Source organism: Glycine max, chromosome 16, assembly GCF_000004515.6.
Source record: "Glycine max cultivar Williams 82 chromosome 16, Glycine_max_v4.0, whole genome shotgun sequence".
Taxonomy (NCBI): domain Eukaryota; kingdom Viridiplantae; phylum Streptophyta; class Magnoliopsida; order Fabales; family Fabaceae; genus Glycine; species Glycine max.
Window position 1 is genome coordinate 20,565,775 of NC_038252.2, and position 72,089 is coordinate 20,637,863.

The window sequence follows — 72,089 nt, forward strand, 5'->3', positions numbered from 1 at the left end:
GACGTTACGCAAACCTTTCTGTCCATTTCTTATGATTGAATTAGCTTTATTTGTTTTATACGGCCATGTTAGGCTAAATCTTCCCACTTAAGAGGGGTTGCGTTATAATTGCTTTTCCTTGTATGCTTCCATTAAGATTATTTACCTTGGTTTTTTTTATGTTGACTTGATAAATTTATGAGGCAAGGAGCGATATTTGTTGCTTTGATGAAACCATCCCAGTTAATGTTTCCATTGGATTAAATCACGTGTGAATAGCATCATTGATTGATGCACAACGATTAATTGCTTTCTGATCTAAGGTTCTCAAGTTCAATAGGGACCGATTCTTATACGTGTGTCTAATCCTGCCAAAATCTAGTAATGGGAAATCTCTTAACTTACCGTCAACATCTACATAAAATGACCCTTTTTAGCACTTCACATTCGAAGCATCAAGGCACGAATATCGTGTTGTTAATGTAATAGATCAAATATAACAATATCAAACGTGAATTTAGTTAGAAAAAGACAAATCACAAAACTTATGTAGAACTTAATGGAATTTACTAAATAGTTCAAAAAACTTCAAACTAATAGAAAGAGAACCTTTTTTTTTTTTTTAATCTGGAAGAGAGAACTTTAGAAGCCTACAAGGGCTCTAATAGCTACAGAACTATAAAAGGCAAGACTGAATATTAATTTTTTTTGCACGCGACCAACATTGGATTTCATTAAGCACAAGCCTTCCAGAAGGTACATCAGCGCATATATAGAGCCTTTGAATTACCAAATAGGCAAATACCAATACCCCCAATAAATGATCACTGGCATGCAAACAATAACCACAAATTAATTTTAAGCGCAAGCACAATAACTGATCAAAGATATAAAAGGGTTTGCTAACGAAACCATAGGGTACTGGCCTTTTTTTTTTTTCTTTTTCCTTTTTTTCACTTTCCTTTTCTTCCCATCTACACAGACTAATCTTGTCATGACCCCCCCCCCCCAAAGAAAATAAAAATGAAAAACATGAACCATTGGATTGGGCCCTGCTAGTCTATCCTTGCATAATCTTTTCTTGCGCGGGATGTTGGAGGCATGCTTGAGACAGGAGGATTCATTCTTCGCCCTACAATATATATACCAGCCAAGTTAGATTGATATAGATGCATCATAATAGGCTTTTTTTCAACAACAAAAAATTGTAAAAATGATAGTCCATTCCATTTGATAATAGAAGAAAGCAGAAGTGGATGCTGATGGCATTATAATCACAAGAGATGACCATAATCAGATTGGGGGCTTGTAGCAGTTTTGGGCTAGAGAATTTGAAGTTAAAGAATTGGGACAGTTCAAGTACTTCCTTGGGATGGCAGTAGCTCTGAACAAAAGATGAAATCTTTGTCTCAAAGGAAGTATACCCTGGACCGAATTCAAGATACTGGGATGCTTTGGTGCAAGGCAGCCAAAACTCCCATAGAACAAATACAACAGAACGACTTTGAAGGGTCCCCAGCTGATAAAACCACGTACAATGTTCTAGTTGGAAAATTAACCTAACATTGGTTTTTTGGTAAGTGTGGCAAGTCTCCATATGTCAAACCTCGCAGATACTCATGAAAAGTTGTGAATAGGATCCTATAAGTACCTCAAAGGTACACTGACAGGGGTCTTTGAAAAAAACTCAAACAAAGGCATTGAAGTATTTACAGACTTAGATTGGGCTGGTTGTGCATCTGATAGAAAGTCTACTATATATATTGCTCTTTTGTGTGGGGAAACATGGATACTTGGAGAAGTAAGAAGCAATCCATGGGGGTCAAGAGTAGAGTAGAAGCCAAACAAACTAAGAGCCATAGTACATGACATTTGTGAAGGAATTTAGCAGAAAAGAATGTTACCAGAACTCAATTCCCACCAACTACACAATGAATATACTACGTGACAAGTTTGGCAGCAATAAGAATGGCTAAGAATATATGGTTCACTGTGATACAACAAAACTAGTGGAGATTGACGAACACTTCATTAAGTAGAAGATTGATCATGGCCTGGTAAGTGTTCCCATGTGCCATCATGCAATCAAACAGCAGACATCCTAAGTTCCTAACCCAGATTGAGGGGAAGTGTAGATGATTGTAGCAATCAAACAGAATCATGTGATTCTGTTGTGACAGCAAGAATTAAGATCTGTTATTTTTTTCCTTTTTTAGGTACAACATTTATAGGAAGAATTATTTTATCCTGATTCTTAGATCCAAATCAGTGTACAAAATAAGCCTGGTATCTCTATTTTTTTACCCCATTGTATTGGTTCCATAAATGAGAAATACAATTTAATTTTTACTCGTAATAATCCAAATAACATACAATAAAGGACAGTAAAATTGAGCAAGAATTATATACCCCATGTCATACTGTTGGTGAATGAGTTATTCCTGGGAGAACGAGGGCCCACACTGCTGAAACCAGAAGAAGTAGCCTGAATCTTAATTTGATTCCACTCGGCACCCTGGGGGGGTCTACCATGTGTGAATCTTTGAACAGATTGGTGTCCAAAACGGCTTGGAGAATTTTGTAAAATATGAGGCATGAGATGAAAATGCTTAGACATAGAGGGTACATATGTTGTTTGAAGATCATGAGTTGGAAGGCTACCCATCTCAACATTAGTAAATGCTTGACTTGGTGCATTTAGTCTGAAGCACAAGGTAAAGCGGATCAATAATAGTAAAACAAGGATTTTCAGATTTTAACTGGAAAGCGAATTATAAGGGAAAGGAAATATTCCAAGGATTTTGCAATAAATTGCAATAATACAAACCACATAAATTGCAATAATATCTATTTTCCCATAATTTTAAAAAAACCTTAAGAGTTTACCCAAATAATTTTGTGTTTAAAAAATGAAAGACATTCACAAGTATTGGTATGCTGATACAGAGAAATAATTTTTGTTTCCTATTTTCAAAGCATTTTTAAAGGCAGTGCAATTCATCTGCATATCTTAATTTGCAGCCAAGGAAAACACAGTATGGTAAACCACAAGAACCATGGAAAAAGTACAGAAAAATGACAAAATAGTTAACAGTAAGCAACCCACCTTTGCATGATTATTGGAGTGCTTGTGCTGGAAACATGATTGAACCTTCCAAATCCAGCCCATGTTTCAGTAGAACCAAGATTCATACTTCTGCCAAACTCAGTTGTCAAACTGCTTTCATCTGAACCATCCTCTTGAAGAAGTAATTCATCACTGGAATGAAAATAAAATTATTGATGAGAATATTAATATCTTCAATTCATCATCATGTTATTTTTTAGTTAGTAATTAACTTCAGGGAATGACAACTAGAAGTGGTGGACAAGTTAACAAGGTTGCAGAGGAATTTTCACATCTATTGGAGGAATTTAGATGTGGAGGAATTTTCATAAATTTTTCAACTACCATCATTGGCCAAAATTAGTTGAATTTCTCCACATTTATTCCTATTTATTTTTTCTCATTTTTCAGGGTACCCAAAAAAGTGGTGGACAAGTTAACAAGGTTGCAGAGGAATTTTCTATGGGGGGGTGCGTCGGAGCAAAACAAAATAGCTTGGATCCGTTGGAAAACGGTGTGCTTGCCAAAAGAAGATGGAGGTTTGGGGGTCAAAGATATCAGTTCGTTTAATTTATCTTTGTTGGGAAAATGGAAATGGAAGCTTTTTCAGAATCAGGGGGAGTTGTGGGTCAGGGTAATAGAGTCAAAGTATGGCGGGTGGAGGAATTTGAGTGAAGCAAGGTCAGCCAATAATGAATCTACATGGTGGAGGGACTTGAAGATTGTAGATCAGCATCCTCAACAGGGTCAATTGCTAAATAGTTCGATAGCGTGGAAGGTTGGACGTGGGATAAATTTAAATTTTGGGAGGACACTTGGACAGGGGAAGATAACAAATTACTAGAGAAATACCCTAGGCTTTATAGTATATCTGTTCAGCAAAATTATTTCATTCAGCAAATGGGAGAATTCAAAGATTCAGGGTGGGAATGGGACTTCAAATGGCGGAGACCGTTGTTCGACAATGAGATAGATATGGCGGTATCATTTCTACAAGTACTTGAGGGGAACAGAATTCGGTCCCACAGGGCTGACCAGTGGGTATGGGTGGCAGATTCTAGTGGCCACTATACGGTTAGGAGTGCCTACAATGTGCTTAGAGAGGACTTATTACAGGAGGACCAGGACGGAGAGTTCAAGGAGCTATGGAAGGTGAAGGTTCCATCTAAAGTAGCTGTGTTTGCATGGAGGTTACTCAAAGATAGGTTACCAACAAGAGACAATTTGAGGAGAAAGCATGTGGAGTTACAAGATTTTATGTGCCCTTTCTGCAGAACAATAGAGGAGAGTGCAGGTCACTTGTTTTTTCACTGCAGCAAAGTGTTTCCTATATGGTGTGAAATGCTGTCTTGGGTAAATCTGGTGGGTGTCTTTCCACATCACCCAAGACATCATTTTCTTCAGCACATATATGGAGCATTTGAAGGAATACAGCTGGACAGATGGAAGGGGTGGTGGCTAGCATTGACATGGACTATTTGGAAGCACAGAAATAGTATAGTTTTCTCCAATTCTGCCTTCAACGCAAATAAAGTGGTGGATGATGCGGTATTTCTGTTATGGACTTGGCTCAAAAATTTAGAGAAGGATTTCACAACCCACTACAATCAGTGGTCATCAAACCTAACTGAAGGATTTTTCCGCAGATGAGGATTTGAATCTAGGTTCAATAATTGTATTAGTCTTATAATATGAAACTTATTCTGGTCTGCAACCAAATTGTTATGGTGCTGAACTAGACCAGAATTTTAGCTTGTACTTCTAGTACCTCTGGTACTTTGCTAATATATATATACTTATTTTGGCTGATAAAAAAAAAAAAAAAAGTTTCATGCAATTCCATCAGGTGATCCGAAAATAAAGAAATATTGAATTTATTCAAGATAATTATATACTTGCAAAATACCGTCTCAATTCATCCTTAGGACAACACTATTATCTTTTCACCTGTGTGTATTCAGTTTTATTTCCATCTTTAATCTCTTGTTTCATATTTTCGGTTAGTAGTTTGTTTTTTCTATAGGACATCTCTCTGGTTCAAGCCATCTTATCTTGATCTCCTCCTCATTCTTATTTCATTTAAAAATTAAAAAGTACCAGTACCTAATACTAATTACACATTAGGTCAAATAATTCGGGTTAGGACTTAGGACGCACTAATAAATATTGCTCACCAGAATTACATCCTTATTTCTCGATACTGTCAAACATTATTCAATCTTGTTTAATATTATAAAAATGTCTCCGCAAAATTATCAGTGAATTAATCCCTTATTCCATCTTCATAAGATACTTTCTCTTATTTCAGTCAAGACTATATCATCATCCAAACCTCATTCAAACCACAAAATTGTGCCCAAGTGATAGAAACAGGAGAAAACACAGTTATGACGAGTATATTGTATTACTCTTCTGTGGATACTGATATCAATGTGTAGGTACATTGTAGTGGACTAAGGTAAGAAAATAAAGAATTGAAACAGAAAATAGGCCAGATAGGATATTCGAAAGGCATACCCTCATTCTTGCCCATGTTCCCTCCCCTTTATTAGGGATATAATATGCTACTGTTAGATAATCTGTTGAGATTCAATAGTTAGTTGTAATTGTGTCACTGATTGCTGAATCAGCAGTCATTCCTCAGCAGTCTATAAATAGCTGTACATGTATATTCTTAAGTGAGAATTCATTTTGTCCTTTTCCTTAAGAGTTCTTCTCTGTTTTTCTCTCTCTCTGCAAACCCTATCTCTGTTTCTATTACTCTACTTCTCCCTTCCATTATAAAATTTTGGAGGTATTGTCAGATTCACAAGATAATGGTGGAGACAATGTCCCTTGATTACAGGTTCAACCTGCTGACACCACAGAAGATAGTTCTTGGTGTCCATTTTTTACGATATGGTGTGAGAACATAATCCCAGTCGTTAGAGGAAAAGATGAAACCAGATCAGCATAAAGAGGTGGAGGAGATGGAGGGAAAGAAGAATGATCGAAATCGCAAATTGAAGCCATGGATGAGATCTATTGGGAAAAGCCTAAGTCCCACATTGGCTAAAAATAAATCCAAGTTAGAGTATATAAGTGAAAGGCAACCCTCACCCCTTGAGATAGCTTTTTAAGATTCTAAGATGATATCTAGAGCCATTTTTTTGTAATTATTGTGCTTCTTCAAGGTCCTATCATGTGCTTTCATGGCTTCCGCTCCGTCAAATCTCATTTCTCAGTCGTTCCCTAACTCTATTGCAAAGAAGCTTGATGATTTGAATTATCTCCACTAGCGACAACATGTTGAACCACTGATCAAATCGTACAAGCTGCAGCAATTTGTCGTTAATCCCGTCGTTCTGCCTTGTTATCTCACCGAGGATGATCGTATTGCTGATCACGTCAATCCATTGCTGATTGCGTCAAGACCAAATGCTTCTTGTTTGGCTGCAGTCTACGTTTTCGAAGTCTGTGTTGTCAAGAGTTCTAGGTTCCAACCATTCCTATCAAGTTTGGGACAAAATCCATTGAATATTTCAGTCTCCAGACTAAATCCCGTGCGCGTCAACTCCGCACTACGATGCGTGCAGTCAATCTTGATGGAAAATCGATAGATGAATATTTGCACAAGATCAAAGGATACATACATGAACTGGCTGGTGAAGGTGTTCCTGTTCAGCATGAGGAGTATGTTGATGCGCTCCTTGAAGGATTACCATCTGACTATGCACCGGTAATTTCTGTCATTGAGAGTAAGAAGCGTACTTCGTCAATTGCAGAAATTGAAGCTCTTCTCTATGGTCATGAAACCAGACTCACACGATACAATTGAAATGCTTAATTGGTTCGTTTTGCATCATTAAACTAGACCCAAGGTTATGCGCAGCCGAACACTTACAAAAACAATGATCCTGGTGGCTCTCGAGGCTCGTATGGTCGTGGCAGTGGTCGCGGCACCTTTTCTGATCGAAATTCTGGATGTGGTAACGGTGATTCTGGCAGTGACCGTGGAGGTGGCCGGTTTGCCAATTTTCAGTGCCAAATCTGCCTTAAGTATGGGCACACTGCCAATGTCTGTCATCCTAATGATCATGTAATGAAAATTGTTCTCAAACAGTGTAATATTTCTCAACTGAATAAAAACATCATAGAGTTTTGTTCCTCTTGTTGTATGGGTAAAGGTTACCCTCTCACAGCTCAACTTCTGTTTATTCACCTTTGGAACTCATTTTCACTGACCTATGGGGACCCTCCCATGTTACCTCTTATGCTGGATATTATGTTTCCTTCATTGATGCTTTCTCTAGGTATACATGGATATTTCCTATAAAGTCCAAGGCTGGAACCATTTGTTTTTCAAAACTTAGTCCATGGTTGAGTTACAACTTAACACCAAAATCAAGAGTATTCAGTCGGATTGGGGAGCTGAATACAAACCTTTCTATAGACTTCTAGCCTCTTTTGGTATTTCTCATAGACTTATTTGTCCCCACACTCATCACCAAAATGGTGTGGTTGAGAGAAAACATAGACACATAGTTGATTTGGGTTTAACCTTGCTGCATCATGCTTCTTTACCCTTGCAATTTTGGGATTATGCCTTTACTACAGTTGTTTATCTTATTAACAGGCTTCCCACTACTTCTCTCAAGTTTTTTGTTCCTTTTGTTACTTTGTTTAATAAAGAGCCTAATTATCATTTTCTTCGAACTTTTGGGTGTGCATGTTTTCCTTTACTAAGGCCATATCATACACACAAGCTCAATTTTCGGTCTCAATAGTGTTTGTTTCTAGGTTATTCCTTGTCTCACAAGAGTTACAAGTGCTTGTCATCCTCTGGTAGAATTTACATATTTAAGGACGTTCAATTTAATGAGTTGAGATTTCCCTATACTGATCTTTTTCCTTCTTCCTCTAATACCACAAAAAATCTTGATTCTTTTTTTTTGGAAGGCAAAAAGTATATATATTATTAGTATAATCAAAAACAGTACAAGGGGTACTGGATAAAAGAAAATACAAAGCACCACTGGTGCTGCCCTCCAAAGAACCCAAGCTAACCCAACTAGAAAGGCTACCCCATACAAATTAACCAAAGGATTCCGAGATATTGAAAGACCAGTGGTTAAAACTAGTGGTAAAGTCTTTTTCTCTAGCTTTTAGCCAAGACCAGGCTAAGAACAAAGCATCTTCCATGACTTTAGAGGAATCAAAAGGTTTGTCCTGGAAAATCAGGAGGTTCCTATGCTGCCATATGGTACTAGTTAGAGCAACCCACCATCCACACCATGAACTATGGTTTATCTCTGCTCCAAACCCATCAAAAAATCTTGATTCTTATTTTAGCCTCCTAACCTTTCTCCACCTTTTGTTGCCCCTATTCCTTAGACATCTCAAGCATCACCTGTTAATTCAAGCTCTGTTCCTCTTATTCCTCCAGGTTTTTCACCCTTACCTGCTCACCATCACTACTATTTTTGTACCTTGTCCCTTCACTTCTTCTGCATCCATCCCTATTCAGCCACAAAATTCTGAGTCTACTAACCCTACTTCATCCACTAAAAAGTCTGTGTCTATACCCAACTCTATCCCAGCCAATACCCACCCTATGCAAACAAGGTCTAAATCTGGTATTCACAATCCTAGACTACACCCTTCACTTTTTCTCACTCATTCTGAGCCTAAAACTGTGAAACGAGCTCTAGCAAACAAAGATTGGCCCACTGCTATGCAACAGGAGTATGATGCGTTGCTGAAAAATCATACTTGGGATATCTTTACCTCCTAACAAGCAGGCCATTGGCTGTAATGGGTTTACCGGGTGAAGGAAAATGTTGATGGAACAATTAATAGATTCAAAGCAAGATTGGTAGCTAAGGGGTTTCATTAAGTTCATGGTTTTGATTTTAGTGAAACTTTCTCTCCTGTGATCAAGCCTGTAACTATTCAAATTATTCTTACTCTTGCTCTGTCCTATGGATGGAAACTGTTCCAACTTGATGTGAATAATGCCTTTTTAAATGGTACTCTTGAAGAAACTGTTTTTATGATACAACCTCCTGGTTTTGAAGTTGCATACAAGTCACTGGTCTGCAGGCTAAATAAAGCTATCTATGGGTTAAAACAGGCTCCAAGGAAATGGTTTGGCAGACTCAAGTCTACTCTGTTACAGTTTGGGTTTGTTGGCAGCAAGACTGATTCTTCCTTATTTATCTATCGGCATCAAGTGGATGTTGTTTATCTGCTAGTATATGTGGATGATATAATTCTCATAGGTAGCTCAGCCACTCTAATTCAGCAGCTCACAAACAGATTGAATACTGCTTTTTCTCTCAAATAGCTTGGTCATCTGGATTATTTCTTGGGTTTGGAAATCAAATATCTGTCCAACAGTGCTATCTTAATGACCCAGAGTAAATACATTCGTGATTTGCTTCACAAAACTCCCATGGCTGAAGCTCATTCAATCTCTTCTTCCATGGTTTTTAACTACGAGTTGTCTAAACATGGTGCTGATGTTTTTCATGATCCTTCTCTCTATAGGTCTGCAGTTGGTGCATTACAATATGCTACTCTCACTAGACCTGAAATTAGTTTTGCTGTCAATAAGGTTTGCCAATTTATGGCTGCTCCTTTGGATTCTCACTGGACAGTGGTGAAAAGGATTCTAAGATATTCCAGCTTTGGATCAGTGGGCTGATATTCTAACTAAACCCCTATCGCATCAAGATTTGAGGCTCTGAGAGGCAAATTCAATATGAAGAGTATTTCCAATGCAAACTCTCCCCCTTGAGTTTGAGGGGGGGGGGGGGGGATCAGTATATGCCAATGTATAATTGTGAAAACAGTTTTGTATTTTGTCTGTAAGAGTTGTTAGCCTTTGCTAACAGCACCAATTCTGTACCGAATATCTACTTTAAGGGCTGTTAGCTTTTGCTAACAACACTCATTTCGTGTTAGTTAGTAATTCAGGGAGTACAAGGGCTTCTCTAACTACACCTCAATAGGATCAGTTAGTTAGCTTTCTGTTAGAGTTAGTTAGCTTTTTGTTAGAATTAGTTGACTTTCTATTAGAGTTAGTTATAGTTAGTTTTGTTGTATATAGGTTTATAAAAACCTGGATTGTAACTATCTCTAACTTGGTTTTTCAGATCAATAAAATCAGCTTTGTTCTTGTTAAAAGTCTATTTTATTGTTTTGCTTCATTGAGGAGACAACTGTGTTGTGCCAGTGCAAACAACTGTCTCTCACTCTTTTGTACTCTATATATATATGTTATTTGAAAGCAATAAAGTTAAGAAGTCAGTGAGTGACATTTTCCTCACAAATTCAAACTTCAACTTAGCATCAGAGCGGGTTCTCTGGCCACTGTCCACCGTCGTCTGTCGTCGTCGTCCGCCGCCGTCTCTGGCCACCATTTCTCTCGGCGAAGTCAGGGTTGGGTGCGTCTTTTTGGATTATTCTCGTCTTCAAAAGGGCTACAAGTGCTACTCTCCAACCACAAGACGATACTATATGTTTGTGGATGTAACCTTCTTTGAAGACACACCCTTCTTCTCACCCTCCATGGACTATTCTCCTTCTCTCCAACAAATCCTTCCAGTTCCTTCTCCTTGTCCACTAGGTAACTCCGACCAAAATGTTAGTGGAGTCCCATCTTCTCCATCAAATTCAACTGAAGTTGCTCCTCCACCTCTTATTACATATCAATGCAGGACACGGCAAGTTGGTTCTATAGTGCCTGAATCTTCTCCTCGTGATTCTCATCCTCCTCCAACCGATCCTCAAACCATGGATCCTTCTTCTTCCACTTCTTCTCATCACTCTGATTCAGATTGGCCCATTGCCATCAGGAAAGGTACTCGATCTACTCGTAATCCTCATCCTATTTATAACTTTTTGAGTTATCATCGTTTGTCTCCTTCATATTTTTCCTTTGTTTTCTAATTGTCTTCTCTTACTGTTCCTTCTAATATTCATGAGACACTTGATCATCCTGGATGGCAACAGGTTATGATTGATGAAATGTAGGCTCTTGAAAATAATGGTACTTGGGAAGTTGTTCCTCTTCCTCCTGGCAAGAAAACTGTGGGTTGTAGATGGGTCTATACTGTTAAGGTCGGACCCAATGGTGAGGTTGATCGGCTTAAGGCTCAATTAGTAGCTAAAAGCTACACTCAAATATATGGCCTTGATTATTGTGATACTTTTTCTCCTGTAGCTAAAATCACCACAGTTCAACTGTTTCTTGCTATGGCTGTCATGCATCATTGGCCCCTCCATCAGCTTGACATTAAAATGCCTTCCTTCATGGTGACCTTGAGGAGGAAATTTATATGGAGCAACCTCCTGGGTTTGTTGCTCAGGGGGAATATGGTCTTGGTCTTGTGTGTAAGCTACACGATCTCTCTATGGGTTGAAGCAATCTACTCGAGCTTGGTTTGGTAAATTTAGTCATATTGTACAACTTTTTGGGCTGAAACGAAGTGAAACCGATCATTCTATTTTTTACTGTCATACATCCCCTGGAAAGTGTGTTTATCTAATGGTCTATGTTGATGATATAGTGATTACAGACAATGATGTTACTAAGATTGTCCAGCTAAAAGAGCACTTATTCAGCCATTCCCAGATCAAAGACCTGGGATTTTTGAAGTATTCCTTGGTATTGAGGTGGCTCAATCAGAAGATGGTGTTGTGATCTCTCAAAAGAAGTATGCTCTTGATATTCTAGAGGAAACAGGCATGCAAAATTGTAGAACTGTTGATAGCCCTATGGATCCAAATCTGAAGCTCATGGCAGATCAAAGTGAAGTTTATCTTAACCCCGAGAGATATAGGAGACTTGTGGGAAAACTCATTTATCTCACCATTGCAATACCTGATATTTTCATTGTTGTTGGAGTGGTTAGCCAATTTATGCAAAATCCTCATGTTGATCATTGGAATGCCATTATGCGTATTCTTAGATATGTAAAGAGAGCTCCTGGACAAATATCTGGATATTGTGATGCAGATTGGGCTGGTTGTCCCATGCATAGGAGATCTACATCAGGATATTGTGTCTTCATTGGAGGGAATATTATTTCCTGGAAAAGCAAGAAACAAACTGTTGTTGCTCGATCCAGTGCAAAAGTTGAATATCGATCTATGGCTATGGTTACATGTGAACTTATGTGGATTAAACAATTTCTCCAAGAGTTGAGATTTTGTGAAGTGGTGCAAATGAAGTTATACTGATAATCAGGCTGATCTTCACATTGCCTCAAATCCAGTCTTCCATGAGAGGACTAAACACATCGAGATCGATTGTCATTTAATTCGAGAGAAATTATTGTCCAAGGAGATTATCACTAAGTTCATCAATTCTAATGACCAGCCAGCAGACATTTTAACCAAGTCCTTAAGGGGAACTAGGATTCAATCTATATGTTCCAAGCTTGGTGCATATAATTTGTATGCTCCAACTTGAGGGGGAGTGTTAAAAGTCTATGTTTTATTGTTTTGCTTCATTGAGGAGCAGCTGTGTTGTGTCAGTGTAAACAGTTGTCTCCCACTCTTTTGTACTCTATATATATATATATATATATATATATATATATATATATATATATATATATATATATATGTTATTTGAAAGCAATAAAGTTAAGAAGTCAATGAGTGACATATCCTCACAAATTCAAACTTCAACTGTTCTATGTTTTCCTCTCAGTTTATCGAAGATGGTATCAAAGCATATTCAAGATTAATTCAAAGGGTAACCCACCAATGTTATCACACACCAAGCCCAAGAAGTGCTGGGCGTGAGAGGGTGTATTAGGAAAAGCCTAAGTCCCACATTGGCTAAAAATAAAGCCAAGTTAGAGTATATGATTAAGGGGCAACACTCACCCCTTCAGCTAGCTTTTGGGGTTGAGTTAGGCCTAAACTCACATTCTAAGATTCTAAGAAGATCTAGGGTTTGAACCCTGCTCTTGATAGCATAGTAGATTTCAAAGAAAAACAATTAAGAGAGAATTGTATTTTGTAAGAAATGAATTCAACCCAATCTGAAGAGAGATTATAGGAGTATTTATATGAGACAGCTTAGAGGCTCTAAGCTCTAACAAACTCTAAGTTAGTTAGAGGAGAAACAGAATAGAAAAATGTCTTATTAACTGCTGCTGTACAAAGTATAAACTAATGAAAAATAGTAGAGTAAAACAATACTCTAATACATGGTAGTTGAGTTTATAGACAAGATGCCTATTTCTATCAATGATCTGGCAGAGGCTCCCCTTGACCAGGAAGGAGTGTGACATTAGTAATTGAGTTTTTCATGCCCTCTCCCCTTATCCAGATTCCTCTTTATTCTCTCCACTCCCACTAATTGTTCACATAAACCCCCTTTGTTAAATGCTCCTTGCTTTGGGCCTAGGTCCCATTGTATCTAAAAAAGAATTGTTCCTAGCTGACCCTGTCCTCTTTAATTTTTTGCATGTTATAAACAAATAAGTTGTGCCTTGGAGACTTGTTGGTCATGGGTTCGAATCCGGAAACAGCCTCTTTGCATATGCAAGGGTAAGGCTGCGTACAACATCCCTCCCCCATACCTTCGCATAGCGAAGAGCCTCTGGGCAATGGGGTACGAAGTTTTTTATAAACAAATAAAATCTTCAACATGCAGGCATGATAGTCATATTTATAATAATGTTACATGAAACACACAACAGGCATCCAATATATCATTTTTAATTAAAAAATAATCAATGAAAATAAGTTGTTGGGGAACCAATTGTGTACCTATAATTAGGGTCCCAATCACCAGGATCAGGCAAAGAAATGCCTGTCTCCGCATTGTCATGAACCACTTCTGTTGATTGTGGGTTCATACTAGCACTGGGCTTCATTAAGGATGAAATGTTCTGATTAGCAGATAACCCTCCACTTCCTCGCTGCTTCCAGTTTCCAGGATTACTATTTGACTGTAGGTATGATGGTGAACTGCCAAGAGCTTGTGATGTTCCCTCAGTATGGCTTGTGCTGTCAGGATATTGACCTGGCCAATGTGAAGAAAATGTTTCTTGAGTTTGAGGACTTCCAGAATGTCCCCAATTTTTTCTTCTATTAAACTGGCTAACTGCAGCTGTCTTGCCTAAAGGTGATCCGTGAGAAGTTCCTCTTGCAGGAGATGTAGGTCCATAGTGTCCTGGAGAACTGACTGAAACCTGACTATAGGAACTTGGTGGAGTAAATTGAGATGGGCTGGCACCAAGGGGCAGGGGAGCAAAATTTCCAGCTGACGGACTTATCCCCAGCCCATTCCCAGGTTGGTACTTAACTCTCCTCCTTGCATCCGGACTATTCCCAAGCATTGACATACTTCCCTGATTGTGCATGTTCATACCAGATGGACCAATAGGTGAATAGTAAGCAAACATGTTACTGCTCTCTCCGTAACTTCCATAGCTGCTTCCAAGCCCAACACTATCATTATAGCTCCCATGACTTCCTACACTGCCATAACTATTGGCAGGCGGATGTTGAACCATCTGAAAATGTGGACTGCTATAAAGGGAAGCTCTGCTTTTGCCTGAAACCTGCAGGAACAAAATATAGTCAAGTGGGAACAAAATAGGGGGAAGCTCTTCTTTTTGAATCCAGTTTGAGATGAGGTCTTGAGCCCATCTAGTGTACAAGGTTATTTTCTCTTTGAAAACTTTTTATCATTATTTTCATGTCAATCAGAAGTTAAGAAAGTTATCATAAATGTATCCAACTTCACTACTTGAGAAGATAAAGACAGTAATATTTAAGGTAGTAGCAGGCTCACATTAGGTGATAGACCAGCGGCAAACCAGTGTCCTCCTCCTGGATGATTATCCACCTTGATATTTTGAACTACTGGCTGTAAAGTCACCGATAAATAAGATGAACTTTAAATGATGGAAGATATTGGAATTTATGTATTGATCTGATCAAATAACTAACTGCAAGATACAACAACAGCAACATCCAAGTAAAATAGACCGATTAAATGATGGGAATATAGCAATTAATAACATGAAGAGAACAAAAGTAAATGAATGACCTTTGCGAAACATTAATCAAACACTATTTGAAAGAAAATAGGTGTTGAAATAAGAAAAGCATATGCTGAAAACTGTTTTATCTACATCACAAACTCAATATTTTCATAGAATATACATTCAATTTTCTACAAACTATATTTACATGATACATTGAACCTAGACATAATGATACACAATTTTAACATGAGATACAGCCATTAATTCAAATGCAGATTAGGCAGGATTAATAACAGCTCACATATCCAATTCTTGCTGTTGTACTTATATATTGGAAAATCTGGTAACTTGAAGAAACAAGAAGCAATTGGTCATAGCTTGCAACAGAGCTACAGCTTAATTCCAAATACTGACACATAGCATATGTGAAGTGATCTGGTTAAAAAATTACTTGATGAAATGAAGGGTCAATAAAATACTTTTGACAATCAGGCTTCAATAAACACTGCTAAGAATACAGTTTATTATGACAGGACCAAACAATAGAAGATTGAAGAAGGAATCATTAAACTGATATACACTCCCAAGTCTTCATACAGTTGATTTTCTCAACCAAGAAACGAATTTGAAAAGCTAACTTCCAAGCTAGGAATAATACATATCTATGAAGCCCGGATACTCTAAAAATGGTTGGGCATCAATACTCATCGGATATTTCCGGATGCATATCCCAAATCTATCCAATCTTATTTTATTTAATTTTTATATATTTTTTCTAGGATACTTCTGGACGTATCTGAAAGGTATTCGATCTCTTTTAATTTGATTTTTTTAATTTTTTATTTCCAGGATATGGCTTGGATACTTCCGGATATGTATTTTGATTGTATTTGAAAAGCTTGCCTTAAAAAAAATTGTGCAGCCATGTTCTTCCTCATGCCGTGGGAGGAATTGGAGTTCATACTCGTTCATTCTTTGAAGGGAAACAAAACAGATCCAAAAAGGGCTGAATTTGGTTTATGAGCAGTCCAACCTTCGACTTTTGTCTAGAAAAAGATGAAGGGTATAATTGTAACGAAGTTGTCATACATTAGTGGATATGCAAGATCCATTTGATGATGGTGCTGGACTACTTAAATTGACTGAGTTGTCTCTTGATGAATCAAACTTAGAAGTTGTTCTTTTTCTGAAGATGGTAAACGGTAGAGAGGAGAATGATACAATTAGCATAAGATAGTAATTTAGTAATGATGCCTTTGAATTGTAAGCTATTGTAGAGTCAATACTAGTTTTGAGTTCTAGCAAAAAGATGCTTCTACCGATACAGTTAGCCAAAACTGATTATGATTCAGGCAAAACCTATATTTCTTTTTGGTTAAGATTACAAATATCTTTTTATAAATTGTGATCAACAGAGTTATTGTGGAAAACCAGAATATAATATTCTTTACTTATTAATAATAACTGTTAAAATAGGAGAAACAGATATAATTGACTGAAAAACCATGTCTTTGAATACACAGCGGATGCATGTTTATATAGACTAATTACATTTAATTATACAACAACAACAACAACGCCTTATCCCACTAGGTGGGGTCGGCTACATGGATCAACTTCCGCCATAATGTTCTATCAAGTACCATACTTCTATCCAAATCATTAAGTTCGAGATCCTTTTTTATAACCTCTCTTATAGTCTTTTTGGGTCTTCCTCTGCCTAGAATTGTTTGCCTTCTCTCCATGTGGTCTACTCTCCTCACTACAGAGTCTACCTGTCTTCTCTCTACATGCCCAAACCACCTAAGTCTATTTTCCACCATCTTCTCTACAATAGGCGCTACTCCAACCCTCTCTCTAATAGCTTCGTTTCTAATTTTATCCTGTCGAGTCTTACCACACATCCACCGCAACATCCTCATCTCCGCTACACCTACTTTATTCTCATGTTGGCTCTTGACCGCCCAACATTCTGTTCCGTACAAAATCGCCGGTCTTACCGCAGTCCGATAAAACTTTCCCTTTAGCTTGATCGGTACCTTTGCATCACATAACACCCCCGATGCTTTTCTCCATTTCATCCATCCTGCTTGAATGCGATGATTCACATCCCCTTCAATTTCTCCATCATCCTGTATTACAGACCCAAGATATTTAAACCGTGTGACTTGAGGGATAAAAAGAAAATATTCTATTTCCTCTAAATCAAAGATTATGTTCCTATAAGCCACTATTATTAATAAATCAGAATACTATATTCTAATTTTCAACACTTCCCCTCAAGATGACAAGCTGAAGCTTACCAAGCTCTCAGCTTGTTACAAGAAAATTTAATCCCAAATAAATAGAAAACATAAAAAGTTGAGCTTCACTAAAAACAATAGTTTGAAAAGCAACTCAAGGATGTTGGAGAAGCTGGAGAGAAATGCTAGAAAAATATATCTTTCCCAGATAGTTGCAATGACCATCAGTGTGAGAGAAAATTCATGGCAAGCAAACCAAGGTCCGTTCTTTTTGAAACCACATTTGGAAGCTTCAACCAATAATGTTGGAAACCCAAATTATTTAAACTTCCTTATGGAACAAGATATGGCAATGTAAGCCATTGTTGAACAAAGAAACGAAGACAAACAGTGACAAAGACAGGCACCAAACAATGACTGAAACCCCGATTTACAAAGGAAGTACCTACAAACGGGCTCACTTGGAGACGAGACTCTAAGGGTAGGAGCGGCTGCTAGGGGTGACCACTGTGAGAGAGAAAATTCATGGCAAGCAAACCAAGGTCCGTTCTTTTTGAAACCACATTTGGAAGCTTCAAACCAATAATGTTGGAAACCCAAATTACTTAAACTTGCTTACGGAACAAGATATGGCAATGGAAGCCATTGTTGAACAAAAAAATGAAGACAAACAGTGACAAAAACAGGAACCAAACAATGACTTAAACCCCGATTTACAAAGGGAGTACCTACAAACGGGCCTTCTTGGAGACGAGACTCCAAGGGTAGGAGCGGCTGCTAGGGGTGACCACCATGCCAGAAGCACTGCTGGAATGACAGCTGGATGTGCCAGAAAGTGTTTGGCATGGAAGCTATTTGGCACAGCAAAAATCAGGGAGCAGGGGATAGATACATTGGAAGATTCTGATCCTGATGATGGTGGTCTCGCTGGAAAGCTTGTCGGTGACAAGGCAGCAGGGGGCAGCAGCCTGAAAAGGACAGCGGCAGGATAGGCAAACTAGAATGGTACATGGTTTGCAAAGCATTTATCTTCGGGGACAATGAGTCCACCGGGCAGACACGACTTCTGAGATCTTTCTATCAGGCCCTGATACCATGTTAAAATACAAGAAACAAACGGATAACTGACTGAAAAACCGAGTGCTTGAATACACAGCGAATGAGTGTTTATATAGACTAATTACATTAATTAATGTAATTTATCCTATATAAAACAGACTCCGTTGTGTAGTTCGGGCAAATTATTTTCAATCAATTATTCCTCTGTTTCTAATTTAACATGGTATTCAAAGCCTGACAAAGGTATCTAAAAAATCGTGCCTGCGTAGTGGACCCACTGCCCCTAAAGAAAGTTTTTTAAGAATTATGTGTATTGAGAAAAACCCAAGTCCCACATCGGGTAAAAATAAAGTCAAGTTAGAGTATATAAGTGAAAGGCAACCCTCACCCCTTGAGCTAGCTTTTGGAATTGAGGTAGGCCTAAACTCACATTCTAAGAATGTAAAATGGTATCAGAGCATATCCAAGATTAATCCGAAGGGGTCACCCACCATTGTTATTCACGCACCAAGCCCAAGAAATGTTGAGTGTGAGGAGGTGTATTGGGAAAAACTCAAGTCCCACATTGGCTAAAAATAAATCTAAGTTAAAGTATATAAGTGAGGGGCAACCCTCACCCCTTGAGCTTGATTACATATCAATCAATTACTGATTATTAGGCAATTAAATATCAATCAGAATCATCAGTTTCTATGTAATAATAAACACAAGATAATATAAAGATAAATGTAATCCAACACTCCCCCTCAAGCTCGAGAATGTCATTTGAATCGAGCTTGTTACCAATGTGATCAACACGATAGAAACTAAAGGTAATTTGTTGGCGACGCGTCATGCGTCGTTTGCATGAACTTCACACACTAGGGCCCTGCATGGGGTCACATGCAGCGGTGTTTTGAGTTGGACAGTGTTGCGGTCTTCGGCGCTAGCAGTAGGTATTGTTTACCCGTGAAAGAAGCAAAAGGATCCATTGAGGATGCCGTGAAGCAGAGGGAGAGAAGATCAGTAGGACGCTGGTCAAAGATGTGTCAGGTGACATGTGCCCGAACTTCACGTGCCAGGACCCTGCATGGGGCCGTGTTTTGCGCTGGTTGCGCAAATGGACAATGTCACGGTCTGCGCCGATGGCGACAAGTATTGTTCACCCATGAAAAAAGCAAGAGGATCCACCGGGGATGCCATGAAGCAGAGAAGAGAAGATCAATATGACAATACCCATAGATGCATCATGTGTCGTGTGCATAAACTTCATGCGCCAAGGCCTGCGTGGGGCCATGTGCAGCGGTGTTTTGAGTTGGCTGCACACATGGACAGTGTGACGGTCTTCAGCGATAGGCAACAACGATCGAAGGTGAGAGCTCCAAAGAAAAGGTGTTGGGAAGTCTGCCAAAAGAGGGTAAAGCAGCCACACGGTATTGTTCACCGGGAAGAGGGTTGAACCAGCAGAAGCCATGATAAATGAAAGCAGAAACAATATTAAGGCCAGGCAAACGAGTCCCAAAATGGCCCGAAACTGACTGGGCTTTGTGCACCTCAGTCACTAAACGAAAAGCTCGTCAGAGCTCCGGCTGCAGCTTCTGGAAGAGGAGAAAAATCGCCAGAAGGACAGCGACATAAAAGTTCACTAGAACGCGGAAACAGGTCACCGGAAGATGGGAAGACGAGCAGAAAGGTCCACCGGAATGTGAAAATAGATAAGAATGTTGTAAATAAGGCTACAAGTAGTGCTACTTCTTTTGCAACATTGCACTCTAGGCTTGGTCACCCTAGTGTTCCTGCTATGAAAATTGTATTTCGACTTTGTAATATTCCAAATATTAATAAAGAACCAACAGATTTTTGTAATAACTGTTGTATTGGAAAGTCATATAGACTTCCTTCTTCTCTTTCTCATACTGTCTAGGCAAAACCTTTTGATCTTATCTTTGGGGGCCTGCCCCATCCCCATCTTCTGGTTTTCGGTATTATGTTACTTCTGTTGATGCTAATACCAAGTTCACTTGGATGTACATACTTAAAAAAATAAATGTGACACTTTAGAAATCTTTAAATTGTTTAAAACTATGGTATTCACCACTGATTTTTCTTTATCAGCAAAGATAAATTAGATATATATAAGAGTACCAGAGATACTAAAGTTACATGTTTGGGATTGTCCAGTCATTTGGTTCCAACTATCAGACTTGAAGCAGTCTAGATAGGAACCAAAAGCTAGTTACATTTTAATCTATAGGCTACTCAGATCCTATATCCGCTACCCTCTCCTGATTACAAAACCTTCTCTAAGGTTACTCGACCATTGATTAAAATGGATTACAAAATCTTTCTCCATATTTCTGAGTCTTGTCTCCCCAATCCCTTACCCCGACTCCCCAACATATCCCCATGCCCGTACCCGATACCCGACGGGTTAAAGTTTATTATCTCATCCCCGTACCCATTGGGTATCGGGTATCCCCGACCCCGTCCTATACCCAGTTCAAATTAGAAAAATAATTTTTTTTGTAAAATAATATTAAAAATTTGATTTTAGAAAAAATAAATTGATTGTTAAACATTTATTTTTAACCACTTATATATCTATAAATTTATTATAACGCATGTGTCTACAAAAATCGTTAAGAAAATAATATTAAATTATGTAAAAATTCTAAAATAAAATTAACTAGTAATAAAAATTCATGCCTTTTGATTAAATTATGCAAAAAATTTAAAATGTGGCGGGGCGGGTTCGGGTTCGGGACGGATCTAGTAATCTCATACCCGTACCCGTACCCGACTTTTGATTATCGGAAAAAACCCAAACCCATACCCGGTCAACTCGGGTATTACCCGTCAAAGTCGGGAGGGATTCAGGCGGGTACCCACGGGTACAGGTTTTCTTGCCATGTCTAATCTCCACACCCTACCCTCCACACTATTCTATTTTGAAAGGCATTGCCCTGTTGCGATTGATGAAGCATCATTTTTAGATCCTGCCACCATAAAGATTCATTGCTGCCTCTTGTTACATCATCCATGCCCCTCCAGCCACCATATTTTGAATCCAATACCCTGGCCCATAATTTCCCTTGGTGCTGAAATAGATTTCATCTCCATTTGCCAAGCAATGCTAGATTGAAGGTCTTGATGTCCTTGAGGCCTAAGCCTCCTTTTTCTTTTGGCAGACACACTGTATCACACTTAATCCACGCAATCTTCTTTTGCTCAATTCCACCATCCCATAAGAATCGGTGTTGTATACTCACCAGCTTGTCCACTACTCTATTAGGAACCCTGAAAAATGAGAAGAAATAAATAGGGATAGATGTTAAGACTGACTGTATAAGGGTCACTCTTCCCCCAAAAGAAATGTGTCTTTGCTTCCATTTTGCTAACTTTCTCTCACACTTGTTAATGATAGGATCCCACAACTCACATCACCTTGGGTTTGCCCCAATTGATATGCCTAAGTAGATGAACGGTATGTACAACAAACTACAATTCATGTATTTTGCAACATCCTTCTTCCACTGTTCCTGCATTCCAATTGCCCCAAAACAGTTTTTTGCAAAATTAATTTTGAGGCCTGATACGAGTTCAAAGGTCCTCAAAATGACTTTGATTGCCTTGACATTTTCCATTGATGCCTCACCGAAAAATATTGTGTCGTCAGCATATTGTAAGATGCTGATTTCCTCATTGTTTGTGCGCAATAATATTAAAGCTTCAGCAACAATATTAAACAAAAGAGGCGCTAGTGGATCCCCCTGTCTGGGTCCTCTTTGTTGGATGAATTCAGTCAAGAGGCTTCCATTCACCAATACTGAAATAGAAGCAGATCTTAGGCATCACTCAATCCATTGGATCCATTTGGAGCAGAAACCTAGCCTCCTCAAAATGTATATCAAGAAATCCCATGAGACTGAATCATATGCCTTTTCGTAGTCTACTTTGAACACCATACATGGCTTTTGACTCCTTTTAGCTTCCTCAACCACCTCATTCGCTATAATCACGCTATGCAACAAATGTCTGCCCCCTATGAATGCAGACTGTCTTTCATCTATTATGGCTGGCAGCACCTTCTTCAATCTTTCAGCTAATAACTTAGCCACAATCTTGTACATACAGCCTATTAGCGAAATAGGTCTGTATTCATTAAGGTTTTGTGGACCAGCCACCTTAGGGATTAGGGCTATAAAAGATGTGTTGCAGCCCTTTGGAAAAATTCCATTGACATAGAATTCATCCAAAAACCGGATAACGTCGGGTTTGATTACTTTCCAGAACTCCTTAGTAAACTTAAAATTTAGTCTGTTTGGACTAGGACTTTTCTCACTCCCACATTCCCATACAGCCTTCTTTATTTCATCCTCATGGAAGCGCCCCACTAGGATATCATTTTGTTGTTGTCCAATGGTCTGAAAACTGATACCATCCAGTTGTGGTCTACATTGCTCAGATTCTTGAAATCATTGCAAGAAGAACAGCCAGACTGCCTCTTTAACTCTTCCCGGTTCATCAATCCAAGATCCGTCAATCATCATTCCTTTCAAAGAATTATTTCTACGATTCACATTCATCAACATTTGGAAATAGCGTGAGTTGCAATCGCCCTCTTTAATCCATCTTAACCTCGCCTTCTTCCTCAGTAAAGACTCATGTGATTGGGCAGCCATAGGTCTTCCTGTAGTTTTTTCCGGGTCAGCAATTCTTGGGGCGATAGTTGTCTATCAATTGTATCTACTTCCAACTTGTTTAAATCAGCCTCAATTTTCCGTAACTTCTTAGAAGTGTCTCCAAAGTGTTCCTTGTTCCAGACCTTCAACCTCTCCTTGAGTCGTTTTATCTTTTCTTTAAGCACAAAGCCTCCCCATCCCCTTTGCTCATTGAATGCCCAACAATCCTAAACAACTTTCCTGAATGACCTGTCTTGAAACCAGCAATCAAGGATCCTGAAAGGTTTGGGTCCCCAATCAATGTGTTTAGATCTGAGCAGTATGGGGCAATGGTCCGAGAAGTTCCTATCCAAGGTGAATTGTGTACTTCTAGGCCATTTAGCAAGCCATTCAAGAGATACAAAAATTTTGTCCAGCTTGTTCTTTGCAGATCCATTCAGTCTGAACCAAGTAAATTTTCTCCCCACCCATAGCACCCCTTCTACCTCCAGATCCACAATCCATTCATTGAATTCCTTGATGTTGTTGTCCTCCAACCCCCTCTGACAAGCACCCATTCTTTCGAATGGAGTTCTGATATTATTGAAATCTCCTAGTATGCACCATAGACCTACCACCGATTAATATGTCCTCATACTCATCACCAAAATGTAGTAGAACACAAGCATAGACATGTAGTGGAGCTGGGTCTCACTCTTTTATTTCAAGTCAAGCTACCTCTTCATTATTGGGATCATGCTTTTGTCTCAAGCATCTACCTCATCAACAGATTGCCCTTATTTGCTATCAATAATGAAGTTCCTTATTAGAAACTATTCAGTAAACATCCTGATTACTCTTTTCTAACAGTGTTTGGTTGTTCTTGTTTTCCTTTGCTAAGGCCATACAACAAGCACAAGCTTCAATTCAGATCTCGAGAGTGTGTATTCTTGGGTTATTCTCCTTCACACAAAGGTTACAAGTACCAAACGAGAGTGTGTATTCTTGGGTTATTCTCCTTCACACAAAGGCTACAAGTACCAGACAGACCTCTTAATACCCATCCTATATGTACCCGTGCAAAGTATGGAATTGTTAAACCCAGAATTAATCCTACTTTTTTACTAGCTCATCTTGAACCCAAATCAACCAAAACTGTTCTTACTGATCCTTCTTGGTACTCAGCTATGCAATCTGAATATGATGCTTTAATAAGGAATGATACTTGGACTTTGGTTGGTCTCCCTCCTACTAGAACAGCAATTGGATGTAAGTGGTGTTTAAAGTAAAGGAAAATCTGGATGGCTCAGTCAACAAGTATAAAGCTAGGCTTGTTGCTAAGGGTTTTCACCAACAGTTGAGATTTGATTATAAGGAGACCTTTTCTCCTGTAATCAAACCTGTGACTGTGAGGTTGATTCTTTCTCTTGCTATTTCTCACAACTTGCCCCTTCAACAGCTTGATGTCAACAATGCCTTTCCTAATGGCATTCTTGAGGAAGAGGTTTGCATGACTCAACCTGCTGGATTTGTGTCTTCCAATAAGACTCGAGTATGCAGACTACATAAACTTATTTATGGCCTAAAGCAGGCTCCTAGAGCCTAGTTTGACAAACTAAAAGCTACTCTTCTCAGCTTCAAGTTTTCTTCAAGCAAATGTGATCATTCTCTCTTTGTTTTTTCTGGAAATCAGTTTGTTTTCTACATCTTAGTCTATGTCGATGATATCATTATCATGAGTAACAACACCACTTTGATTTCTCTTGTTTCAAAGCTGAATTCTGTTTTCTCCCTCAAAGATCTTGCTGACTTGGACTATTTTTTGGGTATTGAAGTTCAAAGACAGAATGATGGTTCTCTCATTTTAACTCAATCAAAGTATATCAGAGATCTCTTGGCCAAGACTAAAATGGATGAATCAAATCCTATCTCTTCTCCTATGATTGGGGGTTATAAATTGACCATGTTTGGTTCTAAAAAAATTTCTGTCAAAGTATATACTTACTCAGTGAGGTAGTTTTCTTTTTTAACTGATCTGTAAAGGCTAAACTACAGTTAGTAGTTAGTCTATAGTTAGTTATATGTTAGGACAGCTGTTTGACAGCTGCCATTAACTAACTCAGGTTAGTTAACAATTACAGTTGTGTAACTGTCTATATAAGCTGAGATGTAACCATCTTCTTCTCGGGTTGAATACAATAAACAGTTTCACCTCACTTTAGATTTCTGAATTCTCTTAGACTCTTTTATAGATCTGCAGTGCAACAAGATTAGCACATATTCCACTGGAGAAGAATCTAGTGGGTGATAGAGGGATAGTGGAATGAAAATTGCAGAATCAGAGACCAAAGCAGAAACATGCTCTGATCAGTCTGATGCAACAAGCTCTTCTTGAACATCACTCTATCCTTGTGGCCTCCTAGCTCCCCCTTAGAAAGGTCACACTTATGTCAGCCAAAACAAAGTTGTTCTGACCTAAAGAAAAGGAGAATTGACTAAACTAGTCCATTTCAACCTATTTCAATGTTTTTTAGGTCGTTCCAAAATAAAAAGGGAAACAGGATTTTCTGGATGAAATAGAGATGGGAGCTCACTAAATATGCATCTACATGAATCCTAATTACACAATTTAATTTCCATATTGCATTTATCACTATAAGAAGGTATATGTTCAACTACAGCCCTTGTCATGCATCCGTAGTAAATATAAATCATTTCAGAATTCAGATTTATCTTCTCTAGTTTAATCTTCATGATGCATATGTCATACGAATAATTAATTAAACATCTAAAACAAGGTACCCAAATATTATTTTTGCATGAGTAGTGAAGCATTCAAAGAATAACTAAAGGACTGTCAATAACAGTTTAACCTAAACATAAAAATATAAATGCTTTAAAATTAAGATTTACTTACCATATGAGGAGTCTCAGGAGGAGGCTTGTAAGGGTGTGTAAAAGGTTCCCCAGTTACAAAAGGGTGTTTTGAAGCCTGCAAGAAACCAAACTACCATTTTAAGTAATTACAGCTTAAATTTTGCATTAAACCAAGCCAAATTTAGTTTGAAAGATGCGCCAATGTGGACAATAAGACAAAGTCAATTACCTGAAAGGGTGACCAGCGTTTTGCAGGATCAAATTCAACAAGCCCTTTCAGAAAATCTATAAGAGCCAGTCGTATTTGACTTTCTATTACAAGTTCAATATGTATAGCATTCATTAGTTCAATCAAGTTGAATAAGTGAAATAAAGCATGCACACATGCACAGAAAAAAATAGCAAAATCAAGTTGAGCAGAAATTTCCAGCCTTCTTGGGAAGCTAACCTTTGAGAATATCTTCTTTAGGTAGGTTTTTTCTGTAGGGATAATTTGTAACAATTGCTTCAAGGTTCAACTGATTAAAATACTCTTTTCCAATTGATGGCTTCTTCAATTCTCTCTGAACAGGAACCAGAGATACGACAATAAACATGTAATACTCAAAAAAGAAACCAAAAAAGAGAAAAGGAATTGAAGAGATGCCACACTGTTCATGTTGGAGAAAGATACTACAGAAAAAACTGTAACATATAAAACTTACAGCTTCATATTCTTCCACTGTCAATGTTTGATAAACACTTCTTCCATTTTTAGAACTCTCACTGCTCTCAATGTTCTGGAGACTCCCAATACACTTGAAGAACTTACTTGTGTTTTTGGCATCCCTTAGTACATAATCAGGTGGTTGTCCACTACAATATATTTGCAACATCTATAATATTAATTAAAGTAGTAAAAAAATAAATGAAACCAACTAATTTGCATACGAGAGCTAAATCTAATATTTTTGTTTCATATTCAAAATCTAAAAACTACCCTTCGGCCATGTTTGGTAGAGATGAGAAAAATAGGGTGAATGGAAATAAAAAGGATGAGTGGAAATATGTAAGAAATAAAGTGAAAATTAAAGGTATTTGGTTGAAAAAAAATAGAGATGAGGAGAGAGATGGAAACATAAGTGGAAATAGTACAGTGGGTCCCACTATTTTTAAAATTATTTCCACCTCATTTCTTGTCCTCTAAATTTCATAAATTAATTCCACCCTCTCCCCCCCTCCTATTTCCTTCCTACCAAACAAGGGGTTCATTTCTGTCCGAGAGAAAGAGACAGAAGGATCTAAAGATGTTAAAAGACTTCTGGCGTGGGAGAAAGTAAGAGACACCATGTGATGTCATTGATGGAATCCACAGCATTGATTTAAAATAGTCTTCCAGTGTCTAATTCGGGACTTATTTTGGGCATACAAACAGTGGTGTGAAACTCACCTCAGACCAGGCAGTTTGACTGGTGAACTGGCAAACCAGTCAACCAACTAGTCCAAACAACACAATGATCAGATTGCATAAGAACCAGTGCTAACAAGTCTGACTCTGCCAAATGTTTGCAAAACCAGTGACTTGCCAGTTTTTAGAGAAACAAATGAGCCACATATTATTAACAAAAAAAAAATAATCAGGGACAAAGACAAAAGAAAACAAGCATCGGCCAACCCTAATTGATGACAGACAAATCAAACAAGTTGAGATCAACAGCACAAGCATCAGAGCATATTCCATTATATATCAATGACCACCACCATCATTAACTGGATTGAAATCTAAAGTTCAACCAGAAAGGAAGCCGGGATAAGGATGGGGCTTGGGGTGGGGGGCAGGCAGCAAGCATAGATCCTGAAGCATTGTGAGAAGATGGAAGATTCAATGGAGTTGTTTCATTCCCCTTGTATTCGTCACTGTGAGACTTTCAATTTCAAAGCCAAGTTCTGATTCCAAGAGAAAAATGACTTCTCCACATCTTCAGTCTTAACCTTATTGAGAGTTCAGGAGAGATGGGTAATTTTGACTTTTATGCTTTAGGAGAATACACAACCCATGTTAGAAACAATGTAAATAGGGCAGATTATGTGTTGAGTAATTGCATTAATTAGGATAATTATAAATCCTTGAATTTATGACACATGGCTGGAATTTCCCCACTAATGGTTCTAAGGAACCGCTAAAGGCCAAGTCGACCAACAAGTTGGATAATAGCAACTATGATGTTTGGGCCTTGAATATTAACTTGTAGCTTATCTGGTAAGATTAAACTGCTCACCTCACTGCCAACGTTGACTGCATCTGCTGTAGAGCACTCCTATACCAGGTGAACTAAGATCGATACCCAACTCTGCAACAACATCAAATCCACTGTTCAGCCATCGATGAATAATTTTTTTTTCATGCTCATGTCACTTGTGAATCAGTTTTTTTTTTGTCAGCTCAATTGCGGTCTATTTGGGCAACCATAATTGCAGCCTTTAGCACCTTCATTGTATTCAATGTGAAGTGGTGTGTTTAGTCCCAGACTGCCTAGATTTGGACAGTCCTCACCTTACAAGTTGGTTTTGAGGAGTTGAGTTAAACCCTAAGCCCATATTCTAAAAGATGGTATTAGAGTCTATCATAGATCCATTGTTGGGTTACCAATGTTGTTAACAGTGTAATACATAAGACCATGTGGTCCAAGCCCATATACTCAAGACTAAACCCTAATGACTTTTATTACAATAACTGTAACACACTTTACTCTGGATTCTGACAAAGCAGCCCTCTAAGTCAGATATTCCTCCTCCTCCATAAGTAGTAAGCTTGGGAAATTATGACCCAAGTAAGACCATTGCCACCAGTTGAGTCATACCTTTGACAAGTGTTGGACTCTACATTGTCAAACTCTTCACACTAAGAATGTTGCACAGGTCCTTCCTCAAAATCTGTTTTTTTCTCAAACCCTCCAAAGCCACCCTCGACTCCCTATTTTGACTTTCTATAGTTTTTGTGGGACACCAATCCTCTAGTACCATTGCCTTAGCCACACACACTAGTAATTCCTTTGCTCGCTTCTCCCAAACATCATACCCAATTACTTTGGTCTTGGACTCAGGTGCCACTGATCACATCAACAATTCTCTATTCTCCTCCATTTCTACCTCTAGTGATTTATCTTCAATCAACATAGCTAAAAGTTACATAAAACAATCCCATGGAGTTGGTACTACCCACCCCCTCACTTTCCTTTGTTGGCTCTGTTCTTTATGTTGAGTTCCCCATTTAATTTGCTTTCCGTTAATCGTTTGGCCTGCTTCCTTGATTGAGTTATATCTTTCACTAAAGATTCTACATATTTGAATGACCACAATGCAGGATGGATGATTGGTGCCGAATGTGAGTTCCATGATCTCTATCAGCTCTCTAGCCCTATCTCATATCAACCAAGTTAAGGATAATCCACTTATCTTTTTATGCATTGAACTGCTGAGAATTTTCTTCGGAATAAGACATTGGGATTTTTTATTAGAATTGAGCTGCCCTGAGGACCTACACCAGTTTCTCCTTATTAAATTTTGAGGTTTCAGCCTTTGTAAAGAAGCTAAGATCCTATGGAAATGCTCTGTCTTTGTTGTTTTCTGTTGTCTTTGTTTGTAACAGAATGCTATAATTTACAAGGGAACTTCTTCATCTCAAGTCAGCATTTGGGAAAGGGTTATTTATTTAGCTAGTCTGTGGTGTTCTGCTCATTTATGTTTTAGGGGTGTTTCTTTGTTAGACAGGTTAGATGTCATTAATTTAATTGAAGGAAGGCATACCCCTTGTTGGAGGACTAAATTTTTTTCACCAATGTATAACAAATTATGAAATTATTACAACCACAATCATTGGTGTTCTAAATCTAATCAACAACTATAAGAGCATTTTTATCCTCAAAAGTGCCCCCCACCCCCCTACTTTGGAAAATGTGGACCCATTTTGCTTCCATACATCATTGCAGGAAAACCCCAGTTAAATGAAAATGAATACTTAAATGCCTTTGACAAATTTTCTTTAGGCTAACATGTAAATTGTAAAGTATAATTTAGATGTCTAAAGAAAAAAATATCTTCAAGGTGATATTAAATTTTTTTCTATATAAACCGGATAGCTAAATAATTAAAATGTTTCCTCCTTGAAACAAAGTGACATACCCCAGGAAAACCCATTATATGAAAATGGATACTTATTCCTTTGACAAACTTTCTCTAGGCTAACATGAAAAGTATAAATTAGAGGGGCAAAGAAAGAAATATCTTCAAGGTGATATCACATTTTTTGCTACATAAATTGTATAGCTACATAATTAAAATGTTTCCTCCTTGAGAGAGAGTGGCATACCCAAGTATTTCAATCATCCTTTTCAAAAGATCAAATTCTGAAGCCCCGGGGAATAATGGTAATCCAAGAAACAATTCCGCCACTATGCACCCAAAGGACCACATATCAATAGCTGTTGTGTATCTGATAAGAGTTAAGGACTAAAATGAAGCAAGTACACAAAAATAAATATTAAAAAGGAAACAAAACTTCTGAAGAATACACGCATTAAGAATGTGAAACATCTCTGTGCTCTTAAGTATCCTATATATTTGAACTATTTCATTGGTAATGAAGCATGAGGATATTGAAAACCATTTCCAAATGTGAGTATAACAAACCTGTCATATGATCTTAGCAAGATTGAAACATTAAAAAGGTTAAAGAAAGCCAAGGTTTCAGAGAATCAACCAAATTCAATCCCTGCACCCGAACAAATGGAAGGAAAACATGGCACAATGTGATGGATAATTTTTTTTTGCACAGCAAAAATAATTATATTAATAATAGGTCAGTACTAGATGTACTGACAATAACAATTAGATACATAGGCAAAACCTGCCAAACCCAACTACTATATATACCAGCACAGTAGCTGGGTACCCAGCAGTCAAACAACCCTACGACATTTCTTCCTTCAATCTAACAGACCACTTATTAAAATGAGTATGGAAATCTTGCTCCATACAACGTAACCATGACCAAGTGTGGAATAAAGCTTCATCCATGACTTTTTCGGGGCTGAAAGTCTGATTTTTGAATATCAGAGAATTTCTATGCTTCCAAATAGTCATAGATAGAGCTACCCATAACACTTGCCACCTTTTCTCTACTGAGGGTTTCCCACTCCAATTAAAAAATTGCAAAAAGTGATATTTAGGTTCCAGTGGGAAAGGACCCACTCTATTGACCCAACTCAAAATCTCCCACCAAAGATTCCTAGTTTTTATACATGAATACATGACATGACCAACAGATTCCTCTTCCATATCGCAGAGAGGACAATTATAAGAAGGCAACTCCACATGTCTCCTCCTTAGATTATCCTTGGTAGATAATCTGTTCTTGAAGATTCTCCAAGCAAACGCAGTTGCTCTTGGTGGAATTTTCAAACTCCAAATAATCTTGGAAGCACTGTCTTCAGAAGCTTGTCTGTCCTCAGCCTTTAATAGAGTGTAAGCTGACTTTGTTGTGTAAGAACCACCAGAGTCAGCACTCCATAAAAGAAGATCCCTATATGAAGGTTGTATGTGAACATCTTCAATATCTGCCATGAAAGCTGCCGCTATACCAATTTCATGCTCAAAGAGATTTCTCCTCCACTGGAATTGCCATTCCCATCTGTTATCAACTAGGAGGCCCATTGAGTTGATTGAATGATTCTGCTGAGTACTGACTTGATACAATGCTGGGTATTTGGCTTGTAATGTTAAGTCTCCTTCTCTCCATTTATCCTTCCAAAACCTAATCCTGACCCCATCACCCACCTTCCACCTCATGTTATTGATGAAACTGTTACTATGCTGTTGCTGGAAAACAGCTCTTAGATCCTTCCACCAAGGGGAGCAGTCTGCACTGTTTCTTCCATAACATAAAGCATTCCACCCACCATATTTGGACATCAAAACTCTAGCCCAAAGCTGATTCTGGTTATTTGCCAAGTCCCATCCCCATTTACCAATCAAGGCCTCATTAAACTTGGACATATCTTTAATCCCCAGCCCTCCTTTATTCTTGGGAAGACAAACAATATCCCAATTTACCCACGGTATCTTGGCTGCCTCAGAACCTCCTCCCCACAAAAAGTTCCTCTGAATAGAAACTACCTTATGCACCACTTTTTTAGGGATTCTAAAAAAAGAGAGAAGGTAGATAGGGAGGGCTGTTAAGACAGAATTGATGAGGGTTATCCTGCCTCCCATAGAAAGACATCTCTGCTTCCATTTTGCAAGCTTGACTTCATATTTGTTGATGAGAGGGTGCCATACATTCCAGCTTCTAGAGCTCGACCCCATTGGAATTCCAAGGTAGGAAAAAGGAAACTGCAGCTGTCCACAGTTGAGAAAAAGAGCTGCCTCCCTACACCAAGCTTCAGATTTGCCCATGCAACCAAATTGGCTTTTAGCATAGTTGATCTTGAGGCCAGAAGCCATCTCAAAGATTCTCAGGATAGATTTCATAACTCTAACATTAGCAGTAGTTGCAGAACCAAAAAACAAAGTATCATCTGCATATTGCAGAATATTTTTTTTTTTTTGGTCAGCAAAATTATAATTTGTATTAATAATTGTGAGTACCAGAGGTACTAAAAATACAAGGTATACAGCAGCCAGCTAGCAGAACCATAGGTCCTACGAATCAGGTGCCAATCAAAAGGGAATACAATAACCCTGCACTGCTACCCTATTCAAAAAATGCTGTTGATAAATTGCTAGACCAATAGTTGTAGGGCTGTACAAATCCTTTCTCCAGCTGTCTAAACCAAGACCAAACCAGGAAAATAGCCTCATCCATTAGCTTGGATCCATTAAAAGCCTCGTTTAGGAACACAATCCGGTTTCGATGCTGCCATATTGACCAGGTCAACGCCACCCACCAACATTTCCACCTAGCCTGCAGATGCTTTCCTTTGAAGATAAGCGTGTGCTGCATGTAATTGTGCCTTGGAATGGGGGAGAATACTCCCACAGTTTTGGTCCAAGCTAGGGATTCCCACCATAAGGGGAGAATTCTTGGACAGTTAAAAAACAGGTGGGAGGCTTCCTCCTCTTGTCTACTGCAGAAGGGGCACATCAAATCGTTCAGCTGAACCCGTCTTCTCCACAAATTCCCTTTAGTTGGGAGTCTCTCTTTGATCAATCGCCAAGCAAATGTTGATGCTTTTAAAGGGATTTTGAGCTGCCATAGGTCCTCTAAAGCCTCATCCACAGTCTGATCAGCTGCTCCTTCTAGTAGCATACGGTATGCGCTCCTTGTAGAAAACTGGCCATTAGGTTCTGGTTTCCAAACCCAGCAGTCTGATGTCCACCGATCAATATGACCCCGCGAGATATCATCCAGGAAACTGGCTGCCGCTTGCACCTCATTGTCAAAAAGGTGTCTTCTCCATTCAAGCTTCCATTCCCAAACATTTGCTGAGTAGAATCCCATGTCCTGAATAAGCTTCTGCTGTTGACAGGATATATTATACAATCTGGGGTATTTCACCCTTAAAGGTTCCTGTTCCATGAGCCAGCAGTCCTCCCAAAACCTGATTTTATCCCCACACCCCACTTTCCAATCTATTGCAGATTGAAACAGACCATGCACAGCTTGTTCATGGATGACTGACCTTAAATCCTGCCACCATATGGATTCATTGGTGACTGATGTTCCTTCCTCTAGAGCCCTCCAACCTCCATATTTAGAAATGAGAATCTTAACCCAAAGATCATTATGCTGCTGCATCAGGTTCCATCTCCATTGCAGAATATTAATCTCCTCCTTTTGGCTCCCCACTTGATAACTGCAGAACATGTTCTTAGAGATGGCAGTCCTTATCAATCCAGTAAGGCCCTCAGCTACTATGTTAAAGAGGAAAGGTGCAAGGGGGTCTCCCTGCCTTAAACCTCTCTCAGGCACAAACTCTGTAGTGGGGCTGCCATTAATTAATATAGATATGGTTGCACTAGACAAGCAGCCATAGATCCAATTTCTCCATCTTTCGCAGAATCCCATTCTCAACATCATGTAGTTTAAAAATCCCCAAGAGACTGAGTCGTATGCTTTTTCAAAGTCAACTTTGAAGACCATGCAAGATTTATTTTTGGATTTGGCTTCAGCTATAACCTCATTAGCAATCATCACTCCATGAAGGATGTGCCTTCCTTTCATAAAAGCAGTTTGTCTTTCATCAATGAGATGAGGTAAGACATGAGCAAGCCTACTAGCCAGAATTTTGGACAGTATTTTATAGACACACCCTATAAGGGATATGGGTCTATAATCATTAAGGGATTGAGGGTTATTAGTCTTGGGGATGAGGGCTATTAAGGAAGCATTGCCTCCTTTGGGGAATATTCCATTGATGTAGAACTCATCCAGGAATCTACTTACATCAGGTTTCAGAATTTCCCAAAACTTCTTGATGAAGTTGAAATTCAAGCCATCCGGACCAGGGCTTTTATCTCCCCCACAAGCCCACACTGCTGCTTTGATTTCCATTTCAGAGAATCTGGCGACAAGGCTTTCATTCTGACCTTGGTCAAGGAAAGGGAATTGAATCCCATCCAGAGTTGGCCTATTATGATTCTGTTCTGAGAATCTCTCTTTGAAATGTGAGTACTGCACTCTTAATACTACTGGGGTCATGGACCCACTCTCCGTCCATGAACAAACCTTGAAAAGCATTTACCCTCCTTCTATGGTTAATCAATCTGTGAAAATAAGCTGAATTTGTATCCCCTTCTCTTATCCACTTCACTCTAGATTTCTGCCTCCTCATAGATTCATAAGCTATAGCTGCTGTCCACAGCTGTTCTTGCAAGGCTTTCTTGAGCTCCATATCAGCTTGAGACATGTTTGACCCATTGACTCCAGCCTCCAAAGCATTCAGGTCCTTCTTTAAATTCTGGATTTTAGTAGATGTAATACCACCATTTTGTAAACTCCACTGCCTTATGTGATTTTTGATGAACTTTAATTTCTGCTTGAGAACAAAACCACCCCAACCACTAGGATGATAGTTACTCCAGTTGTGAACCACCGTATTCTGAAAGCTTTTTTCCTTCAGCCACCAATCCATTATCTTGAAAGGTTTAGGTCCCCAATCATTGGCTCTAGACCTCAATAGGATGGGGCAGTGATCAGAGAAATCTCTATCCAACACGAATTGAGTAGTATCTGGCCATTGGGACAGCCAGTCATCATTAAGAAAGAACTTATCCAATTTGCTCATGACAGACCCATTGGGTCTACACCATGTGAAGAATCTCCCAACAGACCTAACCTCCTCAACCTCCATATCCGAGATCCAAGAATTAAACTCAGTGATGCTAGTAGAGCTCCCCACTGATTGGGATGAAGTCATTCTCTCATGTTGATATCTTATGGAGTTAAAGTCACCCAGTATACACCAAAGGCCAACATGAGAAGAGGATTTAAGGTGTTTTATCTCATCCCATTGCTCTCTCTTTCCTTGTAAATCACAAGGAGCATAGACATTGATGATGCAAACCTTTTTATTTTCTTTAGTCCACGTGCCTTCTAACAAAATAAATCCTTTTCCAGCTACCCTTCTATCCACATCAAAAGACTCATTATTCCAGATACTCAACAGACCTCCAGCTGCATTGCTGGAAGGGACAAATTCCCAGATGACATTTCCATCCCCCCACATATATTGACATAGACTTTTGTCAATGAACTCCCTTTTAGTTTCCTGTATGCAGAGAACATCAACATTATTGGCCATGGTTAGCTTTCAAATTGCTGACCTCTTGACACCACTGCCCAGCCCTCTAGAATTGAGTGACAAAATATTCATGGGTCATTCTGCTCCATTCCCATCACTACTGCTGATTGAGGGAAAATGCTACTGTTAATAACATCATGCTTCATCTTGTCCTTACAGGTGTTTTTATCAGCATAGGACACACCCAACTCTCTAACAATCTTCCTATGGAGATCCTCCTCATTCTCAAAATCACTATTATTGAAGCTGTTATTAGTGGCAGGGCTTTGTGAGGGACAGTCTTGTTTAGGGGTCCTCCCAACTAATTCTGGGGACTGAAAGAACATCTCCTCCCCATATTCTTTTTGATTAATCACAGTGTCCTTAGTCCACGAAACAATGTCAGCCTTATAACAACCTGGGTTACAGTTTTCTTGGGCCAAGTGGTTTACTGCAGCAGACCCCTTTCTTCTAACATACACCTTGAAGGCTGAAGGGGTCTAGATACCTTTAGAACTTGGGCTGATATTGACGAGGCCCAAATTGTGGTCCGAGGCTCCCTCCACCAGGCTTGAAGAAAACCTTTCGTAAGGACATATGGGGTTTGACCCGTGTTTGACCCCTAAAGAGGCTTTGGGGCTAATGACTGAGGGTTCATCCCCTTGTACCTAAGGGTTATTGGCTTTTATTAAATCCTCGGGGTGACACGTCAGCACTTGGCGGGGTCTCATACCCATGACGGTTGGGGGAGTTTCCTGAGTTCCTCCATCTCCGGCGACGCTCCACCATGCACGACTGCGACCTGGTGGACGACCCGCCGACAGAGCTGACAGAGATGCTTCCGGGAGAAAATCGTTGTGGACCATGGGTGTTTGGCTCACTGTCGGAGTCTACTATGGCCGTAGAAAAAGGTGACGGCGGAAACCGATCCTCCTCCTCCTCCTCCTCCACCCGTTGTCCTCTTCCCCACCTAGACTCCAACTCCTCTCGCACATACAGGGAGTATTGTATTCCGTCCACCTTAACCACCACCGTACGAGCTATTGGCAGTTTGTCGTTCGTCCGAACTAGGACCCGCGCAATGTCAACCCGCAACCTGTCCTCCGTCGCCGCATCGAGCTCGATGAGTTCTCCACAGACCAAAACGATACTTGCTAGGTTCTCTGCGTCCCAAGCAGTCAAGGGCACCCCCCAAATACGAAGCCATGTTAGCCGGTATGAAGGCATCATCTCCGGCGTCCATCTCTGTAAGGAGAAGAATGGAGACCCTCCATGCACTTGTTCTTTGTGATTGAGCGTATTAACTGCTTCTTCTTCCAGGTCATAGAGAATGACCATGTCATGACCCCAATACGCGGTCTTCACCTCCACCCCGAACACCCCCTGAAGCTCCTCCTCCACCCTGTCGAAAATACCCTTGTTTTTTAAATGCCCCACCCAAGCCTTATCGAGCCATTTTGTTTTTTCCTTGGTCGTCTGGATATTTATGGGCTCTGTATTCACCTCTGTTAACCCATTTGCAGACGTGGGTCCTTGCCTCTCCTCCCCTTCCTTCTTTCGATTTTTGACCACATCCACGTATGATTTCAGCTTCGTGGCCATAGGAACTTGGTTGCTCTTCAGTTCAAGCGCGTCAGACTCCGGCGGTCTAGTATCTGTTCTATTATGAAGGCCTGCGATTGACTTATGTACCCTGTTACCTCCCCTCTGGTATTTAGGCTTGTTAACAAACATCTTAATCCCCTGTATGTATATGTTGTTATCGAGTATTCTCTCCAACCTATCTCCATCCTCTACCCCTTTGAAACGCACAAAGCCATATTTGTGGCCTTGTTTGTTCCTCTTCTGTGGTATGAAGACCTCCCACACTTTTCCCCATTCCTGGAAAATCTTCCATGGGTCTTTTTCACGGACCTCCTCAGGGAATCAGGAAAAGTAGAAGGAAGTTATATCCGGCTTGTGCCTCCACGATGATGGTTGCATTACTCTCGCGGTGGCCTGGTAAGGGGCTTTCAGCTCATCTATAGCCCTTCGGATAACTAGAAAGATCTTCGAAGGTGCCTTTCTTCTACTCTTCACTTGAATCCATTGTCCTTCCTGCAGGTTGTCACGAGTATGTGGTTGGCCATCGTCCTCTATGGTGTTATTACCATCCGCATTCTCACTATTTCTTCTCCGTTGTACACTCCAGCTACGGGCGTTGACTTTGCCATCTGCTCTCCCTCCATGATGATCCCTTAAACCAGATCGTCCTCTTTCCTTCCCTTTCGCTGTCCCCGGCTCTCGCTTTCTCTGATTCTCTCTCTGTCTCTCTCACTCGCCTTCTCTCTGTCTCTCTCACTCGCCCTCTCTCTCTCTCTCTACCTCTTTCTCTCATCCTCTCTCTGCAGTTCCAGTTAATCTAAAATTTAAAGTTTTCTTCAACAATTCTCCCGAACCAAGTCATAAAAGTAAAATACCTAGCAACAAGTAAATGTAGAAGCTTTAATTGTGATTTGATAAAGCTTTTTTAAAAAGTTCAATTCCTTTCCAGTCTAATGCCAAGGCAACTCAAACTATAGCTGCACCTGCTGCAGCACAACTTTTACATTAAAAACCATTAAGAATACTAAGCTAATTCCACACATATTGCCATGTAGAAAGATGACGAGCTAACAGAAAGGTAAAGCAATAAAATAATGAAAAAGCAAAAATGCTTGAAAAGAAAGGCATCAGCTACTGATTTCATCAATTAGGATACTGATATCCAAGAAGAACCTCAGGTGACCTATAGTATCGACTCTGCAATAAAAACAGAGAATAAGAGTAGGTACCAGACAACTATAATTACAATAGGAATTATCATAAAATCCTACTTTCTACAGTAAACATAAACCTGAATATAAGAGTAAACGGTGCGGTTTTCCATGCATGCTGATCCAAAGTCAATGATTTTTATTTCTGCTGGCTTCACAGTGCTACATATGAAACATAATTACATCAAACATCACAATAAAATAGTTGAAGCCTGCAGCATACACAGAAAATTTAAGAAAAGGATTTGATTCCTCTAAAGTGACTCACTTTAGACTTAAGAGTAAAGTGAAAGTTATAACCATCGATTATAAAAGTAACCATTGAGATTGTGATTAAATGCATGCTCATGTATATAATAAATTATGTAGTTATTTAAATCTCAACACAACTGTTTATTTTTTAATCAATAGCTATAAATCTTCATTTTACTCTCTAAAGTGAATCCCTCACCCTCACTTTAGAGGTGTTAAATCCTTAAGAAAATAGCTACTGCATACAGTTCTTTATGAGCACCTTCATGTAAGAAACCAACCTCGTACATAAAAGAATGTTTTCTGGCTTCAGATCACAATGAATAATGCCAGCCTCTTTTAGTAGAGCCAGTCCATATAAAATCTTGCAACAAATTTAAGAAAATAGATTACGATAAGAAAACAAAACCAACAAAAGGACCAAGTAGAAAGGTCATACAAAGAATTGACATACCTGCTTAGAGAATAGCTGAACAATACCAAGTGATAATCCCCTAAAATGATTCATCTTGATAAGCTCATACCTGTATACTACACAATGTCAACACTAAAATAGACAAGAGAGAAAATAACAAATCTAGGATAGCAACATTGCAAAACAAACCAAATATCTTTAGTTCAGTAGAACGTGAACACCATTCAAGCTTTAAATGCAGTCTCGTTCTCAATGACAAATTCTAAATGGAAAAAAAATTTAAAAAAGTCCAGAACTTACAAGTTTGTGTCCAGCAATTCAAAGCAAATGCACAAATGTCGTTGATATACAAAATAATCATATATACGAACAATGTGATGCTTATCCTCAGGATCATACTTCTTATTTAACTGCAGGATAAAAATAGTATACATGAGTAATTTCTCATGGACTTCCAAGAAAATAACAAGCATCTTAATAATAACAACAGGAGGTTACCGTTGTTAAAATAGTTACTTCAACCAGCGCCTGTTGATAGTATGCAGGTTGATTTTTAATGATCTTCACAGCAACAAAACTGTTGGTATCTGAATCCCAGCATTTAGCCACTTGTCCAAATGTCCCGTGGCCAAGGAGATCTTTGACAATATATCTGCACCACATCAAAATGCAAAGTTTATAAGAAGATAATAAGGTGGTCAGATGGGTAAGGTGGTATCAACTGAAAATCAACATTTAGCTTTTGGTATTCATAAACAAATATATATCATGACTATATGAAACAAAAGAAGGAAATATGGATGACAAACCTTTTATTTTTCTCTAAATGGATCAAGACAAAATTCACTGTCAAAATCAGATCCGAGTTTACATTATCATAGCCATCATTAAGCACTCCAACAGACGGGCTGGTCAAAAATCTTTTTGGATTTAGATCTTCAGAATATTTAAACTGTGGATTGCATATTTGGTATGTTTCAACTATTTCCTTGGTCAATCTAGCCACCAACTGTCGATTAGAAGGTGAGCATCAGTTCACAATTTTAGGTACCATAAGCTCCAAACAACCAGATACAAATGACAACTTAATAATGTATCAAATTTCCATCTTAAATCAAAATGATTCTACAGCTATATGTTTAAGTAATTAGAAATGAATAAGATAGAAAAGTAATAAGGTAAAAAAACACCAACACAGATTGGAAAAGAAATATATAGGCAGAGATGACGACTACGAGAGGTTTTAACCACCCTGATTATAAAATAAACACAAAGATAAGATAGGGAGAAAATATGGAGAATAATATCCAATCAAATTTGAATAATCTGATCTTGATCTTAGCCTCCTGAATTTTCTAAAATCCTTATTGTAAATTTAAATTAGAAGTCAACATCCCCCTCAAGTTGGTGCCTAGAAGTCCAGCATACCCAACTTGCTTATAGATTAGTCAAAATTAGGTTTAAGCAATCCTTTCGTAAGAACGTCTACCACTTGCTGTGAAGTAGGAACAAATGGCATACAAATTAAGCCTACATCCACCTACTCTTTTATAAAATGTCTGTCAACTTCTACATGCTTGGCCCAGTCATGTTGAATTGGCTTCTGGAATAAAATAATTGCAGTGGGAGATGTGCTAACATCAATTCCAATTTACCTTTTCTCTTTTTTTAGGGTGCCAAAATCAGTGGTGGACAAATTATTGAGGTGAAGATTCTTGTGGGGAGGTGGACCATACCACAAAAAGATTGCGTGGATTAATTGGGAGTCAGTATGCTTACCAAAAGAAAAGGGAGGTTTGGGCATCAAGGATATTGACACATTTAACCTTGCATTGCTTGGTAAATGGAAGCGGCAATTAATGCAAGAAAAAAGGGAGTTATGGACCAAATTTTTGGAATCCAAATATGGTGGATGGAGGAATCTTGATGAATCAGGGAGCACAGGAAATCAATCTGTTTGGTGGAGGGATCTAAAACAAGCTTTTAATCAATCACACCAGGGAGTGGTCATTCAAAATAACATGAGATGGAAGGTAGGAGGTGGAGATAAGATTAGGTTTTGAAAAGACAAGTGGATTCACCAAGAGGACACACTAGCAGAAAGATATCCCAGGTTGTTTCTCATATCATCACAGCAGAATCACACTATTAGACAGATGGGATTTCACAAGGACATGGACTGGGAGTGGAATTTCTTATGGAGAAGACCGTTGTTCGATAATGAAATCGATTCAGCTATCAATTTCCTTAGGGAGGTAGGAGGAAAGAGTATACAGCAACAGCAAACTGATGTTTGGGAGTGGTTAGGAGATCCATCAGGTAATTATTCTACTCACAGTGCTTATAATCTGATATGGGAGGAAATTGCTGGAGGTCAGCAGGAGGAATGGTGTGTGGAATTATGGAAGATAAAGATCCCTAGCAAAATTGCGATATTTGCATGGAGATTATGTAGGGACAGATTGCCGACAAAAGAGAATCTATGCAGGAGACAAATGCAGATCCAGGATTTATTATGCCCTTTCTGCAGAGGGGCTGTGGAGGATGAATCTCACTTATTTATCCATTGTATCAAAATCCAACCAATTTGGTGGGAATCGATGTCATGGATGAATATTAAAGGTGCTCTCCCATTCAGCCCGAAACAGCACTTCCTCCAGCACATTTCTATCCAGATTGAAGGAATAAGGGCTAAGAGATGGAGGTACTGGTGGCTGGCGGTAACATGGCCTATTTGGAAGCTCAGAAATAGAATTCTGTTTTCAAATGCAGAATTTGATGCTAATCGACTTTTTGAAGATGCTATTTTTATAGTCTGGACCTGGCTTAGACATTTTGAGAAGGATTTCACAATCCACTTTAATCAGTGGTCAAGCAATATTAGACAAGGTTTTTTGCTTTTGTAGAGGGTAGTACACACAGAACAACAATAGATGTACACCACACAAGTAGCTGTATTTGACTACTTCTGCACTACATATAATACTCCATACTCTTTGTAATTAGTACCTCTGGTACTCTATTTCATATTAATACAATTAACTTTGCTGATCAAAAAATAAAATAAAATAAAATAAAATATTTTCAGATTTTTGTTCTTCTTGCTGTATGGGAAAGTCTCATAGATTACCATCTCACACTTTTGTTTCTGTTTACTCTCCTTTGGAACTTACCTTTACAGATTGGTGGGGACCTTCTCATTTGACTTTCTATGCTGGTTATAAATACTATGTATCCTTTATTGATGCCTTTTCCAGATACACTTGGATATTTCCTATCAAATCTAAGGCTGAAACACTTTCTGGTTTTTCAAGCTTTTAAATCAATGGTTGCACTACATACAGACCTTTCTCTGTTTTCCTAACTTCCTTTGGCATCTCTCACAGACTTATCTGTCCCCACACTCATCATCAAAATGGTGTGGTTGAAAGAAAACACATACATATAGTTGATTTAGGCCTCACATTATTACATCATGCCTATTTACCCTTACAATTTTGGGATTATGCCTTTATTACTGTTGTCTATCTAATTAATAGACTTCCAACTGCTTCCCTCAATTTTGTCATTCCCTTTGTTACTTTTTCAACAAGGATCCTGATTTTCAATTCCTTAAAACCTTTGGTTGTGCCTATTTTTCCTTGCTGAGGCCTTATCATACTCACAAACTCAATTTTCGATCTCAAGAGTGTCTATTTTTGGGATATTCCTCCTCTCACAAAGGCTATAAATGTCTGTCTTCATCTAGCATAATCTATATTTCCAAAGATGTTCTATTTAATGAGTTGAGGTTCCCTTATTCTGACCTGTTTCCCTCCTCTTCTAACTCCATCAAGAGTCTTGATTCCTATTTCAGTCTTAATCCTAACCTGTCTCCACCTTCTATAGTTCCTAAGCCTCCATCTTCTCAACTATCTCCTTCTCATTCTCCTTTTGTACCTCTTGCTCCCCCTGGTTTTTCCCCTATTCCTATCCATTCACCTACAACCTCTCTTCTTGTGTCTCATCCATCCACTTCTTCTACATCTATTCATCCTCAAACTTCAGAGTTCACAACCCCTGGTGCATCCTCTTCTGAGTTTGTTTCAGCACCTAATTCTATACCGGTTAATACTCATCCTATGCAAACAAGATCCAAGTCTGGAATTCACAATCCTAGACTACATCCTACTTTATTTCTTGCCCATTTTGAACCCAAAACTGTGAAACAAGCCCCTGAAAATGCAGATTGGCTTGTTGCCATGCAACAAGAGTATGATGCTTTGCTGAAAAACAAAACTTGGACTTAGTTCCCTTACCTTCTAATAGACAGGCTATTGGGTGTAAGTGGGTTTTCAGAGTAAAGAAAAATGCTGATGGTTCCATCAACAAGTTCAAAGCAAAGTTGGTAGCCAAGGGGTTTCATCAAATTCATGGCTTTGACTTTCATGAGACCTTTTCTCCTATGGTCAAGCCTGTCACCATTTGTATTGTTCTCACCCTTGCACTGTCACATGGGTGGGAGTTATTTCAGTTCATGTGAATAATGTTTTTCTAAATGGGCTTCTTGAAGAACCTGTATTTATGACAAGCCTCCTGGTTTTGAAGTTGCAGATAAGTCCCTAGTCTACAAGCTCAACAAAGCTCTCTATGGCTTAAAACAGACTCCAAGGCAATGAATGGTTTGATAGGCTAAAATCTACTCTTCTTCAGTTTGGATTTGTGGGGAGCAAATGTGACTCTTCCCTTTTCATCTACATGCAACAGGTGCATATTTTCTATCTTTTAGTCTATGTGGATGATACCATCATCACGGCAGTTCTACTTCTCTTATTCAGCAACTCACAACCAAACTACACATTGCATTCTCTCTCAAGCAACTTGGTCATTTGGATTATTTTTTGGGCCTAGAAATCAAGTATCTACCTAATAACTCTAAATTGATGACTCAGAGAAAATATATTCGTGATTTACTCCACAAAACTCACATGGTTGAAGCTCATTCCATTTCTTCCCCCATGGTCTCTAATTGCAAGCTATCTCAACATGGTGCTGATATCTTTCATGATCCAACTCTATACAGATCAGTGGTTGGTGCCTTACAATATGCTACCCTTACTAGACATGAAAAGAATCTTAAGGTATCTCAAGGGTACTTTGTTTCATGGACTACTTCTTCAGCCTGCTCTTGTTACAAAACCCTTGGTTCTTCGCGCGTTCTGTGATGCTGACTGGGCATCTAAGGTGGATGACAGGCATTCCACCTCAGGGGCTGCTATCTTTCTTGGCCCAAACATAATATCTTGGTGGTCTCGCAAACAAAAGGTTACGGCCAGGTCCAGCACTGAAGCTGAGTATTGTAGCTTAGCTCAAACTTCCACTGAGTTAACATGGATTCAAGCTCTTCTAATAGAGTTGCAAGTTCCCTTCTCCTATCCTTTTTTGTGATAATCAGAGTGCTGTATCCGTTGCTCACAATCCTGTGTTTCACAATCGTACAAAACACATGGAAATTGATGTCTTCTTCGTAAGAGAAAAAATTCTGGCCAAGCAGCTTTCCATTGTGCATATCCCAGCTCTAGATCAATGGGCTGATGTGCTGACCAAGCTCCTTTCTTCAGCAAGATTTGAAGTTCTCGTGCAAACTCAATGTGAAGAGTTTCTTCTGAAAACTCTTCCCCTTGAGTTTGAGGGCGGCTATATGTGATTGTATAACTGTGAAAACAGTTTTGTAGTAGTTTGTAAGGGCTGTTAAGCTAACAGCACCTCACTAGTATTAGGCAGTCAGTTTTTGTTATTGTTAGTTCAGAGGTTTAGATATACCTCTGTTGTAACTAACTCTAACTAACTTTTCAGATTGAAATAATATCAGTTTCATTTCTCTCTAAGTTTCTCTCTTTCTCTCTCTCACTTTTTTGAATAATTGAGAACAATGCTAAAGCCTTTTAGCATCCCAATTGGTGCAAAAACTCTATAATTAACAAACAAGAACTTTTGGAGATCCTTGGGGCAAACCTAATCTTCACCAACAACACCTATGAAGCCCGAATACTTCAAAAATGGAAATGTATGAGTGTTGACCCTGTGCAGACACTGATACTCCTCCGATATGCCCCATTACGTACCCACAAAGTATCCTATTTTTATTTAATTTTAAAAAAAATTGTAGGACACGGCTTCAACATGGCTGGGATACGGCTCCGAATGGCTGGATACAGCTACATAAAATATTTTGCTTGACCCCTTTTACTGACTTTTTTTTATATTTCAAAATTTTTAAAATAAAAAACTAAAAGTCTCAACTATACTTCAAAACAGCTTTGCTTAAAGCATTGTTCATTGAATAAATTTATTTTGCCACTCTAGATCTTTTTTTACCCATATTTTGCACCCATATATTTTTTTATCAAAAAAAAAAAGAAAACTATATTAAATTGGGTACAAGAGGTACCCAACCTTTAATAAAACAACATTCTTCACAAGACCTCTGCCTATTCTGTAGACTAAAAACAAAATATGCATATTTGCAGAACACTCAAAATCATCTGCATAGTTGCATTTTAACGCCACCACTAATTGCATTTTATTTTGAATCAATATATAATTATTTTTTTTATTTTTGACTAATGTATCCAAGATGTATCGTATCCTTAATTTCAAAAAATTTGACGTATCCCCGTATTTGTGTCATATCGTACCTTTGTCGTATCATGTATCCGAGCTTCATAGAACAACACCAAACCAATTATTCCAAAGAAGGGAAACTAATGAACAAAGCAAAAAAAAATGTGAAGCATTTACAAAAATCCATCTGTATATAACACAATAATTAGGAGACAATGTAGTTAGAGGTCTTCAATTTTTAAGTAAATCATTGGTATTAATCTGGTTTAGAAAAGAAGCCTAAACAAAAGATTTCACTTTCGAAGGACCAGTTGATTTCCAAATTGGCTTATCCAAGTAAGAATCATGGTGATCTCTTTGAAGAAATTTATATGGAACAACCTCCTAACTTGGTTGCTCAAGGGGAGTCTTTCAGATTAGTATGTTGTCTTCAAAAATCCCAATATGGACTCAAATAGTCTCCCAAGACATGGTTTGGTAGATTCAGTACCATGTTTAAGTAATTAGCATGTCTTGAAATGAGGTTGACAACTCAGTGCATGTTTAGATTAAAGTTTGTCTTGGGATATGGGTTATGGGCCTAACGCATCCCTACATGACCGGCTTGTAAGGTTGCCTCCACTTATATACTTTAACTTAGCCATATCACTAGCCGATATTGGACTAAACCACCACCCTCAAGGTTGCAAATGAAGCAACCCCCAAAGAGGTCACCACTAAGGCAAGCTAAGGGTCCACAATTATGGAGACTTTCAACACTCCCCCTCACACCCAGGACTTCCAACCCAGAGCATGGCAAATGCTAGTAGCCCAACAATGGATCTAGGATAGACTCTGATATCATCTTAGAATGTGGGTTATGGGGCTAACTAGAATAGGTTCTGATGCCATCTAATGTAGGTTTTGGGCTAACTTAACCTTACAAAACCAGCTTATAAGGTGAGGATTGTCCCTCACTTATATAGTTTAATTTGACTATATCACTAGCCAATGTGGGACTAAACCACCACCCTCGAGATTGCAATTCAGGCAACTCCCAAGGTTGCAACTAAGGCGAGCTAGGAGGTCCGCAATTAAGGCAGCTTTCCAACATTTTGCAAACCTAAATTCTAGTTGAACTTAAGTTTGCAAATTGAGTAGCAAAACCAACCCAAGTCTTTTGAAGGCAACTAAACATGTCATGAAACTGAGTTTAGTCTCCATACTGAATTTGAAGCACCCCAAACAGAAAACCAAACATAGCCTCAGTCTTTTATCGCCATTCCACTGCAGGACATATCTACTTGTTTGTTTATGTTGACAACATTGTTATTACATGTAGTGATCACCGTGCCATCACCTAATTAAAGCAACACTTGTGCCACCATTTTGAAACAAAAGATCTTGGTAGACTATTACTTCTTGGGGATAGAGGTAGCACAAGCAAAGAGTGGTATTGTCATTTCCCAAAGGAGGTATGCAATGGATATTTTGAACAAAACTGGCTGTTGAATGCTAACCATATTGACACACCTATGAGTCACAATTCCCAGCTTCTACCAAATTAGGATTAGCCACTTTTAGATCCATAATGGTACAGACAATTGGTTGGGAAGCTGAATTGTCTCGGTGTCACCCCACCAGATATTTCCCTTGCAGATAGTATAGTGAGCCAATTACTTAACTCTACTTGTGAAGGATATTGAGATGTTGTCATACTTGAGTTGTGGGATCTACAAATTCAAATTGAACAGGCTCTCCCACTAATAGGAGATCCACCTCTGGATATTGCATATTCCCTAACAACCCATGGCTTCAGCTACTTAGGAACTTATTTAGCTCAAAAAGTTGCTCAAAGAATTGAAGTTTGAAGATGTTACACAGATGACACTCGATAATCAAGTTGCTTTGCGCATTATTGAGGTAGATTACCACTTCATCAGGGAGAAGATCTAATCGGGTGACATCATCACTAATTTTGTCAATTCTAGCAAACAATTAGCAAATGTCTTCACTAATTCTGAGGGGTCCCCAAATTGGTTATATTTGTAACAAGCTCAATGCATATGATTTATATGCTCCAACTTGATGGGGAGTGTTAGATATTGTAGATATATTTATTGTGCTCATTAGACAACTGTTGGATATTGTTAATTATGGTAATTAGGATATTCTAAGATTTACAAAATTATAGTAATTAGGCAATTATTTTCTATGTACTTATTACCCATGCTATATATATAATACATTCTGATGTGTACATTGACACACAGGTTCAGTCATGTCTCTTGTTTTCTCTTCTCAACAGAAAACACCTTACGAAGACCATGTGCCTAACATTGAATAGAACCCCAATCACCTAAGCTTATCCCAAATTAGCTACCAAGTTAAATGAAACTATAGGCTCCAACCAAATGCACCACCAAATAGTAGAATAAGTTACACATTGCCATTGTCATAAAAATGGAATCTTCAACAATATCAAAATTATGGATAGCATAGTTATGTAAGGAACTAAGAACCTCTATGCTTCTCATTTCAAATGAGCAAATCAACGTAATCTATAACAAGAGCATTAAAGTGCACAGGATCTGGATTAAGTACAAAATGATAGCACGGTATGCCATCATTTAATTTATTACAAAAGTCATAATCTTTTTCCCTTTAGCCCACTTCTTCATTTTTTTAGCTGTTGCCATGGTGAAGAACGAAGACGACGAGAATCCAACAACACTAACAACAAACAAAACAAAAGTATATCTACAGAACACATGAAGTCCATCATACCTAAAAATCTTTCAAAATATACCCAACTCCACTAACCACAACTGAAGATCATGCATGTATGTCAAATTTCCAATCAAGGTTTCTTTTCACTCAACTATTTCCAAACTCTCCGCCTCTAGCATCCCTAAAACCCACACCAAACACTATTTTCCCTAAAAGAAACACCTTTTCAATCAAAAACTTTCACCACACCATTTTGATCACAGAAACACAAAACAAGCAACTCAATTCAATCATACACGTATTCTCACACACAAAGCATCAAGAGCAACCAGAATCACCAATCAAAATCAAAACATAAACTCACAGGTTTCCTCACAACCACGTGCAACGGTTGCTGCGGCTTCTTCCCAGCAGCAGCAGAAGCTTCTTCTTCGCCCTTAGGCTTACAAGGAGAGAACACGGAGCCGCGGGGACGCCACCCCGAGGCCAAGCCCGATGATGACTGAGCCTGCTCCACCGCACGTGCGACCCCATCCATGACCCACACACAAAATTAAGAAAAAGAAACGCAGAGAGAAAGAGCCCGATCCCCAAATTCAAGTGAGAGGAGAAAGATTCACTTTCCCCAATTCGAATTCCATTATTGCCCCTTCAGTTCTTCTTCTCATCACCACCACCGCGAAAGTGCTTCCTTCAATCAATCCAACGGATTTCAATCCCATCACGGGCCCAACCTCCACAACCCTCCACTCCTCACACCGAACCCGAGATCCATCGATTCGCGGGTTCCCCTTTTCTTCTTCCGAATTGAATCCGATGGAAAAGAGGGGAAATTGGTCGGAAAAGGGAGAAAATTGATCGATCGGAAGTGAGGGTTTTGGTTCTGTCGAAAGGGAACTCGATGATTATAATTTAGTTTCTTCGTTGCTTCGAAAGAAAGAAGAGAGAGATGCAATGGGTGCTGCGTTTCGTTGGTCTCGGAGACAGGTACGGCACGATACTCCGTCTTGGTTCGGTCCAAGCAGTGATGAAGAACTATTTCTTTCTTATTATTTTGTTTTTGTGGGAACAAAAATCCCCTATTTTAATGTTGGCAAATGGCAACACAATCAGCACTCCCTCATTCCAACTCTTGCTTCATTAACCTTTTCATTAATAATTAATAACTACACTTCTGCCGAGTACATAGAATTTATGTTTTTAAAATATTCTTCGCAATTTGCGGGAAAAAAATACTGTCACGTTATAATTATTATATAAGAACAAAATTTATCTTAAAATAATTGTATAAGTAACATTAATTATATTTTTTTATTTATATTTTTTATAATATTAATAATATATAACAAAATCTATAAATAAATTAATGATATATTAAGTTAATTTTGTAAAATTATTACTTCCATTCATATATTTATTTATATATTTTATTTTATGTAAACTTGAATGATTATTATTTTGGGATCGAGGAAGTGTTTTTTATAAATAAAAAAAATCAACTTAAATATGTTTTTATTTTCTCAAATTAAATTTAGAGGCAAGATGACCCTGGAGGTGAAAAGGGATGCAATTGCTCAGGACTATGGCAAAGAAAAATAATTTTTATATAGTTGTATAGTAAATTTTTAATGTTATTTTATATTATTTTTATAAATAGATTAACATTATTATTTTTTATCATATCTCTTTTTATATTTAAATTAAAATATAACATGTGAGTATAAAGTACTTATATCTTAGTTATTAATTTCTTTAATGTGTGTTGTCACATAAGAATTAACTAATTTGATTGGCTAATAGTTTCAACACAATTTCAAAAATAGAGATCAAGTGGTGGACATTGAAGATGAAAATCTACTCTTCAACAATAGATTATCAAACTACTAAGAGTGTGTTTGGATGGAGGAATTTAAAATTCTGAAAAATTTTAAATTCTAAGAATTTTAAATACTTCAATTGAAATTCTTTTATTTTCAAAATTTTGTGTTTGGATAAAAAAAGTTAAAATTATGAGGGTGAAAAAAATGAATGAAAAAAGAAAGAAAAGATATGATTGGTGTGCTAATTACACGTGTTCCTCTATGCTCAGATCCGATCGATGGCCCAGAATCTCATACGGTGTTTCTTGAAGAAGATTGTAAGAAGAAAATTTCAATTTCTCACCTTTTAGAAGGAAATTGAAATTCCAAATTTTTAGTTGTTTAAAATTCTGTTTTAAAAATCCAAAATTTTAAATTCTTCACAAAAAAATATCCAAACAATGAATTTTAGATTACAAAAATTCAAATTCTCTGATAAATTACTTTACTCAGTTAAAATTCTCTATCCAAACATACTAACGAAATGTTTGGTGTAGGTGAATGAGAAAAACTATAAAAAAAATGCAAGAAAATTGAATTTAAATCATGGAAAAAGCAATGACAAATGCAACAAAAGCAAAAAGGTAAGTAATTTTATTTAAATTTGAGTTGAAGGTCCCTCTTCAATTGTTACATATCAAATATTTATAGAAAACTTTAGGTTTAAATATCTTTTTAATCATTTTAATTTAGCATTTTTTTGCTTTTTGTTCTTGCAAAAAAAAATTTTTAGTCTTTGCAAATTAAGTTTGTTTTTTGTCCTTAAAACACTTTAGATAACCTTTTGAATAGTGAAAAAATATTATATAGTGTTATAAGGTTAAAAAAATAAAATAAACATAATTTGCAAAGACTAAAAACAAAAAAAATATTTTACAAGGATGAAAAGTAAAAAAACATTAAATTGGAAGGACTAAAAAGGTATTTTAGCCAAAACTGATCTACAACGACTGAAACAGCTGTCGAATCCATGATCTAGGGGTTATGTCCCATGATCTTTAAGTTTCTTTGTTTTTTGGCCTCCATTTCTAACTATCACGTTCTCCTTTCTTTAACTCGATCTCTATCACTTCGAAAGCCTTTTAATTAAGTAAATTGTATTTAATTAATTTCCTAAGGCCTTCGAAATCATAAACAAGCTTCATAATAATTTATGACCCAATCAACTACTTTCTTAGGCTTCAATCAACTTTTATTTCAGTTACTTGTGTAAAACATGAAGAATGTTTGTAACACCTCTTAATGTTGATGATGAGTTTTATCCCTTTTGTAATAAGCTCCATAGTTATAAACACTAGTCTAATATGATATTTTTAATGCTTTACTATCCTTGAATGTGTGTGATCATGCATCCTAGACTAGGAAATACATTTCAGTTGGCTCATATGGTTAACATAGCATTGATCCATGGCCATATCTTGGTGAGAAATGAAACCATTCAAAACTTGGTTTATAAACTCTTAAGTTTTTCATTTCTACATCATTTAATTGATGGTCTATGTAGAAGCAAAGCTTCATGGTGAATCAAAGGTGATTCAAAGGTGATTCAAAGGTGTTTTGATGATAACAGTGATGATGACAAAAGATGATGACAAAGGTGATGACAAAAAGCTCAAAGATCAATCAAAAAACAACTCAAGAGAATTCAAGATCAATCAAGAACAATTCAAGAGTTCAAGATAAGAATCAAGAAGAATTCAAGATTCAAGAATGAAGAGGAGACTCAATCAAGATCAAGATTCAAAACTCAAGATCCAAAAATGAAGAGAAGACTCAATCAAGATAAGTATTAAAAAGTTTTTCAAAACTTTGAATAGCACATGAGTTTTTGACAAAACCTTTTACCAAAGAGTTTTTACTCTCTGGTAATCGATTACCAGATTGTTGTAATCGATTACCAGTAGCAAAATTGTTTTGAAAAAGTTTTCAAATTGAATTTACAACGTTCCAATTATTTTCAAAAGGCTGTAATCGATTACAATGTTTTGGTAATCGATTACCAGTACCTTTGAACGTTGAAGTTCAAATTCAAATGTGAAGAGTCACATCTTTTCACATAAAAGCTTTATGTAATCGATTACACTGATTTGGTAATCGAATACCAGTGACTCTTTCTGAATAAATCAAAAGATGTAACTCTTCAAAAGGGTTTTGACTTTTTCAAATTGGTTTTGAGTTTTTCTAAAAGTTATAACTCTTCTAAATGGTCTTCTTGACCAGACATGAAGAGTCTATAAAAGCAAGACTTTGTTTTGCATTTGAATAAATTCATTCCTTCACACTTTACTTTTCTAATCAATCCTTTACAAGCCTTGAATCTCTTTGAACTTCTTCTTCTTCTTTGTACCAAAAGCTTTCTGAAGTTTTCTGGTTTTCCAAACCTTGAAAACTTGTGCTATTCATCTTTTCATTCTCTTCTCCCTTTTCCAAAAAGAATTCGCCAAGGACTAACCGCCTGAATTCTTTTTGTGTCTCCCTTGTCAAAGAATTCAAAACGAAACAGTCTGAGAATTCTTTTGATTCTTCCCATTCCCTAATACAAAAGTGTTCAAAAGACTAACCGCCTGAGGATTCTTTTGTATTCTCATTCACAAAGTATCAAAGGTTTAATAGCCTGAGATCTTTGTCTCAACACATTGGAGGGTACATCCTTTGTGATACAAGTAGAGGGTACATCTACTTGGGTTTGACTAAGAACAAGAGAGGGTACATCTCTTGTGGATCAATTCTAGTGGAGGGTACATCCACTAGGTTCAAAGAGAACAAGGGAGGGTACATCCCTTGTGGATATTTGCTTGTAAAAGGATTTTTACAAGGTTGAAAGAAATCTCAAGAACCGCAGGTCACTTGGGAACTGGATGTAGGCACGGGTTGTTGCCGAACCAGTATAAAAACTCTTGTGTGTTTGTTTCCTTCTTCTCTACTCTTTTACTTTCCGTTGTGCATTTAATTTCCGCTTTTACTTTCTGTTAAGTTTCTCTTCTACTTCATATTCTTTTAACAATATAAGTAAAAACCTTAAAAGAGTAATTTTTAATTGGTAAAGGTTTAGGAATAATTAATTCAACCCCCCTTCTTAATTATTCTGAGGTCACTCGATCCAACAGTCTACATGATTTAATCAATTATATGGAGGCCCTGTATCTCAGAATTGAGATTGACTTGCATTTAATCAATCATGTTAAGTACTTATTTGATTATTTGGGTCTAAAGCAATTCTCGTTGTTGCACTTAATCGATTGAAAATAAGATATGATAATATAATCGACTATGTGTTATTCAGGAAACCAGGTGATGCAAAGAACAAATCGATTATTTTTTTATGGCTATAAAAATGATATTTACGAAGGGACTTGCGTGTGACACCATTTCTCTTATATTTTCACTACATTTTTCTTTGAGAGAATCTTAGAAACCCAAAGTGTCAACACCCCTTTTATATTGAATCAAAAGTCTTTCTTACTCAAAGAATCATTAGATCTTTTCCATGGAATCATGAAGAGATGTTGAATTTGTATGGGATTTAACTTTCACATCTTTCACTAATCAGGTGAATTATTTCCATAAACTGTGATTGTAGCTATGTTTCTTGAGTGAGTTACTCAAGTTTGTATCACGTAGTAGGTTTTTACATGTAGAATATTTTTTCTTGATAGGTTTTCAAGAGGTTTGTATGTGTAGTTGCATGAGTTTGGTTGTAAAACTCAAATTGTTAGTGGATAGATCCGAGCTTGACTTGTTTTGAACCAGTATATATCTCTTAAGTATCTTTTTTCAAACCCTTCATCTCTTATTACTTCTTGCTTAATATTCTTTATTTTGGTTGTGATATTTGCTTTGTATCATTAATTGAACCTAAAATTATGATTAGAAGTAAAAGGGTCATTGGCAAACCATCTTATCTATTGTTTCAACTTGGATCAAGGAAGCAATTGCAAAAATACTTTAAAAAGTGCCAAAAAGCTTTTAAAATCAATTCAATCTCCTCTTGGTTGAGTTTCCTTAAGCCATTATATCTAACAACTTAATATTTCAAATCTCGATCATCAATAATGTATTACATATATAAATTAATGTTAAGTAGAATCTTTACTCCCTATGACATGTTAACATGTATTAGGCATATAATGTATTACATATATAAATTAATGTTAAGTAAAATCTTTCCTCACTATGACATGTTAGCACGTATTAGACATATAACAATGTATAGACTAAAAAACAATGTATAAACTAAAGAGTTATCAACAAGAAAAAAGAACGCAATTTAAAACTCAAATTATAAAAGAGTCAACTTCTATATTATAAGTAAAATTTCTAACTTGGATAATAAAACTTTCACTCTCCTTACTCTCTCAATTAATAGTAACATGATTAAAAAATTTAAAATATTTATTTATTATGAATTATAATAATGATAATTATATAAAAATAACCATTTATTTTTTGCAACACTAAAATACTATAGACTAAATACTAGTTAAAATTAAAAGTAAAGATATTAGTAAACATAAAAAAAGCATGAAGTTTAATACGAGACAATGATATTTTGTTAACGACAAACGATAGCATAGGAGTAAGTTGAATGAAAATATAATTTGTTTTTGTTAAATTGCAATTTTGGTTCCTTTAGTTTTCCAAATCCATAATTTTGGTCTCCTGATTTTTAATTATAACATTTGGTCCCCTAGTTTTATAAATTAGCAAGTTTTGTTGGATTATTAATTAATAATTGTGATTAGTAGAATTATTAAGTTAATTATAAATTAAGTTTTTTAATAATTAATGTTTTAAATTCATTTATAATTAACTTTGGTAAAGAAAATATAATTAACCTATTAACTCTACTAATCACAATTATCAATAAATAATCTAACAAATGAACCAAAATTATCAATTTGAAAAACTAGGGGACCAAAATAATAATTTAGCCTTTTTCATAGAAAATTATTTAAATTTGTTTAAACTATCTTATTCAGTTAATTAATAAAACATATAATTTTCAATGAAATCATGTGTTCTACTTTTTATCTAATTATGTTTATGTTTTAGAATACTTATATTAGGTGTGTTGTTTTATTGTTTTGCCTTAGGCTCATATAATGTCAACACTGGCCCTAGTTTGGAGATTTCTAAGTCATAAGACGAATCATTGTCCTCAATAGTTTTGATTAGATGCAAACAATTATAAAGTTTAAGAGTTGTGTCTTATATGTCATCAGATGAATGCATTGTATCTACGTCTAATAGATCAGACAGAAGCATACAAATGCTAAGTATTGATAAGCATTTAAGACTAAATTAATTACTTTGTGTCAAAAATTCATTTTGCAGAGAATGTTTGAAAATTATCCTAGGATATGTTGAAGTCCAAGGAAGTAAGAGAACAATCAAAAGATCAACTTGTCTCGTTCTCTAAAAAGACATGTTACCTACTATGAGTAGACCTGTTATATGCTAAAGTGATTTAACCACTATTGGAGTATGGCTCAAGGAAGATAAGCAAAGTGGTGTACCAGCATGGATTAGACATGCATTTAATGCACCAACAGACACCTACTTTAGACTCAACCTCAGACGTAATTTTTGGACCATTTAGAGACACTAGACACTTTCTAGAGATAGTCATAAATACAGGAAACTTTGAAGGGTTTCAATTACGAATATACAAGTCAAAATTTGAAATATGTATTCCTTTTCTTCTTCAAGCTTACTCTTTGTAAATTCTTAAATTGTAAAGCTCTTAAAACACTTTGAAAATCCAGAGATAGAGATTTAGTGCTACATTTGTAAATTTGTCTTTAAGACGGTAAGACTAGTTTATGAGCAAACAAACACCATTAAATCTTTTAATTTCTTTAGAGCTAGAAATAACTTGGTAGAACAAAGAATATTTGGGTTGTAAAAGCTTGGGGGATAGGCCTTGTTGTAAGAGCCAAAAATATCAATGAACAATAATTGTAACTTTGTGAAAGTTAGTGGAAACTTGGTGGGTTGCCAATAACTAGAGTTAGTCTTAGTGGTAGAGACGAACCAATATAAAACTTTTTGTGTTTAGATTATTTCTCTTATGTATTGTTAACCAGTATAAAACTCTTTGAATTTGATTTCATCTTTAAAAATGTTTGCAAAATCTGTCAAGTATTGCATAACTCTGCTTGTTTGTGAAAACTTAGTTTGTTTTAAACTTCATCAGACGATAGCTTTCTTTGTCAAAAAGGCTTGCAAAAACTTTTAAATCACAATTCAACCTCCTTTCTTGTGATATTTGCCTTTATAGTTTGGCATCATGGATCAACCTCTAGGGGTTGAGCACCTAACAGTGTCTAGAGGAAAAGATCTTGATGGTAAACAATAATAGTCATTCTAGAGGGAGCTTCCTTTTACAAGGCCTCTATGATGAGAATCCTAAAACTGGTCAAATACAGGGACCTATGACCAGGAGTAGGACCAAACAGTCAGTGGATACCCTCCAACAAATGGTAGCAGACATACTTAACAAGGCCCAAGTGGAGAAGGATGAAGGCCTAGAGGCAGAGGCACTACCAAGACTATTATTAATTGTTGCTGAAGGCCCAGACTAATTTGAAGGTCCATGCCAAATATGTTCTTTTTTCATTTATAATTTCTTTTTCGTGTAATTTTGGCCCAAACTGTTTTGAAGGCCCATGTCTATTCTTATCTTTTTGTTCATATACACTATATGAATTGGTTTTTGTTTTCAATAAAGGGATTTTTGGCATTTTATAAAATTTGGTGAAAGCTTCTCCCTGGGTTCCTTGTTGAACCAATTTTAGACTTATCAAGGTAATCTTTATGGCGTCTATCCTGACTTATCTTCCTTCACTGAAAGTGGCATCATCCAAACTGGAGGAACTATTTGGTGATGTATCAAGCGATCCGCTCCTAGTAAGGATCACATCACTCTAGGATTCACAGGAGATGATTATCCAAGCTGGAGGAACTATTTGGTGATGTACGTCAAGTATGCACAATGTAAGCTTTGGTTGATCATCATGAATGGAGACATACCTATTGCCAGACCAAAAGCAGAATGGACTATGGATGATCTCAACATCAAGGGAAGATACACACTGACATGCACTCTGTCAAAAAACAAGTACAACAAAGTCTGTAGACTAAAAATAACCAAAGAAGTATGGGATTCACTATGCATCAATTATGAAGGAGCATAAGATTTCAAGTTGAGGAAAACTACCACTTTGATGATTGATAGCTTCTTCATGAAGGAAGGAAAATCTATTGATAATATGTTTGGAATACAACAAGTCCTCCTAAAAGGTCTGGAAGCTCTAGGGCACACCTTCACAAAGGCCAAGATTAACTTGGACATGCTAGACAACTTTCCCAAGATGTGGGAACCAAACACAACAACCATCCAAGAAGCCAAAAACATGAAAACCCTATCTTAGAATGAGTGTTTGGGAGTTATTCGCATTCATGAGGTTCACCTTCAAAATAGAGACCATCTACTAACAAGGATTCCATTGCCCTTAAGTTTGGAGAAACGAGCTCTAGAAAAGAAGAAAAGAATAACTGCTCCAAAGCTCATTGCTTTCCTAAGTGTTAAGCATTAGATGATAGTTCTAATGGATCTATAGATGATGAAATGAACCTTATGTCCAAAAATGTTCAAGCATATGTTGAAGAAGAAAGGAAAGATTTAACACTCTTCTAGAAAGAAAGATACTAAGATTATAGTTGAATGTCCTAAGCTCAAAAAGAAAATATACTTTGGTGACAAGAAAAATAAAAGTTTGATGGTCACCTAGGATGATTTAGACAGTGAAAAAAGCAAGCTAACATTTGTCAGATGGCAGATGTAGATAAAAAAGTTGAGGCAAAAACTTGTTCTGAATCCTATATCTCTTGTAGCTTTTCATCAAGTGATGAAGAAAAGAAGCCATATGATGTTCTTCATCAAAATTGTCATACGATTTCTTTATAGAGAAAAAAGTATAAAGAAAAATACAAACAATTTGTTTGCTAAAATACTAGCCTTAAAAAGGAAGTTTTAAAAGAGAAGGCCAAGACTTTAAAAGAGAGTTTGATTTAAGAAAGTACTTTTGGTACCACAAACAAATCCTCTGTAGATGAAAAATTAAGAGAGAAAGTAACCTCTCTTACCAAAGAGAGTGATTTTCGACTTTAGCATTCTTTTTGTGTGTCGGGGAAGGAGTAGGAGGTGGAATCATTAGTAAAGATATCCATGCACAGTAAATCCTATCAATAGCTTGCAATCAGGTAAAGGAAAAGTGACATATTTGAGGAAGAATACGAACAAGATTCCGCTACACATTCATAGGCTGCTAGGGAGGGTTGTGCAACTGAAGAAGGCTTAGGGCATTCATTAAAAGAAGACAAACTTTTAGGGGTTTGCAAGGCTTGAAATTTTTTGGAAAGTTCTAACACTTCAACTATGCTTTTAAAATACCATCAACATCTTCATGATAACTTTGGCCTAGGCTTAGAAAAAGATGCATCATCTTTTTCTCAATCACACTCTGATCCAAACAAATGTGACTTCTATGGTATGTATGGACACTATAAGTTTAGATGCATTCACAAGAAGGAACAAATGTATAGAAAGGTCATGGGTACTAATGCTACTAAACCCAAAAAGATCTGGGTACCAAAGTCTGAAATTATTCCCACGACAAATATCCTTGGTAGGAAAAGGTCGATGTTTAAGTTGATACCTAGGCAATGGCTGCTCATGACACATGATGGGGGAAATTTCTATGTTCCTAGACCTAAAACTAGTTGAAGGTAGAGTAGTTGCTTTTGGAGGCACGAACAAAGGAAAGATCATTGGTATAGGTAAAATTGGTATGCCCTCTCTAGCCTCCATAAATAATGTTTTATATGTTGAAGGTCTAAAGTATAACCTGTTAAGCATAAGTTAATTTTGTGATATTGGTTATATCATCTCCTTTAACAAAGACACATGTGTGGCAAGACATCCTTTTCTGCCAAACGACATAAAAATTTGCATGAGATTGATTTGATAGATCTTAGTAAACAAAATGTAACATGTCTACTATCTAGAGTAGATGAAAGATGGATTTGGCACAAAAAACTTGGGCATGTCAATCTAAAACATATTTTGAAAATATCTAAAAAGGATTTAGTAAAAGGACTGCCTAAGATTTCTTGAAAACTAATCTTCTCTGTAAAACATGTTAGCAAGAAACAGATCAAAACCTCTTTTAAATTCAAAAATATTGTTTCCACTTCTAGACAATTACAACTGTTGCATATGGATCTGTTTGGACCAACTAGAACGTTGAGTATGGGAGGAAAAAAATATGGCTTAGTCATAGTTGATTACTACAATAGATATACATGGCTATACTTTCTAACACATAAAAATAAGTCTTTCAAGGTCTTTGAGATATTATGTAAATGAGTTCAAAATGTAAAAGGGTTTTGTATTTCTTTTATTTGAAGTGACCATGGAACAAAGTTTGAAAATATTGAGTTCAAATCATTTTGTGAAAGGAATGGTGTTTGAAAATATTGATGTTGGGACTAATGTTTGTTTAAGTGTACAGATGATAGGAGTAAGTTGTTACAAAAGTCAAAAAATATTTCATTTCTCACAAAATGTGCAGTGCCCTTTGTGTCATGATTAATATGACACTTTTCAAAAAGCCTTTAATGGGATTTAAACCTTTATTGCATGTTTTTGTCTCTCATTCTTTTTTGAACATATAAAAAGGCAAGGCAGACATTCAAAGAGACTCTTTGAAATTTGAACTCTAAGAAACCCTATTTCTCTTTTTGTCTATGAGAAATCGAAGTCTAAAAAATGTCTTCTTTGTTTTGATAAGGGTTTGAACTTTGTGAACAATGACACCTAAGAAGCAAGAATCTACAAGAATCCCTAGGATCATAAATGAGGAAGATGCCAAAAGGACATTTCCAGTGGGCACCTTCATCCCTTGAAGATGGTTAAACTTCAATGAGCTTCTAGAAGAGGGTTTTCTTGTCAGAGACCTCTTTGATGTACCAGGATAGGTGAGCTTTCCCACAAAGTGTAGTTCTTGGTATCATGATCCTTATGCCTTGGCATTAGGATAGGGAATTATTGAAGAAGATGGAAGCATCAAAGGCATCGTCAACAAAACAAAAGTGGTTATCTCTCTAACCACTATTGTTGTTGCGTCTGGATGCACTAAAGAGGGCTTGATGTTTGACAAAGATAAGGAGAAGTCTATCACACAAGAAATTATAGATAAACTTCTATATGATTAGGAGAAAATTAATCTGCCTAATATTATTTTTTACTACTGGTCGCGGGCGTTGAAGGATCATTTCAACTCTAAGCGAAAAGAGAAACCCATCCCTTATTGCATGTACTTCACTCAGATCATGAAAAATATTAGGGTGGATATGTCTACATTTGCTCCATTTGAAGGACTTAATCAATTCACAAGTTCCACTTTTATCAAAATGGGGATTGTTGAGATTTTTCTAGATTGGACAAAACATCATATCAAGAGGAAAGTTAAGAAGGAACCACAGTCTATAGAGGAATGTAGAAGGATTTGAAGATCAACTAGTTGATCTTGAGTCTGCAGCAACATCTCAATAGACGTGGGGGAAGCAACCCAAAACTAGAAGCAAAAAAACTCTTTAAAAGAAACTTTCCCAAACACAAACCAGATTACCCACCAAAAGAAAAGCCAAAACTTCCACCCCGAGACCTACCTAAGAAATCTAGAAAACCTCCATTTGATCCAAAACTCTTAGACCTTAGAACAAATCAAAATAGAAAGGTTCCAAACACTCAATTTGCCCCTTACTCTGAACCCCTTACCAATAAACCCATAATCAAAATCATTCATCTCTCTATCCAGTCTGAAGCATTGTCCTCTCTTAGACCTGCCTCTCCACAATCAGAATCTGAGGTTGAGATTCTTTCACATTTCCTTTCCTTACCCTCTTAACCTGAACTTAAACTTGTCTCCCCTCCTACAACCAAGAAAGAAGCTACAGAGCTACCCAAACCTCTAAATGGAGTAAAGAAGAAAGACAAACTGGATAAGTCCTTAGAGAAAAAGGAGGAGTATGAGGTTGATGAAGGGATTCTTGAATCTATCAAGGTTATGTCTCTTGAAAAATAAAAAAAGAGGAAGGCAGAAAAGGAAACTTTGTTGGCTGCCTTGGTTGGGAAGGAAGATGAAGAAATTCTAGAGGATGTGGTGCTGGAATCTTTAAAGACTTTGTTTGCTGAAAAGATTTAGAGAAAAACTTAAGAGAAAAAAGAAAAAATGGACATAGATGATGCTCTTCTTGAATATGTTGTCTTAGAATCTATTAAGACTCAATCTAAAGGGGAGGAGAAGATGGAAGAATTAGCAAAGCTAGACCTCATTCAGTTTGCTACTGTTAACCATAGTAATTTGGACTAGTGCACTCTGAGAAGGATGCATAAGTTCAAGGGGAACTGATCAGGATTGGAACCTCATGAAAAGCCTTATACAAAAATAGTTCATTGGCAAAATGGAAAATTCTCCATCTGTCATGGACATCAAGGTTTTGTTAAAGCATCTAAAGACAACATACTTAGACCTTGGACAATAGAATATTTCGCTGAGTCTGATCGTGATTATTCTTTCATTGTCTATCTATCTTACTCAATGTTTTTCTTTACGCGTCTGGTGCGTTTGATAATTGAAGAAGACCTGGTATAATCCTAAAACCCTTTATGCCTCAACCCTCTTGAGCTTATGTTGAGGCTCTAGAAGCAAAATTGTCTAGGACTAGATAGGCTCTTGGGAAAGATCTTGAGGATAAGAAGTAAACTGAGGAGAAAGCCAAGATGTAATATCTAGTCACAAATTTCTTCTACAGAAAGGCTATTGGCTATTGTTGAATCCTTTTCCCTGGTTTTAATTATGACAAACCATTAAAATTGCAAATTGTAAGGATGTTGGGCCTATCTGATGACTAACATTCTACTTACATGTTTCAATATTATATTTATTAAGAAGCAAACATGTCCACTTATTTTGAGGTGCTCAAAAAGGTTATCTCATGACATCTGTCATGAATGAAAAACTCAGAAGATTCCTTGAAGCCCATTTATATGGTGAAGAATGCTTCCCTCCAAGTACTTGTTTTTGGCAAACTACTAAATAACAATGTCTTACATAAGGGACTTATCAAAGGCTACAAACAGAGCATCCAACATCAGAATGAAGTTGTATTAGAGTCTATATTAGAATGATGAAGAACTTGATTCTAAAGACTGAACTTCATAATGGTTCATAATTCACTTCATAAGACAACATCCCACTTTCCATATGACACCACTTTCACTGAGGGCACATTAGAAATTGAATGCCAATTGCATTTGAAGATGCACAAGTTGAAAGTTGAAGTTGTCCATGAGAAGAACTGATGCGAAGCATCAAAATGAAAGACTAAAGACATTACATGATCTAAATCTTGGACTAAACACTAACACACCAAAAATTTACCTTCACTTTAACCTTATGAGGCAGTCTACTTCAGAATACTTTGAGCTATGACAATGTGTTAAGATTGAGGAAGCTATACTTTTTCAAAAAGACATAATAGTTTATCTTCATCAAAAGGATCTACTTCATGTATTCTAATGTTTCTTCAGAATGCTTATGAGAAAAGTTCCTCAGAATGACTTTGCTAGCTATCATTTCATGACAACTGTCATCTTTATTTACTTCCTCTAGAAGCTTGTCTGTTGAGTGGTCCCCACTTGAAAGGTCTTCTTTAGAGTTTTAAGAGGATATCCAAGAGCATGATGAAGACAAGTTGAAGACTTCCAAGTGAGATAATCTCAAGCCAAGTACCGTATGACTATGCCTATTTTTTTAAAACTTTGTTTCCTTGTTTTATACTTCACTAGACGATAGCTTTCTATATCAAAGAGGTTTGTGAAATTTTTTTAACCACAACTCAATGCCCCATTTTGTGATATTTGCCTTTATGGAGGTATCTTGTTTAGTCTCTCAAAATAAAATTTGCATTTATTAGTACACAAATTCGTGAAATATTTTTTTAGCCCACCTTGTAGTAAAAAATCGTCACAATTTGTGCATCTAAACCTCCAAAAATTAGTCGAGAGGGACTAAACAAAGCATTTCATGAATTTGACCATCTCCCAGGATCCAAGTTGTGTTCTCACACACCTGAGACCAATAACATTTAATAGCTAGCTAGATCAAAGATTTCTGATAACACTTGGTTGAAGTCTTTTTCTTTAAAATCCTAGCGCATAAGAAAATAACTCGGTGCTTTTTGAATGCGCAAACAACCATTACATTCTCAATGAATTGACCTCATTTAATTAGTGAATGGATTGCAACCCCAAGCCACCATCTTTAAGGCCAGTTAATAGTGATGAGATTTCTAATATTTTGGTCCCTAGACCACACAATATTCCTACCTCGATGTTACAGTCTATCAAAGCACTATGTCCCAAAGTAAAGCATATACATAAAGTACTATAAGTGAGGTCTAAGCCTCTATCTAGCCACATCAGCAACCTTTGGTTGAGCTTTACCTGCAAATGGAAATTAACCCAAACACAAGTAATACAAACAAGGAAAAAAGTAATTTGAAGAAAAGAAGCATATGTCATTAGATGTGGCAATTTCTTATTTATGTGTCTATGCCCTTCATTGAGTATAATTATAATATCTAGAGTTGTACTAATCCTATCAAGTTTATTATCATAATCAACATCCAGAAACACTACTTCTACAACCTAAGCTTCGATTCTTAACAACCCAACACCAATTCCCAACATAGGAATGTCCTAACAATAAAACCAATCATCCCAAAGCAAGATACACACTAAAAAACACGGATTTGAACATCAAACAACAATTACATGGGTCAATTTCAAGAAAACCAGAAAGAGGTAAAATACCCAAACACCACAAAATCCCAACTTGAAAGAAAAAGGGAACCCACTCCTTCTTACCTTGAGAAGAGAAAAGTAAGAAGGGGCACTCCTTCAAATCATGATACACAATTCTAGAGAGATCCTTTGCAGCGCTTCCTCCATTAGCTTTATGGAGGCACAATCCAAAAGAGAGGAGAAGAAGAGAAAGAGAAGTTAGAGTTTTGTTTTTGGCTAGAAATGAGACTTCTTTTCTTTGGGTGAAGATATAGTTTTTCTTAATGGGTGATAAGGGAAAGCCTACTATCACACATAAATTCCAATACTTAACTTGTTAAAACATGTTCACTAAACTCTTATATTTTTATGGTTCATCTACATAAAACCCATTTTAATCCCCTTTAATTATAACCCAAAGTATCACTTACTTAATTACTTAATTTAAACAATTCCACAACACATATTATTTTAAACAAGCCAAAAGATAATATTTAATAAATAAAATATAAATAATAGGAAAATTATCTTCATTGTGTTATAGTATGCACCTACATTAAAATATTTAGAGGGGAATATTTGTTGTACATATTGGTCTTATCCAACTCAAACAAGATTAAGGATGACAAAAATATTCGAACCCTCAAATATCTGCTGATAAAATTTGTAATGGATAAGATGGATCTTAAATGGGTATCCATGGATAATTTTGATGGATATATCTGATGCTAGTTAAAATATAGGGTGGGGACTTATATCAAGGTACCCACCCATTAAAAACTCGTTTAATAAATGAACTTAAATGACTTTGTTTAAATAATTTTGTTTGGACTTGTGAGATTGAAGATATTAACTTTTGTTTGGACTTATAAGATGAAATTATTTTATTTTATTAACTTTTGTTTAGACTTATGAGATTAAAGCATTTTAAATTTAAATTTAGTTTCTAAATTGAATAATCTTTTTTAGTATAATTGTGTAGAGTAATTGAGTAAAATATTTGGTTAAATTTAATTTCGACCTTGAAACTTTTTTTTTTTGAAAAAATATTAGAATAAATAAAAACTATAGTTAGTTGTATTTTAAAATTATTTTTTTATTTTCAATAAATATCCATGGATATATGCATATATTAAAAAGTAATAGATACCTTTGTGGGTATGAGACGGGTATGGGATGTATATTTATTTGATGGGTGGGGTAGCAGGTAACTACTACCTATGTCTGACCCCAACTTGGTCCATTGTCATTCCTAAACAAAATTGTTTTCAATGTATAGAACAAAAATAAATATCATCATTATGCCTATTTTGTGCCTTTTTCAACTCTCAATAAACACCTATATTCAAAATAGTTTATTTTCACATACCAACAATATTTAATTGACACTACAATAAATTTAGTTATTAAATATTAAAAAATAATAAAAAATTATAATATAATAAATTTTTTGCCTATTTAATATTTATAATTTTTATATTAATATTTTAAATTTTACAAAAATATACTAATATATTATATTATAATTATTATAAAACATTTTACTGTATTTACTAAAATAATATAATAAACAACATACAACTAAATTGTCCTATTTGCAGTCCACAAATTGATGTGGCAAGTGACGTGGCGTTGAGCTATACACATTAGCCCTAATACAGGAACACAAATGTTACTCCTTTAGCAGCCGGGCTATTGGGCTGAGAAGCTATTAATATATTTGAATTTTATTGAAAATGTTACTATCCCTCTTTATCAAATTGTAGGTGACTGCTTATCTAGTAGTAGTGAATTATCTATAAGGTTGTTATGCTACTGTAACAACCCTGACAATCAAGGACCCGAGCTCATGTCTCACGTTAAAATACCAAGTTCTACCTTCCATTTTCATCCCATTAACAACTCACTCATATACTTACTTGAGCGTCAGAGTCCTTTTTTTGCAGGTCCCCCTTTTGTTACCCTGGTGAAGGACACCTATAAATACAACCGGGGGGGGGGGGGGATCAAGGAGTCCACCTTCACTATGTTAACCCAGACGTCAGTTAGCTCTAGATTTCGGTAAGTACATTTGGCACCCATCGTGGGGTCGCGGTAAAATGTCCCCGTTGGCCACCTGCATCCATGGTCAGCACACGCTCTACCCTTTGGTGAGAGCCACTTCCAGAAAACTCTAATCCTTCCCCGACGACAATGATGAACAACGATGCTCTCTGTCAACTTCAAGCCCGCATCACAGAGATGGAACGTTGTCACGAGGAAGAACTCAGAAAATTGAAGGTTGACCACAACGAGTTGGAGGCTCGTGTGAAATGCCCCTAAAAGGACGAACATTCTGCCCACACGATCAACCAGCGCACCCTAGGTGAATCACATCCTTGTTAGACCAACATACCTTGGACGACTGTCATACCCTAATTTCGTCCGGGGATTATAATTTGATGATATACAACCATTGATTGGCCGCTTCGAGATGTTTGGCACCCTTTGTTGCACAATATGTGAAGTCCCGAGACGTGAGAAAATCAAAAGGAAGCAGGCTTACGCGATCCGTGAAAATTCCGTGATGTGACGGAAATCGAAAGGAGGTATTTTTCGCAATCCGTGAGTTTTCGTAACTTCTTCAAAAGCTAAAAAAGAGTAAATACATAATCCGTAAGGACTCGTAACCTTGCGGAAGGAAAATAAGTATCGTTACGAAATTCGTAAATTTTCGTAACGTTATAGAAAAAGAATTACCAAAAAAGGTAGAGGGGGGTGCATTTAGTAAAAAGAGGGGATACAAATAGCAATCAGGCCCACTTGGGCCTTCCAGATTCTTCCTCCAGAAGGCTGTTGCTTCTGGAGGAAGCAACCTTGCTCGGCTGGGCGAGCTGAGCTCGGTTGGGCGAGCTGGGTGGCAAGCTCCTCCCCTATTTTGCTATAAATACGGGGAGGAGTGAAGGGAGAAGGGGTTCAGCCTTCTTGGCACTTCTCATTCTCTCGAAATTACTGAGGAAAATTATTTCCGTGAAGAAAATCCAAGCCGAGGCGCTTCTGTAACGTTTCCGTAACGTTTCCGTGAGTAATTACGCGAAGATTCTCGACTGTTCTTCAACATTCATCGTTCGTTCTTCGTTTTCTTCAGTCTTCAACGGGTAAGTACCTCAAACCGAGCTTTTCAATTCATTCTATGTACCCGTGGTGGTCCACATTTTGTTTCATGTATTTTTATTCTCGTTTTCATTCGCTTTTTATACCCCCTTTTGACGTGCTTAAGTCATTTATTTAAGTCATTTCTCGCCTAATCTAAAAATAAAACAAATTTCCACCGATCATTTGAATTGTAGTATTCGTTAATTTCGGTTAAAATGAATTCCGACCGTTCGGTCGTGCCGTAACCACGTTGGAAATCAAAAAAGAGGTGAAATAATAATATAATAATCAAAAAATACCTTTTTAGTAAAATAAAGCGAAAAATCAATCGGACGTTTTCTCTTTGGGATTTCTCATTCTTAATTGAATCGACTAATAACTAAAGTGAAACTAAGGCTAAAATCAACTCACCTAGTCAAGCTCGTCCACAAAAATAGGGTTTTGAAAGTTTATCATTTCAGTTTCTTACCAAGTAAAATGGATCATTTTTTTTGGTCCAACGCCTTAAAATGATTACCTTTCAAGTAAAAAGAATCACTTGATTCACGCATAAGAAAGAACTACGTAGGTCTGATTTCCTCTTTGATGGGGGGTACGTAGGAGCAAGAGCCTCGCTTTTGTCGACCTCAAAAAAATAAAAAGAACTAAAAATTAAGATAACACAATTTCCACAATTCTGAAAAATAGGCTGTTGTCCTTTGAGACAAACGTGAGAGGTGCTAATACCTTCCTCAAGCGTAAATACAACTCCCGAACTTAGAATTTTCATTTTGACCAGTTTCCTTCGGTTTTTCCCGACGTTTTCCACAAATAAACGTTGGTGGCGACTCCGCGCATCTTTCCTCCTTTGGAAAGCGCACCCGTGAGCCTCGCCTTCGCTCGCCCGCAATAGGGCACGTTGCGACAGTTGGCGACTCCACTGGGGACTATTTTTGTGAGTTAGGCCTATTTTAAGGAATTGTGGATTTGTGAAACTTCATGTGTGCTTTTGTTGAACTGTGTAAAATGTAAATAACTGTTGTCTATTTCGCATTCTTTACACTGCATTCTAAGCACCCACGGGTTTGAGTAAAAAAGGGGCCCTATACCCGGGTTCATGGGAATTTAAGGAGTGGAGGTGAATCTATCATCATGCTAGGTCTCCGACTTGCTTGATAATAGTGAAACCTCGTCTAGAGCTTTCTTTCTTTATAATGTGTTGTCGCTGGTATTCCATACCGCCACAATATTATTATCTTGAGTGATGATACCTCTAGAGAATGGCCGTGTGAGTTATAAATTGTTGGGAAGTAGTTATTAGAGACCCCTAGATATTATCCCATAGGTTCCCAAATAGGGGCAAAGAGCAAACACGCTCCGTGCCATTTGTTCTCGTGCATCTTTTGATAAATAGCACTAGTTTATAGTTTTTTGCTAGTGGTGTTTGGTTTCTTTAGAGTAATACGTAACCTTTTTAATGCTACGTCGAGGCGCCATCATGCCCAAACATAGCATTAAAATTGGATCTATGCGGTCTCGTATGTGTGAATTACCCCTTTGTGTTGTTTTCCTTCTGTTTCATGCATACGCATTGCATCATTCATGTCGGAGTCTTGATCCACCTCTTTTTTAGGTAAATGATGGGGACAAATCAAAACGGCAAAAGGTTTTATCAAGTCAAGGTTAAAAGTCTAGATGTCACTAGCCTCAAGGAATTGGGACGATTGATGGGACCTCTCCAAAGGCAAGCCTTCCGCAAAGTGTACGGGAAGATTCTAGATTTGACCGCAGCGGAGGTATTTACGGAAGCTGTCGTATCCCTCGCCCAATACTATGACCAGCCGTTGAGGTGTTTCACGTTTGGGGACTTCCAAATGGTACCAACTATTGAAGAGTTTGAGGAAATATTAGGATGCCCTCTTGGGGGGAGAAAACCGTATCTTTTCTCCGGCTTTCTTCCTTCCTTGAGCAAGATTGCAGCTATGGTTGGAGATTCAAAAAAGAGTTGGATCGCATGAAGCAAACTCGGAATGGCGTAGTGGGCCTGCCTCGGAAATACTTGGAAGGCAAGGCAAGGGATATGGCAAGCCAAGAGAAGTGGGGCCCGTTTGCGGATATATTAGCTTTGTTGATTTTTGGGGTTGTCCTCTTTCCGAACGTTGACGGTTTGGTAGACTTAGCCGCCATTGATGCTTTCCTCGCATATCACCATAGCAAGGAAAGTCCAGTGGTGGCTATCTTGGCAGATTTGTTTGACACCTTTGACCGGAGGTGTGAGAAAAATAGTGCATGGATTGTCTGTTGTTTACCCGCTCTCTGTGTGTGGTTGATTTCACACCTATTCCAACAAGACACAAGACACCCGTGTCCGCTTCAAAGTTATCGCTCATGCGCCGAAAAAGGAAGAGTCGATTGGGACCAACATTTGGCGGAGATAGGGGGCAGCGCAATCAATTGGTTTCCTCGTTGGAAGGAAGGCAAGGAAGGAGTTCTTTTCTCGTGTGGGGACTACCCTAATGTTCCATTGATAGGGACTAGGGGGTGTATTAATTATAATCCCGCTCTTGCCATAGGACAGCTAGGGTACCCCATGAGGGGAGCGCCAACGGAAGGGAGTCTCTCACCTTTCCTTGTGAAAAATTTAGGCGCGCAAGGTCTCAAGGTTGTACAAAGAATGCACAAGGCGTGGAAGAGTCCGTTGAGGAAAGACAAGGAGCTTAGGGGCATCCGTAATGGCGTCATCGGAGGTTATCATGGATGGCTAAGAATTCACACGCAAGGGTTAGATTGGCTCTCCAAGTTGAAAGTTATCGATGAGGAGAACTTCGAAGCTCCGGAGGAAGATGAAGAAGTCCGAGCTCTAAAATTGGAGCTAGGGAAGGCAAGACTCGCCAAGGAGAATTTCAAAGCAGCTGCTACACACATCCGAAAAGAGTGCACCGAGTTACAAGAGGAAAACGCGGCCACTGCAAGAGCCCTTGAACAAGAAACCAAAAGGGCCCACAAGGAGGAATATGGCCGAGAGAAATTCCGAGGAGCATTGTGGGGTAGCAACAATGAGCTCAAGCTCCAAAGAGAGGAAAGAGATCGGTCACGGGTGCATGGCACGATCTTAAAAGAAGAGTTGGTTGCCTGCGCGAGGTCCAAAAAGAGTTTGGCTCAACACTTGTAAGCCACAGAGCAAAGCATGCTAGCTATCATTGGGCAATACAAGGAAGAATTGAACCAGTCTATGGCCCATGAACAAAAGCTAGTGGAGGATTTTGCACAAGTGTACGCCGAAAAAGAAGCAAGAGGGAGGGTGATTGATGCATTGCATCAAGAAGCGACTATGTGGATGGATAGGTTCACCTTGACCTTGAATGGAAGTCAAGACCTCCCGCGTCTATTAGCCAAAGCAAAAGCCATGGCCGAAGTGTGTACGGCCCCCGAGGAGATTCATGGGCTAATCAATTACTGTCAACACATGATAGATTTGATGGCCCACATAATTAGAAACTGTTAGGTTCTCTTGTAATACCTTTGTATAATCTTGGCTAGATGAAAGCTTTGTTCTTTTTATAAAATGAGAAGTTCTGAACTCATCATGTTATCTAAAAACCTTGGGGTGGATCCAAGTGCTCCGATCATCCATTTGCATATTCATGTTTTGGTGGCATACTCACCGTTGTTTATTTCTTTAGGAATTTCATCATAACTAAGAAAACACCAAGGCACCCCTATAACACTCGATCCAGAAAAATGGATAATGAAGAGGGCGTGCAGGAACAGATGAAGGCCGATCTATCGGCTTTACAAGATCAAATGGCTTCCATCTCGGAGGTCATGTTAAAACTCCAGAAAACTATAGAGGATAAAGCCACGGCAACCGCCTCCAGTACAGTTAGGGAAGCGGAGCCGGTGCTGCAACCCGCCTTAAATCCGGGCCGAGACAGAAACACGGCCGTGTTTGGTCGAAGGTATAGTCCGCAAGCTTATCCTTACGGCTTGCCTCCGGACTTCACCCCCCGTGCCACCCCGGAAGATTTAAGCCAAGCCCCTACTTTTGAGGGGCAACTCCCGCCTTATGACGACTATCCCGGGCAAGACGATGAGGAAGGAGATACCCATCTTGGCCCCCTACTCCACCTCAAAGATCCGTCCCTACATGAACTACCCCAACCGAACATAGTCCGCCATATCCCGGCCTCACCCACACCCGTAAAAGAATCTGTTCCCTTCGCGGAAGATAAGGGAAAGATTGAGGCGCTTGAAGAGAGGTTAAGAGCAGTCGAGGGCCTTGGCAATTACCCATTCTTAGATTTGGTGGATTTGTGTCTCGTGCCCAACATCGTCATCCCTCCCAAGTTCAAAGTACCAGACTTTGATAAGTACAAAGGGACGACATGTCCAAAAGGGCATCTCCGGATGTATTGCTGAAAAATGGGGGCGTATTCTGCGGACGAAAAGTTGTTGGTCCATTTCTTTCAAGACAGCTTGGTCAGTGCAGCTGTAGCATGGTATACCAATCTGGAAGCTTCCCAGATCCGATCATGGAAGGACTTGGCAACTGCCTTCATTAGGCAGTACCAGTACAATACGGATATGGCTCCCGATCGGAACCAGCTTCAGGGTATGACTAAGCGAGAGCATGAGTCCATTAAGGAATATGCCCAAAGATGGAGAGATCTCGCAGCCCAAGTCGTACCGCCCATGATGGAGAGGGAGATGATCACAATTATGGTAGATACGTTACCCACGTTCTACTATGAAAAGCTGATAGGCTACACGCC

The 72,089-nt window shown here is 37.7% G+C and overlaps 1 protein-coding gene across 1 annotated transcript; it reads right to left on the reverse strand.

The window, feature by feature from the left end:
- Positions 1 to 835: 835 nt before the first annotated feature.
- On the reverse strand, positions 836 to 49,554 carry LOC100792777 (dual specificity protein kinase YAK1 homolog). The gene is made up of 18 exons (XM_003547797.5): positions 48,797 to 49,554; positions 39,930 to 40,129; positions 39,619 to 39,772; positions 39,421 to 39,530; positions 39,160 to 39,229; positions 38,987 to 39,069; positions 38,534 to 38,615; positions 38,399 to 38,439; positions 30,249 to 30,371; positions 26,605 to 26,755; positions 26,349 to 26,463; positions 26,130 to 26,212; positions 25,941 to 26,015; positions 14,886 to 14,960; positions 13,856 to 14,652; positions 3,086 to 3,238; positions 2,389 to 2,681; positions 836 to 1,111 (listed from the first exon to the last, which is right to left on the reverse strand). The coding sequence occupies exons 1-18, from the start codon at positions 48,968 to 48,970 to the stop codon at positions 1,035 to 1,037; spliced, it is 2,856 nt and encodes a 951-aa protein (XP_003547845.1). The 5' UTR covers positions 48,971 to 49,554; the 3' UTR covers positions 836 to 1,034.
- Between the last annotated feature and the right edge of the window lie 22,535 nt (positions 49,555 to 72,089).

What these genes read in the sequence shown, in the direction of transcription:
- LOC100792777 (XM_003547797.5), bottom strand. Translation starts at nt 48,970, where the DNA reads ATGGATGGGGTCGCACGTGCGGTGGAGCAGGCTCAGTCATCATCGGGC. An exon ending in CATTTAGAGAAAAATAAAAG is followed by an intron (nt 39,773 to 39,929) that starts GTTTGTCATCCA and finishes GATGTGGTGCAG; the next exon opens with ATATATTGTCAAAGATCTCC. An exon ending in AGGATGATTGAAATACTTGG is followed by an intron (nt 26,756 to 30,248) that starts GTATGCCACTCT and finishes AATATATTGTAG; the next exon opens with TGGACAACCACCTGATTATG.